A 72,089-nucleotide genomic window follows, 5' to 3' on the forward strand; every position below is an offset into this window, starting at 1 on the left:
CCTCTTCCCTCACCTCCCTCCCAAATATTGATGGTGCAGTGACACTTACTGGGTGCTTGAAAGACTTCTTGCTTTTCATTTTTCTTGCTTCCCCTGCAGTATGTCAGGAAATTAAAATGTGACACACTAGCAATGTTGCCTATGCATACATAGATGAATATGCATGCACACACATGCGCACCTATTTGTCCTCCTTCAGAATATTATGTGCACAGCTGTCCTCTTCTGGACAGTGTCAGAGCTGCTCAGATCTGTCACCCCCTAGTGGCTGAAGCCGACAGTGGATATCTGAACTTACCCTATTGTACTACACAAACAAGAACGTTTCATGTTACCACAAATTATTTATAGTGGAGCAGAACAGGATTTCCATTGTTGCGGGGGTTTCTCCTCTACCTCAAAGATTTTAAACCAAGAACATCTCAATTATTCAGCTGCATTATTACAAAATATTTATACCACAAGCAAAATCAATAAATGTAACTTGACGTAGGAGCTGTATTTTAGCTTAATTAATTAGACTGAGATCTAAAACTAACTGCCTTTTTATTATGTTGTAAGCAGAACACATTATGCACTAGCATATTGGGCACTTAGCCACTAATTATCTGCTATCTCTCAATGCAAAAATTTGAATTATTGATTTGGTATCTAAAGTAAGCCTTGTTTAATGATCTCAAGTTCACAGTATTAACCAAGAGAGAGAGTCCCAGAAAGCAGTTCTCACTTCCAAGATTTCAATTATTTTACACTTTTATAAAACATATGTGGGCAACAGATGTAATGAAAAAACATAAGGGCCTGATTCTCAATTCCTCCATCCTTGCAATTAAGAAAGAAACAGAGGGATGTAGGGGGAAGTGGGCTTTAAATCACCATTTTTTCTCCCTAATGTCTTCAGGGTAGAATTCAATGTATTGAATTTAACCTATAAAACCCTCAGCGGTTTAGGACCAGGTTAGCGGAGAGATCAGCCCTCTCATGATATACTGCCGCAGTTGAGATCAGCAGAAGCACTTGAGCAGGAGCTTGCCCATCGAAGCAAGAATGAGCTATTGGCAGGGAGTCATCTGTGAGGGTGCTTCAGTTTTAGAATTCCCTCCCCCCTCAGGTCTGCCAGAGTCTGGATGGATTTCTTTGCCTTAGGAGCATGTTGCAACGCCCATCTTTTTTCCCCTCTTTGTTAAGGTTGTTGAAGAGGGCATGGGTCAAGGTGGACATATTTATGGGCAGTCTTTGGTTTATGTGGTAATTTTTAAAGTAGGGGCGGAGCTATAGATGTATTTGAAAAATGTAAAAAATAAATAAATTAATAATTATTCTGGGGAGGTTTGAAGTCTTACCCTGAATAAGTTAGAGAAGCCTCAGGGGCCAAGGACTTGTCTAGTTTGGTACTGGATTCTCAAGAGTTCTGAATGGAAGAAATTGAAACATTTGGCAGAATATACCACTGCGGTAATAATCTTCCTTCTGGGTGTCAAACGTATTTGCAATTTGCCTCATGGCCCATGTAGGTGATTACAGTGTGAAGGTAGGATTCATCTGCTTTAATGTATCCTTGAACTCTCTTACATTTTCACTCATTTTGCTATAGCCTTATCTTCAATTACACTCCTTTTCATAGGCCCCAAGCTGCTATGTGCTATAAGACCTGTCTGACCCTGTTGTATCCAAAATGTCAGTGAATTAAATCAAATTTTTATACTTTTCAACCTCAACAGTTATCTCATGATGCACATAACAAATAGATAATGAGATTTGCAATTTATTAGGCACTCTGGTGCTTATCAATGTTTAACAATTAGGCTAAACCACTTTGCTGCTCACAGTTGTAATTATATATTTTTTCTCTGCAGCTGCAGGGCTGTCAATAGATTTAACTCATTCTAAATTGGTGGTAAAGTATATTTCTCAGTGCTTTTTGTCCACATACTTAGAGAATTGGATTCATTTCTGCTCTTTCCTCCAAAAGGGAAGGGAAATTTCCATGTCCACATTTTCCCTACGATATATGATTTTGTCTCCCACATTGCGTGATCATTTTCCCAACCCTTGTCCCTGATTCAGGAAAGCACTAAAGCATGTTTTTAACTTTAAACATCTACTTAACTCCTGTTGACTTCATTGGGACTTAAGCACATGCTTAAAGTTAAACACAGTGCTGTCCTGAATAAAGATGCTTTGCCGAAACGGGGCTTGAGAAAAACTGATCCATTTTGATTTATTTCTATTTGCAACATATGCATGTGTCCCAAGAGTTCTACCCATGATTTATATTGTACCATACAAACAAAGCTCACAAAATTAAATTATAACAATCCCAACTTGGATCAATACCTGTGTAAATAGGTTAGATTAATCACGGAATACAAAAATATCCATCTTTCCTAGAAAAAGACCAGCCTCCACATGCCTTTTGAATACTGTGAAAAGTGTGCCTGGCACCTGATGGTCAAACATATTGTAGATATCCAGCCTAGTCCATGCTAGGGTGACCAAACAGCAAATGTGACAAGTTGGAACAGGGATTGGGGGTAATAGGAGCCCATATAAGAAAAAGACCCTCAAATCGGGACTGTCCCTATAAAATCGGGACATCTGGTCACCCTAGTCCCTGCAAATCTGATTGGATAAAGGCTATAAGCAATGTAGTCTTTTCACCACAAGCCTACAATTCCGCTAAAGGAAACAAAAATTAATTCACACAGATATAGCAGGCTGAGATCTTCAAAGCAGTCTAGGGAATTTACACATCTAGATCAGCTGATGAAAAGAGCCATACAAAAACTAGGTATTACATATTATATAAATATGAGTCCCTATATTAATGTTTAAATAATAGTCTATTATTGATTTTAATGGAAGGCATGTGTCCAAATCCCCTATTCTGTTTGAAAATCTCAACCTCATTATTTTAATTGATATTCAAGGAGAACACCTACCTTGCATTTCCATAAAACAAAACAAGACACACTGATGGTTAAGGTTGGTTCACATACGTAACCAAAGCCTTAATACTAACCTTGACCTGCATAAAACAGTCCAGCTTTGTATGTATCAATAACTGTCTGTGAGATGCACCTTAGCCATCTTTTTGTGATTCTCCACAACCCATTATGCTCTTGTAATACCGTTGCCATTAAGCCATTATTATAATGCAGTGTTTGTGGGGCATGCCACCAGAGGATGCTAAGGACTATCCGGGAGCACAGATAAATCTATTTATTGTTCTCCAGTTTCAGCTTTCATTTAAAAAAATAAGTCTCTAGCTGTTACGATTGCAAAGAAAACCTTCAAAATGGTGAAGTGAGCATAACCGATACAGAGGTATCTGCTTGAGTTTGCAAAGCTCCTGAAACAATACTGCCCCATTCATTCCAGCAGGTGCTAACTGAGATACCCATAAAGTCAACAGTGCTGTTTCACCGCTCTCAAAACATGGAAGAAAGGAAAGGAATATCTCAGAATATCCCAGCAATGCCAGTGTAATGGTTCACTTCATGGGTCACAAAGAGGTGTCAGGGGATCACAACCACCCTGCCCTTCCCAGATTGCTAAATAGGACATGTTCCTGGCTAGACCCCAGTTACCTGGGGGCTTGGAGGTGTGTGTGTGGGTGTCATGGCATGAAAAAGATTAAGAAAAACTGGTTTACTTGAAGACATTTCCTGTTAAATTCAAACTTGTTTGCGAGCAGAGAACAGGATTTTTCATGACCTCAGAGGAGGCAGAGGTCTGTTTACAAACCCTTATGCAACCTCCTCAACAGCAGTCAGACTAAGAATTTAGGACTCTTTGTAAACACTGCATTGGGAGTTCCAGTTCACATCCAATGACAGGATACATCCCCAAAATATGCACAACTGTTTCATAGAATCATAGGATTGGAAGGGATTTCGAGAGGTCATCTAGTCCAGTCCTCTGCACTCATGGCAGGACTAAATATTATCTCTAGACCATCCCTGACAGGTGTTTGTCTAACCCGCTCTTAAAAATTGCCAAGGATGGAGATTCCACAACTTCCCTAGGCAATTTATTCCAGTGCTTAACCACCCTGACAGTTAGGAAGTTTTTCCTAATGTCTAACCTAAACTGCCCTTGCTGCAGTTTAAGCCCATTGCTTTTTGTCCTATTGTTAGAGGTGAAGGAGAACAATTTTTATCCCTCCTTCAGGTAACCTTTTATGTTCTTGAAAAGTGTTATGTCCTCTCTCAGTCTTCTCTTTTCCAGACTAAAAAACCCCATTTTTTTCAAATTTCCCTCATAGGTCATGTTTTCTAGATCTTTAATCATTTCTGCTGCTCTTCTCTGGACTTTCTCCAATTTGTCCATATCTTTCCTGAATAATGGCGCCCAGTACTGGACACAGATTCCAGTTGAGGTCTATCAGCACAGAGTACTGTGGAAGAATTACTGGTACTTTTTGTGTCTTGCTTACAACACTTCTGCTAATACATCCCAGGATGACGTTTGCTTTTTTGTAACAGTGTTACACGGTTGACTCATATTTAGCTTGTGATCCACTATCACCCCCAGATCTCTTTCTGCAATACTCCTTCCTAGGTAATCACTTCGCATTTTGTATGTGTGCAGCTGATTGTGCCTTCCTAAGTAGAGTACTTTTCATTTGTCCTTATTGAATTTTATCCTATTTACTTCAGACCATTTCTCCAGTTTGTCTAGATCATTTTGAATTTTAATTCTGTCCTCCAAAGCATTTGCAACCCTTCCCAGCTTGGTATCATCCACAAACTTTATAAATGTACTTTCTATGCCTTTATCTAAATCATTGATGAAGATATTGAACAGAACCAGACCCGAAACTGATCCCTTCGGGACCCCACTCATTATGCCCTTCCAGATTGATTGTAAATCACTGATAACTACTCTCTGGGAACAGTTTTCCAAGCAGCTATGCACCCACCCACCTTATAGTAGCTCCATCTAGGTTGCATTTCCCTAGTTTGTTTATGAGAAGGTAATGTGAGACAGTATCAAAAGCCTTACTAAAATCAAGATGTACACATCTACCACTTCCCTCCTATGTACAAGTCTTGTTACACCCTGCCAACGAAAGCTATTCGGTTGATTTGACACAAATTATTCTTGACAAATCCATGCTGTTACTTATTACGTTATCTTCTAGATGTTTGCAAATTGATTGCTATTTGCTCCATTATCTTTTCAGGTACTGAAGATAAACTGACTGGTCTGTAATTCCCCAGGTTGTCCTTATTTCCCTTTTTATAGATGGGCACTATATTTGCCCTTTTCCAGTCCTCTGGAATCTCTCCCATCTTCCATGAGCTTTCAGAGATAATCGCTAATGGCTCAGATATCTCCTCTGTCAGCTCTTTGGGTATTCTAGGATGTGTTTCATCTGGCTCTGGTGACTTGAAGACAACTAACTTGTCTAAGTAATTTTCAACTTGTTCTTTCCCTGTTTTAGCTTCTGATCTTACCTCATTTTCAGTGTCATTCACTATGTTAGTCATCCAGTCACTAATAACCTTTTTGGTGAAAACGGAAACAAAAAAGTCATTTAGCACTTCTGCCATTTCCACATTTTCTGTTATTGTTACCCCCCCGCCCCCGTCGCCATTGAGTAGCGGGCCTCCCTGTCCTTGGTCTTCCTCTTGCTTCTAATGTATTTGTAGAATGTTTTTCTTGTTATCCTTTATGACTATAGCTAATTTAATCTCATGTTGTGCCTTGGCCATTCTAATTTTGTATCTACATGCTTGTGTTATTTGTTTATATTCATCCTTTCTAATTTCACCTAGTTTCCACTTTTGGTAGGACTCTTTTTTGAATTTCAGATAATTGAAGATCTCCTGGTTAAGCCAGGGTGGTCTCTTGCCATACTACTTATTTTTCCTACACAGTGGGATAGTTTGCTTATGTGCCCTTAATAATGTCTCTTTGAAAAACTGCCAACTCTCTTGAACTGTTTTTCTCCTTAGACTTGCTTCTCATGGGATCTTGCTGTAGTAAGAGGAGGCCCTAAGATATAAACCTTGGTATCAGAGGCCCGGTGTGAGGCCTGAGGCCTGAACTAAAGTAATGGTCAAGACTTTGCTAACATAAAGCAAAGTTAAGCTGTGAGCCAGAGGCAGGCCCTGCTCACAGACGCTGGCAAGGAAAGGGCTGATGTTGCATAAACATATATATTCACCTAGTGTAGTAAAGTATAAACACGGTACCAGAACACACTATACTGGAACATTCCATAGATAACAAGGAACAGGCCGACCCATCCCAATGACAGGGCCAAAAGGGTAATATGATGGATAGAGTTGTTTTGTTCAAACCAACAGGTACAAGGTGAGAGGCGGCACCTTACTACGTAGAGGGGTTGCACCTCATACGTCAGGAGTGATGTGTAGCTTGTTTGTACCTGTGTATAAGAATGCATCCCTGGGGCGGTGTCTTTGTCCGGCCGAGGGGGCAGTGGAAAGTCCCGCCACTGACTGAGCCAAGTCCATTGCCAAGAGGCACTTTCTCTTAGTATGCCCTGAATTAGACTAAGAAATCTACAGGGAACTGCCATTGTGTCCAAGATCGCAATAAACCTGGCCGACGTGACTTTGCATCTTACTAGACTCTGTGGTCATTGGGGGGGTTCTCGTCGGGTTTGCTGTGTCAACTATCTGCAGAACTGGGATAGCACACAGAGGGAACACAAGCACGCAGCCGAGTGATACTAACAAGGAGACAGCAGAGCACCACACCGGTAGCACTCTGACAACACTTGCCTGTCAATTCCCTGAGTTTGCTAAAGTCTGTGTTCTTGAAATCCATTATCTTATTCTGCTGTTTTACCTCCTACCATTTCTTAAAATTATTAAACTCTACCATTTCATAATCACTTTCACCTAAACTGCCTTCCACTTTCAAATTCTCAACCAGTTCCTCCCTGTTTGTCAAAATCAAATCTAGAACAGCCTCTCCCCTAGTAGCTTTCTCCACCTTCTGAAATAAAAAATGGTCTTCAATACATTCCAAGAATTTGTGGGATAATCTATGCCCTGTTGTGTTATTTTCCCAACAGATGTCTAGGTAGTTGAAGTCCCCCATCACCATCAAGTTCTGTGCTTTGGATGATTTTGTTAGTTGTTAAGCCTCATCCTCTTCTTCCTGGTTAGGCTGTCTGTAGTAGACCCCTACCATGACATCACCCTTGTTTTTCCCCCTTTTATCCTTACCCAGAGACTTTCAACAAGTCTGTCTCCTGTTTCCATCTCAACCTCAGTCCAAAGGTACACATTTTTAATATATAAGACATCACCTCCTCCCCTTTTTCCCCTGCCTGTCCTTCCTGAGCAAGCTTTACCCTCCTATACCAATATTCCAGTCATCCTTATTGTCCCACCAAGTCTCTGTGATGCCAACTATGTCATAGTTGTGTTTATTCACTAGCATTTCAAGTTCTTCCTGCTTATTCCCCATACTTCTTGCATTAGTATACAGATATCTAAGATACTGATTTGATTTCCCCTGTATGTTCTCTCGTCTCTCCCTTATGCCTGCTAAATGACCAATGCTCCCTCCAGATTCCAACCCTTCTCCCAAGTCTCCATGTTTTTGACTTACCTGTGGGCTTTGGTAATCTTCCTCCATCGAACCACACATGCACTTGTCTAATCTCCCAGAGATCTGTGCCTGGAGAAAGAGCTCCCCATACACAGCCCCCTGCCTTCCATGCAGAAGCAGGATAGAACCACCTCTCCAGCACTGTCCCCACAACTGGCCCTACTTATTTGCCCCCTTTGGGGGATCTGTGTAAAGGGGTGCTGGGGACATGAGGAGGAGCAGCACAGGAGAGTGTACCATGGCACTAACCTCTGCTCTGCATCCAAAATTTCTGCAAAGAAATCCTGGTGGGTGCTAACACTTTGTATTATCTCCATTTAGGTCTTCTCCATAGCAGAACAGCTCCAGCAGAAATTGTGTTTCCAGGGGCCCACTAGGATGGCTCCAGGCTCAATGCAAAAGTGGGGATATCCTTCCTTGTGTATTCCTAAAATATGCTAGATTGGGGCTGGCCTCCAAAATCCATGCGCTGTCCCCTTCCCACCAGATGGCATAGCGTGAAGTGAACCCTGTGATGGAACCTTATGGAGTTTTCTTTCCCCCTACAGCTTTCCTTTTTGTTTTTTTCTGTGTGAGAAGGAAATCTGTCTCATAGCACTTACATGCATAATATATGGAAAAAAACACATCTTTACATGGATTTATTGATGGAATTAGCTGTAATTTACTGTCTATGGATGTGAGACACAGTCCTGCAAACCCTTACTTGTATAAGCAGTCCCTACTCACCAGTAGACCCAATTATTACTCAGTGTGAGAAAAAGTTTGCATAATCAGACCCTACAGTTCAATATGTTGTTAGCTTATGAATGACTGGTTTTAGTTGTATAAAGCTCCCAGTTGCTTTTGTGGTAGGCACTGATCTAAATGTCTAAATAAATAGCTTCACAAAATTTACCCAGGTATCACTTCATCCACTAATGAAATGCATCCATGAAGGTACTTCACCATGTCTCAGTACTGTGATTACAGAACACAGAGTGTTTAACTTACTCAAATTAACAGCAATTTGCACAATATCAAAAGGCTGCAACACAGAAATCTATAAGTCTGATGAGAACTGACAACCTCTACTTAAAAGTCAAGCAAGGAAGCACACATTCCATAGCTACAGGAAAAAATATGAATGTGGATCTGGTGCATCTCAGATCCATCTCCTGGATCTCAGATTATTCTCCTGAAAGCAATCCACAATGTGGGAAGGCAGCACAGTGATAAGTCAATTATGCCAACAGAAACACTTGGCAGGTAGACAAAGCAGTAGTGGAGTGGCTGTTCAGGAAATGGTATTGCCAAGTAACGAGAAAGCTTTCAATTGCATATCAAGAAACGAGGATTAAGGGACTAGAGATGGGGAAAAAAATATCCCTTAGAAGACATCTACATTTTACTTCTGACGTCAATGGTTCTTTCATTACTATGCAGGTTGACGCTGCGTTATAATAACAAAACCAACTCGAGAGCACTGGGGAACCCCAAAGGCCAACACAGAAAACTATTTAGAATGATTTCTGTCTTCATCCTTCATAAAAGGGTAAAGAAATCAGACCTTCAGGATGACATCTTGACTGGCTAGAGACGGGTCTTAAAACTTATATAATTTCTAGTCTGGTGTTCTGCAGAACATTGCCACAGTCCGAAAGAATTTATATAAATATAGGTCATCAGCTGCCTGGGATGAAGCAGAATGACATTCAGGAGAACACATATCAAGAAGTCCATTTGCAGTCTAGTGACATCACAAACTTTCCCACAGTTTCAACAATTTACTAGCACCAATGCCAGTTTGCCACCAAAATACCTAAAGCTTGTGAGAAACAAATCTCTTCTACAACTTGCCATCAGGAAAAAGGGTCAGAATAACAACTGCATTTTACAGATCCATCCATTTCCTGTCATCAGTGCTGTCTGTCTTCCTGGAAGATTCTTGACAGTTTGTACTGGAAGCTTTGATTGTCAAAGCTCATGTATTAAGCTAAAGATACCTCATCTTCCTGCATATAATTTCTTCTTAATATTTCTCTCTGTGTCTATTATTCTAAAAGAGTGACACATGGTGGAATATACTTATGTTGATGGACCTCCAGCATGCTAGTTGCTCTCGAAAGCATAATTCATTTCAATAAAGCTATTTAAAAAATAAACTTTAAAAGGAATATGGACACCAACTTTCAGCATTTAAATGTGTGCATTTGTGTATGCAGCAGTGGTCTGCATAGTTGGCTTATCCTGCAGGAAATTCACAGAAGGCTCATGAGACAAAGATATCATAATTGCCTCTTACGGGCTCATCACAAACTGGTTGAGCATTACCATGTGTGCACAGGGGTTTGTATGTGATGAGCGCTTGCTACCACCAGTAAAGAGGGGGAAGGGATAGCTCAGTGTTTGAGCATTGGCCTGCTAAACCCAGGATTGTGAGCTCAATCCTTGAGGGGGCCATTTAGGGACCTCGGGCAAAAATCTGTCTGGGGATCAGTCTGTTGGACTAGATGACCTCTTGAGGTCCCTTCCAACTCTGATATTCTATGATAAGTTAATGAGAGAGTTGCAGGTACTTAACACCACTCAGGAGTTAATTTCAGCAGGAAAAACAGTTCTTATACCCCATCCACCCCCCCAACCAGTTGTGACATTATAAGTGTAAAATAATATCCCATTGAAAGGTGACAGGGCCAGAAAGAGTTAATTAACTCATAGACTGACCTGACCCATGGCCAAACTGGTTAGGAAGATATGTAAATGAATAGAGCTTTGAAATGCAAGTCTGTATTGTTAGGGGTAGAAGGGTAGATATTTGCTCAGGTCTTGTGATGTAAGCAAACCAGTCTCTCTAGTGCTATAGCTTTGATTCAAAGATCAAAAAAGGAATATTAACATTTAGGAAGACACTGGAGGGAAATTGTATTATTGTCTATATGTCTCTTTGAAGGTTGTGGTAACCTGTATCTGAACTGTTTAATGGATAAATTATCCTGTGCTAATTGCCATGATGGTTAGGAGAAGGAAAGTTAAGCCTACTGTTTTCTCAGGCCAAAAGGCTGCAGGAAATGTATAAAAACCCTGGGACACTATTCTTCTTCATCTCAGATCTACTTTGGGTTTCAAGAGGAGGAAACCTTAAGCCATAAGGATTGAGATTCCCAGTCACTGACTGGAGTCACCCTTAATATGGACATTGGACTAACACCTATGGACTATAACTAAAAGGACTTTTGGCAACTAAAAGCTCATCTCTGCTATGTATCTTAACCTCAGAAATTGAATTCACATCTCTATGTATATTGATCTTTTAACCAACACACTCTCTCTTTTCTAATAAATTTTAGCTTAGTTAATAAGAATTGACTATAAGCATGTATTTTGGGTAAGATCTAAGTTATCATTTGACCTGGAGCTTGGTCCTTTGGGAGCAGGAGAACCTTTTCTTTTATATGATGAGATAAGATTTTAAGTAATCATCATCATATCTGACGTGTGTCTGGATGGAGGCCTGAGGCTGGGTACTTTAAGGGAATGGCATTGTTTGGACTTCTGAGTAACCAGTGAGGTAATATAGAAGTTGTTTTGTGCTGGTTTGGTAAATCTAAGTATTGGAATATCCACCAGCTTCTGGGGTTTGTCTGCCCCATTTTGTTTGCAGTTCACCCTGATTGAGTGACCTCAGCTGGCTCCCACAGGCAGCATTGTCACACCAGGTTTATGATAGACACACTTCTGAAGGATAAAAAAGCAACCCCTGGAAGAGCAGAGCAAAGAGACACAGGTTCTGCAGAGAAGCATACTGAATCCCAGCCCCAGAAGTGGGGCAGGGGTTTGAAGAAGCAAGGCCTACTTAAGCTTTAGGTAAGACAGATACACGTGTGGACTATTGTGTTAAAAACCTTTTGCTCTTGTGCTGCTTTGTTCACCCTGTTGAGAGTGAACAATACTGTACTTTGTTGTGGAAAAGCTATTTTATGTCATTGCATTCACACACTGGTCACAGCTTGCAGGGCTTGACCCCGTTGGCTTGCTGAGGAATCATGGTTAGTACACAGAGTACTGTACCCCAGGACCCGGTCTGAGATTGGCAGAACCATGGGATTTCACCCTGGGAGAAGGTGCATTTGGCCAGACTAGTGCAGGAGGTTAAAGGTGCAGGCAGCTCTGAACTGGGACACCAACCTTGTACTACTTCACGTGCAAATAACACATTTTATAGCTACAATACATGTATGTCTTCAGGTAACTTATCTTCATCTAGCTGAGGTCAGAGTTCAGGCTGTGATTTTAATTGTGACTGTGAAGAATCAGATGCATGCATTGTGGCTGAGTACAATGTTGTAACAAAAAAAAGTGTATTGTGGGGCTGGAAGTCTCTGAGTGTTTTGGGTATCAGGTTTTGCTGGTAAAGAATGTGAATTGAGGTTGATGTGGATGGGAAAGGCCCACTAATTAATATAGGCCTGATCCTGATAGGTGTTAAGTGATTCCTTCAAGTCCTTGAGGTCAATGGTAATTGAGGAGGCTCAGCATCTTGCAGGATCAGGAACTTTCTGGGATTGGGCTCAGCTCCAAAAGGGATGCTTTATAAATCTGTGCAAAATCCATTCAGCTATATTTGAGTTGTGAGTGGAAAAGAGAGACTTTTCCTATCAAAAACATTGTGGTTATTCCTGTGCACAAGGAGAAAAGTGATGGTATGCCTATAAAAGTGTGGTATAGTGCCTCTGTCCCCTCCAAACCACACCCTGACAACCCTACATTCTCCAACTTTTTCTTGATTTGTTTCTTTCACCTGGCAGCACTGAGAAGCAAAACCCTGCATAACACTCATTTAGGAGGCATACAAATAGGCTGAATTTTGAAACATCACGTCTCTAGCCCTTACTGAGTAATAGCTTACTCAGTAACTGCCCTTACTAGCTGCCTCAGTAACTACAAGCTTGAATATAAGAAGTTCTGAGGTTAAAAATGTGCAGTACCAAAGACCTATTTGATTTTTAGTTATGCTATTATCTCTACAGAACTGCTACATCTTTATTTCTTCTCCTAAATCCAATGGAATTGCATTAAGGTCACAAATGTATCCATCACCCTTCCTCAATATTTACTTATTTATTTCCTTTCTCCCACCTGCTGTTTGTCTTGTCCGGTTAGTTTGTAAGCTGATTAAGGTACTGACTGTCTCTTTATGTGTCTGTACAGTGCCTAGCACAATGGGGCCCTGACTTCATTTGGAGCTTATCACTACTGTTACAGAAATAATAATTTGTTGTAGTAGTCAAGTGTTCTGTTTAGCTTTAATAAAAAGTTAATTTAGTAGTTAAAAGTTTGGATATGCAAAAGGTGAGATTCTGAAAGAAACAGTCACTTGACCCCTTACACCTATTAGTTGGCTTGTTAGATACATGCTGTACTGTGAGACACATTCAATGTGGGTATATTAACATTGCCAGGAGGAATACACTAACTTTTGAGTTTTTAAAACATTTAGGTGTAATTGTTTTGAATTTTCAAATTGTATTTCACAACAGGGGAAATTAAAGTCCATGAAAAAGCACAAATGAAGTGGGATGTTTTCATGATGAGTGCCCCAAACACTTAGCAGAAAAGCAGTACTGGAAAGGCTGAGTTGACTTAACTATAGCTAATCTCTAGATAAACATCTTTAAACTGAAATGACTAAACATGATTTTGAAAAGCTCTTATTCTCCAGCGCCTTGTACCAATGCACTTGGAAGCGGAGACCACTTTAATCTGTCTCTGCTCTGCTGAAGCCCACTGGAAATACTCTGTTTTCATATATGCACAGGTCACCCACCTGACCAGTTGGTTACATGCATATGCACCTTGCCGGTAGAACAAAGCTTTGATTAAAGTGCCTATAAACCTAAGCCATGGATACCTGCTCCCTTATAATGAAAGATGCATCCCTCACTGTAAATAACCCCCTTTCCTCGAGCAATCCAAACCATTAGGCATGTAATAGTTTATTCATACGAGCAGGTGCAGAGTAGCATCCTATCTAAACAGGGTACTAGGTGCATGAGATGAATAGGTGTGTGACAGCGAGTGAAGCACTAAGCTGAGCACAGAGAAGGGAATGCGGGGATCCATTTACCATCTGCTGGTGCAGTCCTCTGCAAGAAGCCTGGACTGTTCCTGGAGACTTTCAGGGCGAGGAGCAGCAGGTGCCGAACCCAAGCGGGCTCCTCCTCCACCTGGCAGGGAGGGAGGCAGGGGCCGCCATCCGGCCGGGGAAGGCAGCAGGCTCTCGCCGAGCGAGGGGTGCGTTCGCCCGGGGAGGACTGGAGGGAAGGGGGGTTGCCGTCAGCTGATGGGCCACGTTTTGACGTCGGAGTCATTCTCCTCTTTGATAAAGCCCCGCCGCCGGCTCGGACTGCGCTCGTCGCCGTTCCCAGCCCTGCACCAGGGAGCGCGGCTCGGGCGCCCGGGGACAGCTCCCCCCGGCGGGCCGGGGCCAGGGCCAGCGGGGCTGTTCTCCCGTCCCCTGGGCAGGCAGGGAGCCCGGCGCCGATCCCGCGGCCACGCTCCCGCCCGCCGGCGCCCAGCGCCATGGCCGCGCGTCCCCCCAAACTTCACCTCGGGCCGGGCACTGAGGCGCCGCCGGCTCCCAGCCCGCCGCCCGCGCCCTGAGCCCCACGGCCCCGCCGCTCTCCGCCGCGCCCTTCCCCCGCGGCGGCCAGCATGGACGGGCCCCTGAACCTCTCCGCCACCCCGTGGGCGGCCGCGGCCAACCGGAGCGGCGGCCCCCCGGCGGCCCTGCCCGGCCGGGCCCCGCTGTCGGTGTTCGGCGTCCTGCTGCTCACCCTGCTGGCGCTGCTGGCCGCCGCCACCTTCCTGTGGAACGTGCTGGTGCTGGCCACCATCCTGCGGGTGCGCGCCTTCCACCGCGTGCCCCACAACCTGGTGGCCTCCATGGCCGTCTCCGACGTGATGGTGGCGGCGCTGGTCATGCCCCTCAGCCTGGTGCACGAGTTGGCCGGGCGGCGCTGGCGGCTGGGCCGGGGGCTGTGCCACGTGTGGATCGCCTTCGACGTGCTGTGCTGCACGGCCAGCATCTGGAACGTGACGGCCATCGCCCTGGACCGCTACTGGTCCCTCAGCCGCCACCTGGAGTACACCCTGCGCGCCCGCCGCTGCATCTCCAACGCCATGATCGCCCTCACCTGGGCCCTCTCCGCCGTCATCGCCCTGGCCCCGCTGCTCTTCGGCTGGGGGGAGACCTACTCCGAGGGCAACCAGGAGTGCCAGGTCAGCCAGGAGCCCTCCTACACGGTCTTCTCCACCTTCGGGGCCTTCTACCTGCCGCTCTGCGTCGTGCTCTTTGTCTACTGGAAGATCTACAAGGCGGCCAAGTTTCGCATCGGATCCCGGAAGAGCAACTCCATCACCCCCGTCGCCCCTGAAGGGCTAGAGGTGGGTCAAGCCTGGGGTTTGCCAGCTGGCCTGGGCTGGGTGGCAGCTGTGATGATGTCCAGGGCCCTGGGACCCCACTCTGGCCCAGCCTTGCAGGGGAAATTTGCCCAGGACTGTGGAGCACTGAGGTCTAGATGGGAGACTTGCCGGCCAAGTGTGCAGTCGTTGGATGCTAGTGGAAATGTTGTGCAGGAACTTTGAGCCTGACTGTGAACCTCTGGCTCAGGCTGGTGAGCAGTGACTCACAGAAGTAGTCCCTTGAAATCCTGTGGGTCAGTGCTCACTTGTATGACTGAGGGTGTCACAGATGAGTCTGGCCTGTTAGGGGTGGAGAGTCCGTAGGCAACAACCCAGAATATGGAAAATAACCTGACGTAGTCTTAGGGGAAATGTGTGTCTGTGCAGGCATCTACACAACCTTGCAGATTGTTTCCTAATGGTAGCTGGATGCTTTGAACTCATGATTTACTGGTGTATTAATGAGCTATATGACAATTTTTGGCAATAATGTATGTTGTATGCTCTCCTAGTACATTTTTTCTCCTTTCCCCCATCATATGCCTCTCAGAGACTAGGATAGTCAGAGAAAGCAGGCAGGGCTGTCTGTGTGTGTGTGTGTGTGAGAGAGAGAGATCTACTGCTCTGATCCTGCTAAATGTGTGAAATATACATGGTCGGATTGTGATAGTGGGAGTAATTGTGCATATGCAGTTTCCACTATCACTGCTATTTTTATAACCTCAGCAAAGAGTACTGTGGCACCTTATAGACTAACAGACATTTTGGAGCATGAGCTTTCGTAGGTGAATACCCACTTCGTATTCACCCACGAAAGCTCATACTCCAAAACGTCTGTTAGTCTATAAGGTGCCACAGGACTCTTAGTCTGGATCAGTAAAAGCAGCAAACACGGCTACCTCTCTGATACTTGACACCATTTATAACCTCAGTTATTCAAAACTCCTCTTTCCCAAAACAGGGACATATACCTCACATCTCTTAAATAGGATAAAGTTGCACTGCTGACCCAAACTACTTCAGTGTGCCCGATCATATTCATATAACTGCAACTGTACTGTAGATTGTTTGCAGACACATGCAATATGCTTGGTGTGATGATGTGCAGCTGCAGGCAGGGTGCATATGTTGATGCTTGTGCTCACGTCTGGCAGGTGAAGGAGGCCTCCCAACAATCCCAGATGGTCTTCACAGTCCGCCACGCCACTGTTACCTTCCAGACTGATGGAGACACATGGCGAGAGCAGAAGGAGAAGAAAGCTGTCCTCATGGTGGGCATCCTTATTGGGGTCTTCGTACTATGCTGGATCCCCTTCTTCATCACTGAACTCATCAATCCTCTCTGCTCCTGTGACATCCCACCCATTTGGAAAAGTATTTTTCTATGGCTCGGCTATTCTAATTCCTTTTTTAATCCACTGATCTATACAGCTTTCAACAAAAACTACAACAATGCCTTCAGGAATCTATTTTCCAGACAGCACTGAGCAGCAAGCAGGAAATGAGAGGAAACCCCCTCTTCTCCAGCAACCCCTCTAAAGCTCCATTGCTTTCCCTACTTAGCACTATGCAGACTGGGGAACGCTGAAAGAAACTCTCAACTACAGAGATCACCAGAATGATTCATTGAGCTCATAAAAGATTGCCTCTGAAATTCAGCAGCCCTCAGAGACTCTGCCCACACTTCCTTTCCCACCCTCCAAGCCAGTCGTTTTGTAAACAGCACACAAGGGCTTGCTGAGTCTCCAGCAGTGTCCTTTTCCAGCACGCAGCTGACTTCACCCTCTCTTCAGTGATGTCACTCAGGTGCAGTTTGCTTGCAAGAGCAGGGCAGAGAAGTCCATGTGACACAGAAGGTTTTTTGAAGCCCAGTGCCTGCTTAGCTGCTCTTTGCATTTCAGAACTATTAATTTACATATTCGCATATGCAAAGCCAAACCCCTTTAGCAGTAGGGTTTCTCATGACAGTGTGAAACAGGCATCTGAAGAAGTGGGGTGTTTTTTTTTTATCCATGAAAGCTTATACCCAAATAAATCTGTTAGCCTTTAAGGAGCCACTGGACTTCTCATTGTTTGTTTTTGTGTGAAACCAGCTATTTTACTGAAAAAACTATTTTTCAGAGGTGAAGAATGGCATCTGTGTTGCAGAGATTAATTTTAACTCTGAAAATGAATCTTATTCCCCAAATATAACTGCTCGGTAAAGATATATGAGAAAAGGCTTCTGCATTATGGATCTATCAACAGGGGGATGTTTACTATTGGATTTGGTGTAGCAAGTTTTTCTGTATTTGTTGTGGAAACTTAATTTATGTGCAATAGAGTGAGAGAAAGGGGTGCATCATTGAAAACATCTGTTTCATATGCCTGATTTAGTTATGAAATACACAGGTGTTCCTTGGCTGCGAATGTTTAAACTTAATATCTCTTACACAAAGGAAGCTACTCTAATTCATGGATGTATTTTAATGAACTTTGGGGCAAGTTTCCTGTAACCACTTGAGGATACTTGAAATGTATTTCAAAATGCACATCAGTTCAAAGTTGTTTTACTTTCTAGAGTGTGATACAGTTCCCATTGAAGTCGAAGGAAAGACTCCAGCTGATTTCAGTGGGAGTTAATGACCAGTCTAAGTATATTTAGTGGCTAATGAAGTTTGATCCTGGGAGTCTAAGGTTTCCAGCAATTGAGGGGAGGCTGTGTCAAGGGCCAGCATGCTATGCTTCAAGCATAAACCATCAACAGCCATGCCTTCTGTCTAGGTTAAGATCAAATCCATCCTTGTTGCCCCCTTTCTACCATAAGTGCAGGTCCTGGCTGCTGCTTACTGTTCTGCTTTCTTCCTGTGCCTCCACTTCACCAGCATGATTTTAGCAACTGCTATGTCACTTGCACATACAAGTACAGATACATGCTTTCTGCCCTAGGACTGCTCGAATGACAAGTTTTCAGATGGAGAATAGCATTACCTTCAACTATCAGTTCTTGAGGTGCAACTATTAAAATCAGACTGGAATTTAAAAAGTGGAGGAGAAGACAAGATAGGAATCAGAATTACATGATTTCAGGGTCTGGTATCTTGAAGCAAAGATAAAGAGGGGGAAAAATGCTATCAATCACTGGAAAGCCTTTAAGCATCCTGGCCAATCTGGCCCAGTGCACTGCCTGGTGCAGGTGAAGCTCATGGGAGCAGACTCCAGCTAGCAGGAGGCAGTTTCCTTAGAAACAAAGGATGAAATCCTGGCCCTATTTAAGTCAATGGCAAAACTTTCTCATTTACTTTGACAGGCTTGGATTTCACCCAAGACATCTTACCCGGTGAATTTTAAAAAGATTCATTATACAACAGGAAAAATGAGTGAGACAGGTATAATCCCTCAAAAATCCACTTGAGCAAGTTCTCTGGATAAGGTGGTGCGCTAACCATGGATGAACTACAGACATTAAAGAGAGAGCCTTTTAGTACTTTTGTTGTATGGTTTCAATCTATTTTCAGTGGAAGCTCCGACATGTTAGATAGTCTAATAAATGAGAGAGGGTGTGGGTGGCCAAGAATGACTAGGAGGAAACCAATACAATGTTTGTCCAGGCAGAGCTTTTGTTATACTCAGCAGTGCTTGAAAATAGAAGGAAGAATATTTAACTGGTCTGATCAGCTGTGCTCTGCAATATTCACAACACGTTTCAAGGATTTATGACTTATTACAACAATATATAACCTGCTAACAACCCTTCCCCCCACAGCTACCTTCCCCCCTCCATCTGGAGGGGTGTTAATGGGCCACTTCACCTTGAATGGTCCCTTGAAATATGTGTTAACTACTTATGTTAAACAATCTGTTCCACCTTATATTTAGCTGTGGCACTGTGAGTCTGGCTTTGTCTACAAGAGCATTGTGTCAGTTGGGTGTGAAAAAAACATACTCCGAACTGACACAAGTTTCACCAACAAAAATGCTGGGGTGGACGGTGCTATGGCGGCAGGAGAGGCTCTCCTGCTGACATAGTGACTACCGCTCATTGGAGGTGGTTTAATTATGTTGACAGGAGAGGTCTCTTCCCTCCAGCAAAAAGTGGCTATATGGGAGACCTTGCAGTGTAGACCTGGCCAAAAGCTACGTCTACACTGGCACTTTTGTCCCTCATGGGTGTGAAAAAACACCCCCCGAATGACACAAGTTTTAGCGACGAAAAGCGCCAGTGTGGACAGTGCTTTGTTGATGGGAGCCGTGCTTCTGTCAACGAAGTTACCACCCCTTGGTGTAGTTTTATTTTGCCACTGGGAGAGCTCTCTCTCCTAGTGATAAAGAGCAGCTACCCAGCATGTTACAATAGGACAGCCGCGCCATTGTAAGGTGCGCTGTGTAGACATAGCTGTAGTTTCACAGACATGAAGAAGAGCCCAGTGTAGCTTGAAAGCTTGTCTCTCACCAACAGGAATTGGTCCAGTACAAGATATTACCTCACCTACCTTTTCTCGTTAATTTTCCCTTTGTTGTGTCATTTCTGTGCAAGCAAAAGGACATGAGAAGATTATAAAATGGTATTAGAAAATTCTGATTTGTCTATAGTTGTGCTTTAACAAACAACATCATATTAAAATCCACAGTACCCTTATGCAAGTAATGGCTACTGCCTAGCCCCAGTTATCTACACAATGGATCAAATCCTGCAGCTCTTACTTAGGACTGCAAGATTTGATCTCAAATATCATCCTAGCCGTGTAACATGGGTGTAATAAAAATTTCTATCCCAAAGATCATCCCAGAGATTCACACCTAAAATGAGACAGAGGTGTGATCTGAGCACAAAGTGGAGGAGCCAGGAACTCCTGAATTCTGATCCCAGCTCTGAGGCCTTGCACATGTCATTTATTTTGGGGCAGGGCCCAGAGGCACAAATCAGGACCTTGATGTGCTAGGTGCTGTACTGAGACACACAGTTCCTTCCTCAAAAGAGCTTGCTTTTCTGCTTCAGTTTCCCATTCTGTAAAATGAAAATACTAATATGTACTTATCGGGGTGTTGTGAGGATTAATTAGTTCACATTTCTAAAGCACTTAGAATGTGGAACACTGTATAAATACTAAGTGCTGCTATAAAACAGCTTCAATTTAATTTCTCTGAAGGCCATTATTATCCATTATTGCTCTTCCTGTGCTATTTAATGACAGAATAGTACCCCCAGAAAAGATTTAACTAACCTTTTCCAAATTTACAATTAATGCATTTTCCTCTCAGTGCTGTGACAGTTTAATGAACAGCCTAGAACACCTGTATTGAGACTCAATAACTAGATCAAATAAGCTGTGTGTTAAATGCTGTCTGGTGGTGAGCCTTGCAGCACACTGAATGCAATTACCAAGGCTCAGGGAGCAGCAGCTTTTAAGACAATCTGTTACTTACATTAGTTGCCTTTATTCTGAGGAAGGAGAGAAGGTCACAGCTGACTGCCCTTCGATTCAAACAGAAAACAGGTTGGCTTCTTCTTCTTTCTTTTTCTTGGAATGCTGTTGCAGACAAAGCAGGCAGGAAGTGTGCTAATCTAACACAGCCAGAGATGTGCCAGGTATGTCTTCATGTTCGGATAATTTGACTGGACTTTTCATTAAAATTGCTGCTGAGACACCTGGCAGCGGTAGTTAAAGGGGTGATTTTGAGTAGGCAAAGTGCTATCTGGTTACAAAAGTTCTAGCTAACATAGATCATTGATGATTATTTGCTCGTCTATTGTGATAAGCATGCCTAGGCAATAAGGTACAACAGGCCATGCGGTAGGGCTTGTCTGTGCTTAAAATGCTGCTGCGGCACAGCTGCACCGTTTCTGAAGTGCTTCAGTGAAGACACTACCTCTGCCAATGGGAGAGCTTCTCCCATCGACGTCTATCATTGATCCACTTCCCCAAGAGGCAGTAGCTAGGTCAATGGGAGAATGTTCCCGTTGACCTAGAGTTGTCTACACTGGGGCTTAGGTCGGTTTAACTGCATTGCTCAGATGTGGATTTTTCACACCCTTAAGTGACCTATTTACCTACTGTAGACCAAGCCTTAGAGTGATTTTTTCATACATCTGAGAGTGGTGGGAGCTCCATTTGCAGCCAGAGTCAAAAAGTTATTTTATAATTAGGCACAATATTATACACTGACTAGGTTCTCTATTATCAGTTCTAATCATTGGAAGTTGTACTCCTATGTCAGAAATATAGAACACTTACACCAACCCTCCACTGACTTCAGAGGGTCAGGATTTCATCCCAGAAGTTCTAGCCATCTCAAAGAGTTTATGATCCAATGTCAGGGCCTGTGTGATGGTTACCAAGCTAGATGCACCATTGTCCCTTCTCGGGGTCTCACCAAGAGCACCCCTACAGGCCTTTACCTCTCCTGGGGTGGAATTCTGCAATCTGACCTCTCTCAGATCAGGGTCACATCCCCCTGGCTACTAACCATGACTACTTCAGCAGTTTCAACTGCGATTGGACCCTGGAAGGCTTTCCCTTCAGGTACCTACAACAGCAACTGATTAAAGTGATACAAAAACAACTGCTTCAAAACAAAGCAATAGTTCTACTTTCTCCCAAAGGTACCAAGCATGCAGGGCCAAGGTATACAGGAAAACAGAGGGTCCTACATGCATATTCCCTTCCCTAAGCTTAACCTCTCTAGCCATAGCTCAGGGGGGTCTGACTTATTCCTCCATCTCTGAGTTAGGAGAAGCAGCCTGCTCTGCTTGCAGCATGCTCCCTCCATCTCTAACTTCTGTAGCTCTCCCCAGCATGGCAGTTTTTCCATTGACGCAGCCTCTCCTGGCTCATCCAAGCCCTGCCTCCTTCTAGAGGTTTTACAGTCTCCTGTGATCCCCACCTTAGCCTGGCAGCCTGGATGGAGCCAGCCACCTAGTTTCTTCCTGCTGATGACCCAGCCATTGTCTCCTCAAGGAGCCTAGTATTTGGTATTGTTTTAACTTTCCTGCTCAATTCCCTCTACATGTCGATGTTGTCACTGGAAAGCAGGCAGCAATACAAGCAGTATTTTGTTTAACTGAGGGGTGGCAAGGCTGGAACAGCTGATTTTATCTTCTATGTGGTATGTGGGCAGGGAGGGTTTGCACAAGGAGTTAAAGCCAGAACCAAACCCATAGAGGGCTTTAAAGATTAACACCACCTTCAATAACTATGGCAGGGTCCATATGTCAAAAGAATAGCCACTGGGTTGTGCCAACTGCAGAGGAAAATAAATGGTACTCTGGCCACTGACAGCACCTAGGATTCTTGGATCCCCCACTGCCCCAGAGGTATCCCTACACTGTTAATATCTCTGAAAAAAGGTGGCACACCCTCGATGGGGTGCACCATCACCACCCAACCAGTGTCAACTATCTCTGCACTGAGCCTCAGGCTGCTCTCTGTCCTTCAGATCCCTACACTGGCCAGGCCAAAGGCACTGCATCATGTACTTCCAGTATTTAGTCCTGCCATGACTGCAGGGGACTGGACTAGATGACCTCTCAAGGTCCCTTCCCGTCCTACAATTCTATCAAACAGCCATGTAGGAATACTGATAACAGTCAATTCTGAAGGCAACACCATCACATGACTTCACTCTCTCCCACAAATGTCTCACATGCAGACTGAACAAGAGGGGTGGGGAGAGCACAAATTCCACCCTCTGGGATCTCTCCCAATAACCAGGCTTGAAACACTCAGCTTATGCAATACTAAACTGGAGAGAGTGGAGCTACAAAACCAGTGTGGCATAATTCACCCAGGATTGGCTTTCTTAGCCAACTCTGGGATCATAGAATATCAGGGTTGGAAGGGACCTCAGGAGGTATCTAGTCCAACCCCCTGCTCAAAGCAGGACCAATCCTCAGACAGACTTTTGCCCTGATCCCCCTTCAGGATTGAACTCACAACCCTGGGTTTAGCAGGCCAATGTTCAAACCACCTCCCCCACATATGATTAAATCATGGATGGTATTAACTTTATTAGCTACTCACCTTGTATAGAACAGCATGACATGAAGAACAGGGTCCTTAACTGATGTCTCAAAAGCACAAGACAACAGCAGTGGGACTGAAACTTCTATACCTAACATTCTCCTCTTGCTTTATGGTATTCTTGACATGGCAGAGACTGGAAAAATCTAAGCTCCTCAAAAGAGTCTTCTCCCACCCAATGGTCCTCCATAACCCTAGCTTAGAGCTGCACTGAGCCAGTACATCTCTCTCTCTCTATATATGGAGATATACCTATCCCATAGAGCTGGAAGTGACGCTGAATGATCATTGTGTCCAGCCCCCTGCCTTCACTAGCAGAACCAAGTACTGATTTTGCCCCAGATCCCTAAGTGGCGCCCTCAAGGATTGAGCTCACAAGCCAGGGTTTAGGAGGCCAATGCTCAAACCACTGAGCTATCCCTCCCCTATTTCTTCTCTCTGATCCCTCAGATCCCAGCATGTTGAGCTCAGCCTCAGTCACACCAGAAAGTGTGTATTTAAATAACCTGTAATTACTTTAAAATATGACTTTGGTGCATGTGCCACAAGCTTAAGAGTGAATATGGTCACCAAGCTAATCAATATAGCTTCTTCCTACGTAGGGTTAAAATAGCTTGCAAGGCATTAATTCTGTTTAAATGCAAACTGACCTTTCTCTGTGGACTAAGCCTGAGTTTTGCTGTATTTCATTATTTTTAACCATGTTCCATTCGCATCCTCATTTCATCCTTTTAGCATCTGCCACCATCGTATTTGTGCATTTGGTTGCTTTTCCTATTTAACAACATTAAATATTTAGAGCAAAGGTTTTAATGAGTCTAAAGGCAACTGAGAAAAATAACTGGATTTTACTACAAGATCAATTCAACTGAGTTTAGATACAGAAAATCCCAGTACTGTTAGGTTCCAAACAAACCACACCTCCAAACCAAGCTCTTCTGAAGAAGTTCAAGGTACAAGCATTAAGCCATCAGAGCATCTATCTAGGTAACATCTACCCATCCATCGCTGTGCTATAGTATCCAAGCAGCTTTTGTTAGCTGATTATACTCTGTTGCTAGTTGCTTGTGAAAGCTGTAGCTTTCCAAAATTAATCTGCTCCAGAGTGTTCCATTCACCACATGTAGCCCAAGCAGACCAAATTGTCCTAAATCTTGTAAAACAAGTATTGTGAAAAGTGGATAAAGTAACTTCACGTCAATAGCCAGCGGATGTTTGCCAACAGCAGACAGACATGTTCAAAGTAGCATGGAAGACGTATGCAAGTGAACACATATCTGGAGATCAGCGTGTTAGCTGCCTTGAAATTGCCTTAAATAGGCCCCAGATCTGCAAACACTAAGGATTTGTCTACACTACAAAATTAAGTCGACTTAAGTTGACTTACAGCCACTGCAGTAATTAAAGCAGTGGTTCATGTGCACCTATCGGCTTCTTTTGGCCCTGAGCCATGTATCTAATCTATTGGAAAGTTAAACCTGCTGTGTAAACTGCATATACCCCACATCAAACAGCTGATGGTACTGGTTTGGAGTTGGGCACTTTTCACACTCTATGGCAGTGGTCCACAAACTTTTCACATCACCCCCCCTTACCCATGTCCGAGCCCCCTCCTTGGAGCCAGGGCTGGGAGCAGGGCCGCGGCTTGGGGGCGGGGGGCACAGACAGGAGTAAGGGGGCCAAAGCTGGGGGTGGGTCTGGGGCCCGGAGCAGAGCCGTGGCCAGGGGCCGAGTCTGGGGCTGGTACCAGGAGCAGAGCTGCAGCCAGGGGCAGAGGTTGGCTGTGGGTCTGGGGCCCGGAGCAGAGCTGTGGCCTGGGCTGAGACTGGGAGCAGAGTGAGGCTGGGTGGGGCTCCCAGGCCCAGCCCTGCCCTCCTGAACATTTCTACATGTCCTCCACAATTTGGGGACCCCTGCTCTAGGGACATTTCTCTGTCGGTCAAGCACTGAGTAGGAAACATATTAGCATGAAGAAATTACTGGAAAGTTACAGAACAGCATTTACAGTAATATCCCCACAACCGTAGGACCTTCAATATCTCAGTAATAAAGACAATGGGCCAGTTCTGGCTGGCATTTGTACTCATGCACATGCAGAAAAGATGTTGATCAAGAGCGTTTTTCTTAACTAAATGTGGCTCCCTTTCCAGCTCTCAAAGGTTACTCCAGAGACCTTGTGGGACCAGAAGCACGGAGAGGCATTCAAGGGCATGGTCAAAAAGTGAGGGAACTTTGTTTTAGCACATCTGCCTCCTTGACCTGGCAGTGGCCCTATGCACTGCCCCACAGATCAATTACACTCCTAGCAGGAAGACCTGTACAGGGGTGTTCTGCACAGAGGTGGTGCACTCCTAACACTGCTTTCCGGTGACAACATGGACCCATTTTAGCAGCTGAGGAGAGCTATTTGGTCCAGTGCCACACTTTGACCTTTCAATCCTAGGAATGAGCAACTAAGGGCTTGGCTACACTGGAGAGTTGCAGCGCTGGTGGAGGCTTTACAGCGCTGCAACTTAGTAACTGTCCACACCTGCAAGGCACATCCAGCGCTGCAACTCCCTGGCTGCAGCGCTGGCTGTACACCTGGTCTGCTTGGGGTATAACGAGTGCAGCACTGGTGATGCAGCGCTGCTCGTCAAGTGTGGCCACACACCAGCACTGTTATTGGCCTCCAGGGTATTAGGAGAGTAATTTAGTTAAAAGCATTCTGGGATATGCTTTTAACTAAATTACTCTCTTTGTTTTGTTATGATGCCTTTCTTTGTTTTGTTGTGAACTCGGGGCTCCGGAAGCTGCTTATCTAAAAAACAAACACAGCTCCTGTTTGCTGTGATCAATCTGTAACTGACTGTGAACAATCAATTGCGATAACCCACTACCTTGCTGTGAATGAGGCAGGCAGGGGGATGAATGCTGTTTGCTTGAGGAGAGAAACGGAGGAGGGGAGGGGGAGAAAGGGAGTCCGTTGGAGCAGCTGCTTATCTGGTCTCCAGGCTATTTGCAGTTAAGAGTGAATGAGGGGTCAAGGAAATGTTCAGATTTTTGCAAGGCAGGGAGCTGACACACAGTGTCGGCTCCAAAAATCCACTCTCTCTCTCTCCTCCGCTCCCTGTCACACTCCACCCCACCCCCGTCTTTTGAAAAGCACGTTGCTGCCACTTGAACGCTGGGATAGCTGCCCATAATGCACCATTCCCAACAGCGCTGCAAATGCTGCAAATGTGGCCACACTGCAGCACTGGTAGCTGTGAATGTGGCCACACACCAGCGCTTTCCCTACACAGCTGTACGAAGACAGCTTTAACTCCCAGTGCTGCACATCTGTAAGTGTAGCCATGCCCTAAGTCTATGGAGCCACTCTCTTAGTTGCTTGTGATTTGCAGGGCCATGACGTTTCTCTCTCCTCAGCTGCTTGACTGGGTGCCAAACTTTCCAAGTGCACCTGCTGCACTTCTGAACATCCTCAGTGCACCTCCCCTAGTGCACCACCACATTGTGCAGAATATTAAACAGACAGTGACAGCACAGCAGCCACGGCGTGGGGCAGACCCGGTCACCAGGGGTTACTAAAAGGTGGGAACTGAATAGCTAAAGAACCGTAAGGCACATTATAACAATGTAAAATAACAAAACTTTGTTATGCCTGTATCAATCTCTCATTAATGAATGCCAGTGGAAGTCTGGGACATGTGAAAGTGCACACACTCAGTTCGTTCTAGAGAGCTGAGAGGGCACTTTCCTAGGGAAATGTAAGCTCCCCCGGGCTCACCGCAGATTTATGCAGGTTCCCTGCTGGGAAGGTTATATTGTTCTCCAAACTGCCAGCAGATCCCCTTCATACACCGGAGCACTGGCACTGCTTTCTCAAGGCCTAGGACATGGTCTCTGCTCATTACCAAGTCACCCCTATCAATGCGTCACTTCCTTTATGAGGATACATGTGGTTTGTTTCTTTTAGAGTGTAAGATCTCCAGGTCAGGGGTGGTCATTTGCTATGTGCAGGGGCGGCTGCAGGCACCAGCACGCCAAGCGCATGCCTGGGGCGGCAAGCCACGTGGGGGGCGCTCTGCTGGTCACCGCGAGGGCGGCAGGCAGGTTGCCTTTGGCGGCGTGCCTACGGAGGGTCCCCTGGTCCCGCGGCTTCGGCGGACCTCCCGCAGGCTGCCCCTGAATCCGCGGGACCGGGGACCTCCCGCAGGCAAGCTGCCGAAGACAGCCTGCCTGCCGTGCTTGGGGCGGCAAAATACCTAGAGCAGCCCCTGGCCTCACCCCAGAGCCCGCACCCCCACTGGAGCCCTCACTCCCTCCTGCACCCTCAACCCCCTGCCCTCCCGCCATCTGAACCCCTCAGTCCCAGCCCAGAGCACCCTCCTATACCCCAAACCCTTCATCCCCAGCCCCACCCCAGAGCCTGCACCCCCAGCTTGAGCCCTCAGCCCCCCACACCCCTGCCCCAGCCCAGAGCCCCCTCCTGCACCCCAAATCCTCATTCCCATCCCCACATCAGAGCCTGCACCCCCAGGTTGAGTTCTCACCCCCCAACCCCCAGCCCCAGCCAGGAGCCCCCTCCCACATCTTGAACCCTCATTTCTGGCCCCACCCCAGAGCCCGCACCCCCAGCCGGAGCCCTCCCCTCCTCCTGCACCCCAGCCCCCTGAGCCAGCCCAGTGAAAATAAACGAGTGAGTGAGAGTGGGGAGAGCAAGTGACAGATGGAAAGGAAGATGGAGTGAGCAGGGCCTCAGAGAAGGGGTGAGGGATGGGTGGGGCCTTGGAGGGGGGGCAGGACCAGGGTGGGGAAAGGGTGTTTGGTTTTGTGTGAGTAGAAAGTTGCCAACCCTAAGCGTGAGCTAGAAAGAGGGGACAATATCCATTTCTTGTTCCTAGCTGTGGCCTTGACAGGCAACCAGGCACTTATAGCTCATTATGTAAGCAGAGGAAGAAAAACACTCCATGGGTTTAATAATTACATTTCAGTAGGCGAGATCTCAGGTACAGTGAAAAATAATGATCACTTACACTTTGTATTCATGTGTTCAGAAGTGCTCATGTTTGCACAGCACTCTGAAGATGAAAAGCACCTATGGCCCTATACAGCTACAAAAACACCTACGGGGTGGGCAAGCAAGCAGCATTATTCCTTACTTCACAGATGATTGGGGGGACCTGAGACAGGTGGTCAGATCCTTGGTTCTCCTCCTACTGCTTTCCCTGAGGGTGCTCTACATTTTGGGAGGGGCCAAGCTAGGATTAGAACTCAAGAGTTCCTGGCTCCCATTCCCATGCTTAACCCAGGACTAGTTTGGGCAAAGATGAGGTCCCCTATAGAGCCATTCAATGGGGCTCAGGCTGAGGGGAAGTTCTATAGCATTTAATAGGTATGAAAAGTAGGGTCCTATAGAAATTACTTTAAAACCCTACAGAATTTAATAGAGGGCAGTATCCTTTCAAAAGAATTTTTGAACCATCTTATAAAGCTCTATGGCAGGGATATAATTCTCTGTTGAATTTTGTAGAAGAGCTACCATTTTCTATTATACTTTACAAAGGACTGGTCAGTGTGCATGAACACATACCAGCCAGAGTTTTGTCCTATGTGCACAATGGAATAGACAAATGAGTGAACGCAGACATAAGTGGTCTCTTCATAAATTTATTGCTTACCTGCTACAGCCACTCCAAATAAATAAGCAAACTCTGGAATGTGCCTAAATGTACACAGGAAAATATGTTTTTTGCGGCCAGAATGATCAGCCCATACATTTGGAAAAATGTCACCACTCTAGATGGGTAATTTTCCTACAATATATACATTATATAATTAGGGTTGCCAGGTGTCCAGATTTCAACCAGAACACCTGGTTGAAAAGGGACCACATGCGGCTCTGGTCAGCACTGCTGACTGGGCTTTTAAAAGTCTGGTTGATGGCGTGCGGGGAGCTAAGGCAGGCTCCCTGCCTTTCCTGGCTCCGTGTGGCTCCCAGGAAGTGGTGACACATCCTTGTGGCCCCTAGACACAGAGGCGGCCAGAGAGGCTCCACATGCTGCCCCTGCCCCAAGCGCTGGCTCTGCCACTCCCATTGGCCGGGAACCACGGCCAATGGGAGCTGTGGGGGCAGTGCCTGCAGGTGAGAGCAGCATGCAAAACTCCTGGGCTGCCCCTGTGCCTAGGGGCCAGAGGACATGTCGCTGCTTCTGGGACCCGCCTCAGGTAAGCACCGCCCTGAACCCTGAAGCCCCTCCCACACCCCAACTCCCTCCCAGAGTCTGTACCCCACACCTCCTCCCATACTCCAACCCCCTGCCTCAGCCCTGAGCCCCCCCTGCACTCCGAACCCCTCAGCCCCACTCCAGAGCCCGCACACCTGCCGGAGCCCTCACCCTCTCCTGCAGAGGCGGGGCCTTGGGGAAGGGGCAGGGCAGTGGGCGGGGCAAAAGTGTTCAGTTTTCTGCAATCAGAAAGGTGGCAACCCTATATATAATCCACACTCACCTTCCTTTTCACACTGTGTCAACCATTTTAGCCTCTTCTGCCTGGAGACGACCTGTATTTTTTTTAATGTGAGTGCAAAGAATGAAAATCTATTTCAATAAAAACTTAATTGCAAAAGACTCTGCTTATAAAAAGAAAAACAAAACAAAGCTAAAAAACAAAGTTAAGGGGTTGCAAGTTCTTTGGAGCACACGGTGAGAATTCAAACTGGACAAACTGGAGATAAATCATCTGAAATAAAGAGGATGAAATTCAATAAGGCCAAATGCAACGTACTATACTTAGGATGGAACAATCAATTGTACAAATACAAAATGGGAAATGGCTGCGTAAGAAGAAGTCCTGCAGAGGGGTTATAGTCGATCACAAGCTAAATATGAGTCAACAATGTAATACTGTGTCGAAAAAAAAAAAAAAGAAAACATCATTCTGGGATGTTGTGACAGGTTATACCAGGCCGTTTGTGTCCCCCTGCTAGAGGCCCATATGGCCCTAATACACTCTGCCCCAGTGAATGGGGCCCTCCAGGCCTGCCAAGAGAAGCTGCACAGAAGCAGTCAATCAGAGATAGAGAGCCTGAGGGACAACCAGAGTTTGATTCTGGCTATATTTTCATAAGCTGGGGGAGAGAGGTACTAAGAACTTTAACCCTAAGGTAAGGGGTGAAGATAAAGGGGCCAGGTAGGAAGAGGCCCAGGAAAATAGCAGCAATTAATTGAAGTGAGTGGTACCTGGCTGCTGTTTATAGGATCCCTGAGTTGGAACCTGGCATAGTGGGTGAGCCTGGGTTCCCCCACTGGCCACTGTTGATGTGGCCTAAGCCCCAAGAAGCAGGGCCGCCCAGAGGGGGGGGCAAAGGGGGCAATTTGCCCGGGGCTCCGCAGGGGCCCCCAAGAGAACAGCGGGGGCTCCCGCCTCTGCCCCTCTCCTGGAGCAACAAAGTTAAGGGGTTGCAAGTTCTTTGGAGCACAGGGTGAGAATTCAAACTGGAGATAAATCATCTGAAATAAAGAGGATGAAATTCAATAAGGCCAAATGCAACGTACTATACTTAGGATGGAACAATCAATTGTACAAATACAAAATGGGACATGGCTGCGTAAGAAGAAGTCCTGAAGATGGGTTATAGTCGATCACAAGCTAAATATGAGTCAACAATGTAATACTGTGTCGAAAAAAAAAAAAGAAAACATCATTCTGGGATGTTGTGACAGGTTATACCAGGCCTTTTGTGTCCCCCTGCTAGAGGCCCATATGGCCCTAATACACTCTGCCCCAGTGAATGGGGCCCTCCAGGCCTGCCAAGAGAAGCTGCACAGAAGCAGTCAATCAGAGCTAGAGAGCCTGAGGGACAACCAGAGTTTGATTCTGGCTATATTTTCATAAGCTGGGGGAGAGAGGTACTAAGAACTTTAACCCTAAGGTAAGGGGTGAAGATAAAGGGGCCAGGTAGGAAGAGGCCCAGGAAAATAGCAGCAATTAATTGAAGTGAGTGGTACCTGGCTGCTGTTTATAGGATCCCTGAGTTGGAACCTGGCATAGTGGGTGAGCCTGGGTTCCCCCACTGGCCACTGTTGATGTGGCCTAAGCCCCAAGAAGGGGACAAGGCTCATTTAGAAGCCTGAGCAAAAGGCTGAATTTAAAGGGCCCAGAGCTGGGGCTGAAGACCCTCCTGAACTCTTTGCTAGCCTGTACAGGGTTCATTTTTGACTGTGTGACCTGGCAGGAGGAAGTTGACAACCTACTGGGGGTGCAGGAGCAGGAATAGGACAGCAGTACCACATGCAACAGCAGGACGGGCTCAAGAGATGAGTGCCTCCTTGTTACAGAGGTATTAGCAGGAGTGTTGTAAGCAAGACATAAAAACAAAGTCATTCTTCCACTGCACTCAGCACTGAGAAGGCCTCAACTGGAGTACTGTGTCCAGTTCTGGGCACCACACTTCAGGAAAGATGTGGAGAAAGTCCAGAGAAGAGTAACAAAATGAGTAAAGGTCTAGAAAATATGACTTATGCAGAAAGATTTAAAAAATGGGTTTGCTTAGTCTGGAGAAAAGACTGAGGTGGGGACATAACAGTCTTCAGGTACGTAAACTGTTAATAAAGAGGAGGGTGATAAAGTGTTCTCCTTGTCCACTGAAGACAGGACAAGAAATAATGGGCTTAAAATACAGTAAGGGAGGTTTAGGTTGGACATTAGGAAAAACGTCCGGTCAGGGTAGTTAAGCACTAGAACAAATTACCTAGGGAGGTTGTGAAATCTCTGTCATTGGAGATATTTAAGAACACTGTGACACTGCACCCCATAAGGCTTCATGGGAATATGCTTATGAATGTATATATGACATAACTGGAATATGTTTTATGCTACATATGCCATGTAACATATCTCTATAAAGGTTACGATCTACTGAATCTATTAATCCTATTTGTATGCATGTATCATTTTTGTATTTGAAGTTATGAATATTGGCTGGGCACTGGCTTGATTTTTAAGTAGCCTTTGTAAAGCATTTGGTCAGCTTCTTGAGAAAGGAATGTGCAAATTAAGTGCCCAATCAAGAAGCACTTAAGGGACAATGGATCTTGGGAGACTCCAATCCATATAAGAAGTCTACATGAGGACGTTCAAGGTAGCAGCCTGTAAAAACTGAGTCATGCATGGACATGTGATTTGTCCATGTGACTCCAAAACTCAGGAGCGGCTCTAGCCATTTCGCCGCCCCAAGCACGGCGGCATGCCGCGGGGGGTGCTTTGCCAGTCGCCTGTCCCGTGGCTCCAGTGGACCTCCCGCAGGCACGCCTGCGGGAGGTCCACCGGAGCCACCTGCCGCCCTCCCAGAGACCGGCAAAGCGCCCCCCTGCGGCATGCGGCCCCAAGCACGCGCTTGGCGTGCTGGGGCCTGGAGCCGCCCCTGCCAAAACTCCATCTTGGAGCTGGACTTTGCATAGGAGAGTGGAGGGGGTCTCCACCCACAAGAGAAAGTCTATTTAAACCTGTGGGAGACCCCTCCACTTTGTCTTCAGCTGGCTAAAGAGATACCTGAAAGAGACTGGAACAAAGGACAGTAACTACAGAGGGTGTGAGTGATTGCTGGACCCAGACTAGCAGGAGACTGGTCTGTAAAAGGAAGCTTACTGGAACTGGTGAGGTTTTATTTGCATTCAGTTTTCTTAGACATAGACTTGAGTGTTTTATTTTATTGGCATTTCACTTTGTTCTGTCTGCTACTGTTTGGAACCATTTAAATCCTACTTTCTGTATTTAATAAAATTACATTTTACTTATTAATTAACCCAGAGTATGTATTAATACCGGCGGGTGGGGGGCAGGGGAAACAGCTGCGCATATCTCTCTATCAGTGTTATAGAGGGCGAACAATTTATGAGTTTACCCCGTATAACCCTTATACGGGGTAAAAGGGATTTATTTGGGGTTTAGACCCCATTGGGAGTTGGGCATCTGAGTGTTAAAGACAGGACCACTTCTGTAAGTTGCTTTCAGTTAAGTCTGTAGCTTTGGGGCATGTGGTTCAGACCCTGGGTTTGTGTTGGAGCGGACTGGCGTGTCTGGCTCAACAAGACAGGGTGCTGGTGTCCCAGGCTGGCAGGGAAAGCAGGGGCAGAAGTAGTCTTGGCACATCAGTTGGCAGTTCCCAAGGGGGCTTCTGTGATCCAACCCATCACAAACACCCGTCGGGGATGGTTCAGATAATACTTTTTCCTGCCTCAGTGTAGGAGGGGACTGGACTAGATGACCTGTCGAGGTTGCTTCCAGTCCTAGATTTCTATGATGCTATGATTCTGGCCAGGAAGCTTCTTTGGTTCATTTTCAACAGAAGTTAAATATGATGTGAGGAAATGTAACATTTCTCTGAACTGTATTGATTATTATATAGTGCTGAAATGTGCCAGATGCTTTAGAGATGAAAAAAGATATGGGGGCCAGATATGAGAGTTAGGCACCTAGCTGCTTTTGAAAATCCCACTGATCACCTATTTGAATCTTAGCTGCTAAAATAGCTTTAAAAATCTGATCCATAATCCCTTTCTCATAGGAATTGCCTGACTGCATCAGACCTGAGGACCATATAGTCTTGTATCCTGTCTCCAACAATAGCCGGCAACTGATGCTTCAGAGGAAGGTGCTAGGAACCCTGCAGTGGGAGATGTGGGACAACCTGCCCCCGGCATTAGGCCTCATCCTGGTTTCTAAGGGCATGTCTATGCTGCAATTAAATACCTGTGGCTGGCAGGGGCGGTTCTAGCTTTTTTGCCACCCCAAGCACAGCAGTCAGGCAGCCTTCGGTGGCTTGCCTGCGGGAGGTCTCCAGTCCTGCGGATTCGGTGGCTTGCCTGCGGGAGGTCTCCAGTCCTGCGGATTCGGCGGCTTGCCTGCGGGAGGTCTCCAGTCCTGCGGATTCGGTGGCTTGCCTGCGGGAGGTCTCCAGTCCTGCGGATTCGGCGGCTTGCCTGCGGGAGGTCTGCTGGTCCCGCAGCTTTGGCGTACCCACCACCGAATTACCGCCAAATCTGCGGGACCGGCGGACCTCCCGCAGGCAAGCCGCCGAAGGCTGCCTGACTGCTGCCCTCGCAGGGACCGGCAGGGCACCTCCCATGGCTTGCCGCCCCAGGCACACGCTTGGAGCGCTGGTGCCTGGAGCTGCCGCTGGTGGCTGACCTGTGTCAGCTGATTCGACTCATGGGGCTCAGTCTCCAAGGCTGTAAAACGGTCATGTAAATACTCGGGCCTGGGCTGAAGTCTGGGGGCTCAAACGCTCGGGGTCCTAGCGCTCAGGCGCTTGCCAAGCCTGAATACCTACACTGCAATTTTACAGCCCTGCAAGCCCTGCAAACCAGATGAGGGTGTTTAATTGCAGTGTTGACATTAGATTAAATCTTCGCGCATGAGGGTTAATCTCTCTTCCAACATTTTTTTACCATTAATTATAAGTCTGGATAGGCTGTACAAACATCCAATTCTTTTTTAATCTTACTAAATTCTTGACCTCAATGACTTCCTGTGGCAGCAAGATCTATGGTCCCATTGCATGTCATGTGATAAAGTATTTCCTTTTGTCAGATTTGAGTTTCCCACCTTTTAAGTTAACTGACTGTCTCGTTTTTGTGTAAGTCAAAGAGAACAGAAGTTCACAATCTACCTTGTCTGACCAATCATCATTTGATATACTTTTGTCATGTCCCCTCTTATTCATTTCCTTTCTAAACTAAACAATCTCAGACTTTTCAATCTCTCTTCACATGAGAATTTTTCCAGGCCCTTGATCATTCTTGTTATCCTTTTCTGAACTGCCTTTAGTTTTGCAATATCCTTTTTGAGATGGCGTGATCAGTACTGCACACCGTATTCCACGTGAGGCTGCACCATTGACTTGTATCACGGCATTAAAATAATCCCTGTATCATTCACCATCCCATTCTTTATGTATGCCAGCATCATCTTTGTTTGTTTAACTGCAGCTGCACATCGAGCAGAGGTCATCACAGATCTGTCTACAGTGATGCCCCGGTCCCCTTTTTTTGGGTTGATACAGCTAATTTAGAACCCTGAAAAGCATATGATTGATTTACATTTTCCCCTCCAGTGTGCATTACTATGCATTTATCAACCTTGAATTTCATTGCCATTATGTTGTGCCATTCACATAGCTTGTATAGGTCTTGCTGAAGTTCCTCACAGACCTCTCTGGTCCTGACCAGCCTAAATAACTCTCATCTGCAATTTTTGCTATCTCACTACTCCCCTCCCTTTCTAGACCATTCATATAAATTATGAGTATATTGTATAACTATTCTATAACAAAAACACAGGAACTAGTACAGAACCTTGAGGCACCCTGCTGTTAGCCTTTTGCGATGATGAAAATTGATAATTTAATGTAACTTCTTGCTTTCTGTCTCCTAGCCAGTTTTTGATCCAGGAGAATATTTTACCTCTTACCTAGGATTACTTAGCTTTTGCAGTAGCCTCTTGTACAAGACATTGTCAAAAGCCTTTTGGAATTCTAAATAATTTGTCATCCTATTTGCCTTTATCTACCACTCTGACACAGTCAAATAATTCCAAGAAATTAGCAAGACACAACTTTCCTTTGCAGAAACCATGCTGGTTAGACCCTACCAGATCATGATCTTTCCAGGTGTTTTGTTATTTTAACCAATTTGCCAGGAGCAGATTAAAGTTTACTTGACTAATTCCCTAGATGACTTCCAAAGCCTCTAAAAATATAGATACAACATTTGCTGCCCTTCAATCCCCAGGAACTGTGGCCGTTTTTAATGAGAGATGGCATATTTTTGTTACCTCAGCCATATCATACATAGATCTTATAGGGCCAGATTTTGTCCTGCATGGAGATCTTCTCAGTCAGAGTGGGTGGACTGTCAGGGAGCTGGTTAAGGTGTCCGGATTCTGTGGGCCAGTTCAGGCAGTCTACGGGCTGCTCTAACTGATGTCAGCTGAGCATGGTCCCTAAGGAACAATGCACATGCTAAGAATTGACCCCTTCCTGCTCCTTTCACCAGGATGGAGGGGAGCTGGCACTGGAGGCATAAGTGCCGACTCCCTGGAGCCCCCATGGAGAAAATTTAGCGGGTGCTCAGCATCCACCGGCAGTCATCCTCCCTCTCTCCCCCCTCCAGTGCCTCTTGCTCACTGGCAGCCCCCATCAATCAACTCCTCTCCCCGCCTCCTACACACTGTTTAACGGCTCTTCAGCAGTGTGCAGGAGGCACTGGGAGGGAGGAAAAGGAGGGAGGAGAGGGTGCACTTGGGAGAGGGGACGGAAAGAGGTGGGGAAGAGGTGAGGTGGGGCAGGGGTGGAGCGGGTGAAGGAAGAGGTGGGGCGGGAGCGGGACCTTGGGGGAAGGGGTGGAGTGGGGGCGGGGCCTGGAATTGAGCAGGGGTTGAGCACCCCCTGGGGAAAATTAGAAGCCGGCGTCTGTGACTGTTGCTGGCCAGTCTCAGAGCTGGCCAGCAACAGCCAAATTCTGGCTCCGTTTTACTGCCCGAGCACTCCCTTGTTGGGACCTGTCTAGATCAGTGCTTCTCAGCCTTTCCAGACTACTGTACCCCTTTCAGGAGTTTGATTTGTCTTGCGTACCCCAAGTTTCACCTCACTTAAAAACTACTTGCTTACAAAATCAGACAAAAATACAAGTGTCACGGCACACTACTACTGAAAAATTGCATTGGAATAAAAATATTGTACTTGCATTTCAGATTATAGTATATAGAGTAGTATAAACAAGTCATTGTGTGAAATTTTGGTTTCTATTGACTTCTCTAGTGCTTTTTATGTAACCTGTTGTAAAGCTAGGCAAATATCTAGATGAGCTGGCATACCCCCTGGAAGACCTGTGTGTAGCCCCAGAGGTATGTGTACCCCGGTTGAGAACCACTGATCTAGATTTTTCAGCCACTTCCTTTTAAATCTTCCTTTTTTCTGCTTATTCTCTGCTCACAGAATTTTAGCCACAGTTCCCTTATATCATCTGCCTTATCCAGGGATTCTCAAGCCTCCACTTGCTAAACCCAGCCCTACCATGGCAATTTCCAGGGAAGAACCACACAACCCGACAGACAAACAACCTCACAGTACGAAGTGGAAAACTGGACAGTGGCTGGGTTTTCGCAGCCCCCTAGAACAGTTTTTTTTTCTGTATATTTTGATTTTCACTGTGGAAACTTGTGATGTGCAAACAATAAATACTTCTACTGGAAAGTTATTCCTACCTTACTTTCAGGGGAATTATTTATTATTTGTATTGAAATAGCACCTGGGAGTTCCATTCATGGACCAGGAACTCCCTGTGCTAGGTATTGTACAGATACAGAACAAAAAGATGGTCTCTGTTCCCAAGAGCTGACGACCTAACTAAAAGCTATGCAGCAGCCCATGACCTCTCATGCTAGAGCCAAATTGACCTTGAATGTTCCATTTTTGCTTTGAATCTGGAAATCAATATTTTCAGGTGGAATCTAAATTTGGCACAATGAGTGCTCCCATTCCTGCTCTACAGCCACCAACCGTCAAAAGTAGCTCTCATTTTCAGTGATTTATTACTAAGTCCAGTACTTGTTGTTGCTTTTATAATTCCACTGAAATCACGGGAGTTAGCCCTTTTCCCCCTGGAACTGGGTCTTCAGTATGAGAATCACATTCATGCAGATAGGAAAGGTCTCCAGGGTCCATCTCTGAGCATGTTAATGTTCTGCCAACAGGCACTTCCAGTTTCTGGTGCTTCCTCTTCATACCATGCTGAGTTTAGTATATCATCTCAGTGGCTGATTGTATATAGGAACCAGATATCATGGTATATCTTCTGTATATTTATTTACACTATGGCAAGGCTTAACCAGAGATGGTGTTTCATGCACAACAGATACTTACGGTCTTCCTTTTACTGTTGTCTACATTAACTATTTGGAGATTTCAGATATCTAGGAACTTATATTGTTTCCATCACGGTTATATCCACCTGCCACTAGTACTTAAAATAGAAACAACAATCTTTCCCATATTTTGCTTGGCAACTTACAGGAAAAAATAGCTTGATTAGTCTGGAAGTTGTTTGGGGGCGTGTTGTGTGTATGCAGAACTGCTACGGGAAAGAGTATTACACAAAACTTAGGCTCCTCTTTCAAGTGTTAGTTTGTCTGGCATTACTAGAGAAAGCCAGCAGTCCAAGGATTAAGAACATCCAGTTAGGTAGGTGATAGATAAATGTGCACCATTGGCTGATGCCTCAGTGTGAGACATCACAGTTTGCACCAAAGACAGTAGTAGCTTCTGGTGGCCATAGGGTTGCCTTACAATACAGTAACAGTCTGCTGTTCTCTTGTCATATACTTCTGATAACCTCAGTCATCTGAATGAACTTCGGATTCACTTCTGAGTGAACCTGTTGTGATTCCATCTATCTTTGCTGGCAGCCACAAGTGGCCAGGAACTTCATGTCTCCCTTTCCCACAGTTGTGCAGATCACTCTTTTAGCATCTAATTGCCAGCATGTGGCATCATTGTTAATTCTGTCACACACGAGACATTTGCTGGTTGCCCTTCAAAATTCACTGTTGCTGCTTGGCATCTAAGCTAGTTAAAAAGTACTTTGGGAAGAGCCAAAATACCAATGAAACTCAAGTGCATGAGTGTTGGTTGTTTGCAAGCATACTATACACCCAGGACTTCCTAGCTGTAAGAACATACTCCATAGATCTATTGGTGAAAATCTGAGAAACACAAGCATCTCCTGTGCCCAAGGATGGGCTATATAGTTGTTGCTTTGAAAACAGCTAAAATATTACTGTTGACTCTTTGGGTAGAGAGTGGGAGGAATTACTCTCTTAGCCCAAAGCTCTAGAAAACATTCTCACCCTGATGTGACTGTGAAGAACCCATGAAGAATGGGAGACTTAACTACAACAATATTACAAAGCATCTGTCAAAGAGCCATTTTTCAGTGGGCAAGGAATCTGTTCTTTTATCACTGGCCAATCTATAAATAAGGACATGAATGTCCTACGGCAAAAATATTATGGGCTTTCAAATGATAGCTTCTGAGGTCTCTATAGAAAATTATTTAGTAGAATATCCACAGTAAACAAAAGGAAGTTTACATCGCCACTGGCAACTAAAAGTGATACAAATATTTATGTTCCTTGAGACAAACAACAAGTTTATGGAGCTTTCCATAAGAACATGCAGTACACCATTGAGAATTCATATTCTAAAGGATCAGGAAACGTTGCTGTTTTTCTCCCACCTCTGATACCTGGAAGAAAAAGGAGTTGGACTTTCTACCTAAATTCTTGGTTAGTTGCTCAAAAATGGCCAATTCAAATATTCTGCTCACAGCTAGAAGCTGTCAGGGTTTCAGAACAGAGACACCCTTTGCTGTTAAAAAAATAGAGCAGTTTTTAATCTTTTAGTACATCTAGAAAACGAACAGCAACATTTTTCACAAACTATTGCCTGTGAGAGGAGTTCTACCAGTAACACGTTTCCTATGCATCATGAAGTTACCTCAGGTCATACTTGGCAATTTCATATTACAGAATGGTACTTACTTTGTCCTGGAGTTTACCTGGCATCAGATGGTGCCTACTGCTAATGATTGCCATATAACACGCTTTATGGTTTGAAACCATAGAAATAACCAGTTAGTTACCATGGTCCAGGTATCTCCTCAGCAAGAGATTTCTCTCTGGATTGTCTCCATGGCACAGTGAATCCCCTTCTAGGCCGTGGATGCCATTCTAGGAGAGCTCCATCAAGCAAGGGTTTTTCCCATGAGCATAGATGCAAGGCCAGGGTCAGGAGACAGGCAGTAAAGCACTGACTGCTCTTTGCAGCATTGTCCCTGCAGCCCACCATGGATACCCTTATGGAAAAGCCTCCTAGAGCCTATGAAGGATGAAACCAATAGGGTTCTATAGCAGTTACTCTAAAAACCAGAACATTAATAGAGAATGAGTTTCTTGCAATAGAGAATGAGTTTCTTGCAACAGGTTTTTTTAAAAAACTACCCTGTAGACTTCCAAAGCAGGGATATAATTACCTTTTAAATTCTATACGTTGGTTTTAAAAAACCAACAACTTAGATTATTTTCTATGGGACTGTTCCATTAGGGTATCCAAGCAGAAGCCTGAGTGGGAGACAGTGCTGGAAGATGTGTTTTAGCCAAATACAAATTATTAGGCTCAATAGAGGAGTAACTGGATGAAATCCTATGGCCTATGTAATACCAGAGTTCAGACTAGATGGTCCCTTCTAGACTTAAAATCTATGAATCCAATAATTAGTGCCCTGAGAGATCCTGCATTATTTACTTAAAGTGCTTTTTGAGTATTTGAGCTAAATTATTGTGCTATATTTTAGGGGCTATTGAGTTGTGGTTGGGTTTTTTTGTGGGTTTTTTTTTCATAACCTTTTACTCAGCAGGTTGATGTAGGGTCATTATTTTAAGATTTGGGTTTTTTTTAAAATCTGCATGTTTACAACATAGGGAAACTGGTGTTTATGTATGTTGGGGCTAACCTATTAGTGGGCAATATGGGGCTAAAGACCATATGGGCCATATGGAGACCAATCTGCCTTTATGCCAGGTGGATCAGCTGTTAATGGCACAAGGTCCAGGTAGCTTGGCACCAGGTGACTCTGGAATATAACTTGTGAAAAGAGCTGGACTTAACACTTGATGACAAAACCTTTCTGCTCCACAGAATGGGTACTTTTGTTTTCAGGTTTGGAAAGGTTTGCTTTTGGGTACAGCCTGCATCTCACGTGCGAGTGACAGTTGCAAAATTCCCCATCCAGCACCATCAGCACAAGTTGACAAGAATTTCTCCATCCTTGTTCTCAGGAATTTCAATGAAGTGAGTAACAAACTCTTAAGTGGTTCCCATTTGATGAGTCAAAGAGCAAATAACCCTGTCAAAACACAAAACTGCCTTAATTGTTCCCCACATTTTGGGGGCAAAACCAGTACAAATAAGGAGAAGGAAAGAACCATTCAGAGGCCCACTGTCAAATTATACTGGGCCCAACAGCTAGATTCTGAAGAAGCAACAAAGGATGAATCACCAACTATAAACATTTACATGACCTAAACCGTTTAGGCTGGGATTTTCAAAATAGCCTATGGAATGAAGTACCCAACTCCCAGGGAATTTCTCTGGGATTTGTGTGCCTAATTCTTAGGCCCTTTTAAACATCCCAGGCTTACAGTAAACAAACTTTTCCTACCATTCTGTGAGCCTAGACATGGGCACGGTGCTTGTGTATGAGCACCAGGAGGTGAAACTGGCCAATACACAGGTTGTTTACTCGTTGCATTTTACTCTGTCAAAAACCAAATTAGACTATGAATAGCTCTAGTTCAGCATAGTTCAGCATTCTTCAGGCTTAGTTTCACCTGACTATGGAGCATTGTAAGGATCCCTTGGATATGGTTAGAAAGATCTAAAAGGGAATATGCATGCAGGAAACAGTGAATGGCATACGATACCACTCATCTCTAGAGCACAAAGCTGACCAAAGTGCAATGTGCTTGAACTTTGACAGTTGCTAAAAGTTTAGTTTAAACTAATAAAACTGATTTTTAGAAATCCACTTTTGAAACACTTGGTTGATGGTCAGAACCCAAAAAACCAAAAAAACCTTGTTTAGTTTTACTCCATCTAGAATCAATTAATTACTGAACCGCTGCTGCATTTTCGCAAATCATCCAGACGGAGGCATGTCTGTTTCTGGTTAGCTGAAGCTGTTTTACAGTTGGTTGTCATCTGCTCACAGATGAATACAGGCATTATACACACTGCCGGTAGATTAGTTACAGGAACAGAAAATATCAGGAGAATTAATGTGGACCATTGGGTTCTCCCCCATCACTTCCTGATGTTTGGACTTAAATCCCTATGCAGAAACAAAAATCTCAGAACACTGTCCCTTCCTGCCTCCCATTCCTGGGCTCTCCTTCAGTCACACCACTTCCTCCCACCTTCCCAGCACCCATAATATCCCTGCCTGCTGCCCATTTCCCTTCGCCTCCTGGTTCAGCCCCAGTGTTCCCCTCATTCTCTGCTCTCCCTCTAATCTTCCTGGAGATTACACACAAAGACAACAAAGCTAATGGCTCCTCTTTTTATTGACAGTGCCATTTCCCGTCTTCCTGCTGTTAACAAGCCTAATAAGGGCCCTGCTCCTCACAGAGGCTTTCCCCTTTAACAAGCACCTGCAGGTGCAGCAGGCTCAGTAGGCCAAGGCCTCCATTCCAGGAAGTAGGTTCCAGTCATCCCCTTCTTACAACAGGAGTGCTTCAAAGGAGCTGAACTTCACGGACCAGCCACAGCCGGACGAAACAAATATATTTTAGGCTTCATCTCCAAGAACTCTCTGCATAAACCCTACTGTAAAGAAAGGAAACACTCTTTCTCCCTAGCCCAGTGGGCAGCTTTTCTAACAAGTGCTCAAGATTCAAGATTGCTTCCTTTCCATGCACAGATGGAGCATAGCATGGGTTAGTGGTCTGAGCAGAGGCCTGGGAGCCATGAACTTCTTCAAGGTCTATACCAGAATAGCATCAGGTCCAGCTGTGACTGGAGGGAGTGAGTTTCTTAGCCTGCCTGGCTTCCGTTCTCTGGACCTGATTCTCCACTGTGTTACACCAGTTTTATCCCAACCTACCTGTTGAAATCAAGGAAGTTGCATTGACAAAAAATAATGGAATGGGTGAAGAATCAGGCCCTACATATGTCAAAAGGATTTAATACCTACCTCAGAAGAGAGCTGTGAGGATTAGATAGTTTGGGCCAGATTTTCAAAGGTTTAGCACCAAGTCACTTCCACTGTGACTTTACTGGCCAGCTCTGCACCCAACGAGCACCAATGAACACTTCTGAAAATTCTGACCTTGGGGCTCAATCCTCAGGTGTGTCCGCTGTGCTTGGTGCACTGTTCTTATTACAATTAATTCCTATTGTGGTAGCACCTTGGAGCTCCAGTTTTGCTACCACATGGTGCTAGGTGCTGTACAAACAGAGTGCAAAAAGACAGTCCCTTCCCCAAGGGGTTTACAATCTAAGTATAAGATCTGGGTAGTGGATGGGGTTACACCACCCTTCTCCCCTATCCCCCAGCATAAACTAGAACAGCCTCTCTGCCACAGTGAGATCTGAGAGCCTCCCAAGTATTTAAAAATAGAAACAACCACCTCTCTCTTCTTCCTTCTCAGCCTGCAGCTTGATAAGCGTATAGGGTTTTGTTTGTCAGTCTGTGTGCCCAGGCCAGCTCCATGGCCTATGTGTGCACAGGGTGACGCACATCTATGGCTCCCCACCCCAAGGCTTTCACAGAAGTAGTAGTCCCTTCACTAATCCTATGCAGAGACTGCAATTGTCCTGGCACCTTGCTCCGCCCCTCGCCCCCTTGCTTGCCTGTGCAGCAGCCAGAAGGAATCTTACCCAAGGATCACTACATTGAATTGATAGAGTCAGATGCCCCTATAGCCAGACCTCGAATTCTGGAAATGGGTGGGGAACCGGAGAGAACAAGAAACCTACCATGGACTGAGGGGGTATAAATAGGAGTTACCAGATGAAATTAATCAAAGAAATTCAGGCTGAATATGAGGAATAATTTCTCTAAGCAATAACTGTACTAGCCTGAGGAATTGTCTCCCTCTGGAATGGTGGAAGCTCTGAGGCTTGTGTCATTCAAATGGGACAAAACACACTGACTATACCGAAGGGAACAATCCTACATGGCCAGGGGCTCATACTAGATGACACAGTGAGTCTATAATGCCTATAGTCCTGATGCTACAAGATGCTTAGAATCCTCAGCTTCCTTTGAAGTCAGCTTCACAGGAGGCACTCAGCCCATAGCAGGATGGGCCCTTATAATCCCTTAAAATACTCCCGTGCCTATTTGGACACTTATTAGTATACCTTTAATTATGCCATTGTTTTCCATTTGTTGCAGTCCAATTAAATCATGCACGGACAGATTGCTGGTGATAGTTTATTTTAAGGAAAAAGATTTCTCTGCCAACTGTTAGCATACTTATCGTTATAGGCGGTATCCCCAAGTGATGCTGTTTCACATACATCCCAGGACCATATTAGCCCTGTCACTTAACCTTTGCACTGGGAGCTTGTGTTCAGCTGATTATCCACTGTGGCACCCAAGTCTTTTTCAAAGTCGCTGCTTCCCAGGGTAATTTCCCACTCTGCCCACCTCCAGTCCTGTAATATGGCCTACATGCTTTATTCCTAGATGTAGGATTTTGCATTTGGCCATATTGAAATGTATATTGTTCTCTCATGCCCAGCTTACCACACAAGCAAGATTGCTTTGTATCAGTGACCTGTCTTCTTCGTTATTTACTACTCTCCAAATCTTTGTCATCTCCAAACTTTATCAGTGACGATTTTATGTTTTCATAGAGGTCATTGATAAATATGTTAAATAGCATAGCACCAAGAACCAGTCTGTGCAGCAGGACACCACTGGGAACACATTCACGTGATGAGGATTCCTTGTTTACAATTACATTTTGAGATCAGTTAGCCAGTGTTGTGCTCTACATGCTGTTTAGCTATTTCTGTTTCAGGACTGGTGTACATGTGTAAATAAAACAAGTTACACTTTGAATATAGCCAGATTCTGCACCACTGATTTCTCTGCACTGGGAAGGCAATCTGCAAGGCTCAGGACATCTGCTGTGCTGCCACTTGGTAGAGGGAAACACTATTGTCAGACAGGAATACTGGAGTCGGAAGAAGAGGCACCATTCCTTCTTCAATAGGACATTATACATATTGATTTTGGTTTTTTAAATGAACCAGAAGCTGAATCTGATTTTTTTATTTGAGCAAGAGAATCCCTTTACCTGAAATAATTTGTTCAATGTAAATGAGGAATGAAACCAAAGTTCATATGTTTTATGTACCCAAATCTTACTAATGGAAGCATATTCAATACAGATTTATAAGCCAGCTGAAAGTTTTCCGTAGCATACAACAGAGTCATTAGCACACAAATTGGTCTAGTCATGGACCTTTCTATTCCTTTCAAAAAAATAGAAATAAGTGTCTAGAAGAACAATTCTGGGCATTTTCAATTTAGGTTTTCCTAATGCTGCCAAAGTAGAATGATCATTAAGGCTGTCAGCTGGTGTCTAAGAAGCAGTTAGTTCATCATCCTTGAAAACAAAAATCACTTCAAACATAGGACGATTTCTCATTTTCACAGTCATCTCCATAGAAGAATCACTTACGTCAGTTAAATGTTAAGTTTGCCAGTTTAATTTTCAAAACTGCACTTTCATTTTTCTTTCCTCATTTTAATGTCAAATCTTCAGCAATAAATATTTCCCATTTGGGAGATTCATCAACTGAAGAGTCTTATCTAAATGATCCCTTTGACTAGAATTACAATTCAGATGGCATTATTTTGCCTCCAAATCAATGGATTTGCATTTTGGAATGCATTTGGCCAGACAAACATATTTCAAACCAATGAGTTATAGAGTATATTTAAATTTATATTTTACTTAGAACAATAGCTATTGGCCACTAATCATGACACTTCCCACTTCCTTTTAGAATATTAGTGTCTAAAGTTAGTAAAAACTTGTTACAATCTAAGGAGTCTTTTGGCAATCTGGTTGAAACAAACACAACAGGGCAGGGGATAGCAATCTAAGCAATCAAGCTAGCTACCCTAGAATGCAGGCTCCAGAACCTGAACTAACTCGAACTCTCTCTCATGATGCTAATTTGGATCATTCCAACACATTATAGACTCTTCAGTGCTCTGAATTTAAGCTCAACAGCACCTGAAAACAATATCAGAATTAAACAGTACATCAAAAGCTCTTTTTAAGCTGACGTCTGTTTTTCAAACCACCATTGAAACCTTTTGGATAAACAGGAAACAAAGTCTAGCCACCTTGCAGTGAAGCCAATATTCTGGAGGGAATGCACAAATGCTTTAATTCATGGTTAACTATCCTCAGATGAAAAAATGTTGGAGATGTATTCTCCCCTTTGCTGCAGCCACAGGAGGACATGCATATCATGCCTGAGAGAGGCTTGCATGTAATTTCCCCTATTGTGGGATCAGGGGCGGCTCTAGAAAATAGGCTGCCCCAGGCAGCGCGGTGTGCTGCGCCGCCCTTCCTCTTCCCGCGGCTCCGGTTGAGCTCCCGCGGCAGGTCCACCGGAGCCCCGGGACGAGCGGACCTGCCGCAGGCATGACTGCGGGAGCTCCACCGGAGCCGCGGGAACAGCGGACCTCCAGCGGGCACGGCTGCGGACGGTTCGCGGGTCCGGCGGCTCCGCTTGAGCTGCCGCAGTCATGCCTGCGGGAGGTCCAGCCGAGCCGCGGGAAGAGCGCCCCCTCCGCAGTCGTGCCTGCGGCAGGTCCGGTCGTCCGCGGCTCCGGTGGACCTCCCGCAGGCATGACTGCGGCAGGTCCACTGGCCCAGCCTGCCGCCCCCTAGATTTGGCCGCCCCAGGCAACAGCTTGGTTAGCTGGTGCCTAGAGCCGCCCCTGTGTGGGATGAATGGGAGTTTATCCTGGATACTGTGAGAAGAAGGCACAATATTTAAAGTGCTTTTATGCTCCAGGATTCCACTTACTGGGACAAAAGAATTGGCCATGCTGGGTCAGGCCACTGTCCATTCAGTGTGATAGGCTACTTCTATAACGTACCATAGCCAATTGCATGATGCTGAGTGTATATCCTTCCTGACCCCTGCACATGGTTGGTGCACACCCTGCAGCAGCAGATCTGAATATTATTTTAGGACATAGAGTGGAAGAACTTGTTCCTGTGGTTATAGGGAGCCAGGTAATCTGTATACTATTCCTGACTCTGCCACAGCCTTCATGTCAGACATTGGGCAAGTCTCACTGGCCTCAACTCTTCCTCCTCTGAGGCTGATCCCAGTGCCTAATTTGTGCCAGGGCTTGCCAGGGCTGAGGCCTGGCACCTCTAGGCTTGGCAGTTCATCGCCCCGGCACTTCTAGGCTTGCCGCGTCAGTTATAAAGTAAAAAATTTACTTGTGCCCCAGCATCTAATTGAGTGAGAGCTCCAGCACCTCTTTCATTACAAATTAAGCAGTGGCTGATCCATGCTGAGGAGGGGGAAGAAGGTGATGACTTGGGACAGAATAAAGCACCCTGAGCACTGGGGAGAGCGGATGACAAGTTACCTTTTGCTGTCCTTTTAAAAAGGTGAAACAAATGCTTCATTCCTAGAGCAAGCATTCTGGTGAGGCGGGCGGGCTGTGCAGAAATATACTCTTCTAGACTAGCCATACTGTCGGCAGTGCTAGCCAGCTGCCCATCCCTCATGCTTCCAGTGCTGGGAGATGGATTATACAGGCATCCTGCTTGAATGGGCTAGTGGGAAGAGAGAGTACTGCTATGATTTAGTCCATGTCTATATCTATATCAAACTGCAAACTCCATTTTGTTTCGGGAGCACCATTTGGTTGTAAGATTGTCTTGTGTCACCTTCCTCGTCTTTTTCCCTCCATCTCGGACTGAAATTCCAAGAGACACTGACAGATGAACAATGTAGACTGATCAAGAGTCATTAATAGTGAATGACTTTGCCCTGTCAACATAATGGGTGTGCTACAGAGGGCAACAAAGTTGCAAGAAACGAGTTTTTCTAGTTGAGACTTCAGGTGCGTAATAACCAAGCAGCAGATCACTTGATGGGGGCTTTGAGGCTGACCAGGAAGGTCACATGACCAAGGGCAGTGGAGAGATATAAAAGGACAATGTCTGGTCCTAGCAGCTCTCCCCCTCTTATGGACCAGAACAAGAAATTGAAGGCAAGACATGGCAGAGGAGGGTCTTGGGACCCTGACAGGACTGACCAAAACCCAAAGCACTTCTGGAGTAGTGAGGACCATGGAGGGAGGGTTTTTGTGTGCAGCTGTTTATTATTTTTGCAGGGATCTGTAAGTTCCTTCCTCTTTCTCTATGAGTAAAGTGCATGTGTGTTTAGAAACCCCTTTGCAGAGTATATGTGTCACTGGCTTATGCTGTCATGCAGCCCCCAAAGAGGGAAACAGTAAACCAGAGGACCCCTAAGATGTGCACCAGCTCCTGGGGAGAGCTGGTGCTAGTTCCAGGGCCTAGCAATGGGACCAGGGCTTCCCACTGCCAATAGGGGTGTCAGGCATTGAGTCTGCAGCTGGAGTGTGTTTCTAGAGGCCCAGAGCCAGAGACACAGTGCCCAGCCCCAGCAAGCCCAGTACATGTGGGACTCAATGTTTGGGTCCATTACAGCAGCCTGGTGGGTGGTCAGCAGGGGGAGGGCATAACAGGATTGCAACAGTTGCACAAGAGAAGGTATAATTTAGCCATTACTCTCTCTGTGCCTGTTTCCCCATCCATGAAACAGGGACAACAATATTTGCCTATCTCAGAGGGCTGCTTTGGAACTTAATTCCCTAATGTTTGTAAAGTCTTTTGAGAACCTCAGCTGGAAAGCACTAAAGAAATGCAAAACATTGTTATAATGGTAATTATAATGTCATATTATGATAACGCTAGTGGTTAAAATCATGGCTAATTTTACTAGTTTGTATTTGCACAGCAGAGATTCTTGTAGGACAATGTTCACATTTGTATCCCTGAACATGAGACCCATGCAACGGTCAATCTCGACACCGAGACGACCAAGCAGTAAGAACAAGAGCTCAGTATTTTTCAGTGCTAGCTTCAGCTGGGGTTTTCAGTTCAAGTCCAGTAACTGTAAAGGTAGGAAAGGCCCTTCAGAGAGCTGTTATCCTTTCAAGATGTTTGATGTCTCTCAGCAGGGCTTTGCTCTCACAAAACACAGACTTTAACAATCAAATTTGTCATCTGAGGAGCCAGAGAAGCAATTCCCACCTGCCCTCTTCCTAAACACTCTTGTTTTTTTTTAAACAGGTTTATTAGGTCTCCCTTCTGAGATAAGAAATGCACAGGGTAAGAACACCACCAAGGAATTTATAGCAAGCTGTCTGGTCCCTTTTCTCAGATCACAGCAGTAATATGTGCCTCTCTGCCTCTTTGCAGAAGCTGGGAATGGGTGACAGGGGATGGATCACTTGATGATTCCCTGTTCTGTTCATTCCCTCTGGGGTACCCGGCATTGGCCACTGTCAGAAGACAGGACACTGGGCTAGATGGACCTTTGGTCTGACCCAGTATGGCCGGTCTTATGTTCTCTCTCGCAGCATAGAACTTGACTTCCATGCTGGCAGCTGATTTCACAAGATGCTGTTTGATGTGCACTCATATATGTTAAAAGCAGGATCAAGGCCAGTGGGGTTTATTTCTGCACACATAGAAAATCACTGGCAAAACTAAGCAAATGTGGCTTACTTTATGAACGTGAATCCTTCAAAGGAAAACACCAGAGCAAAACTGTCACACACCACAGAAAATGGTACAGGATTCACAGTCTGAGGGCGCTCGTCCTTCAGGCTTACAAGTGGATCTGTGATGGGGGTGGCGGTACTCCACACTTGCCAATAGGCCTTTGTGTCAATAGGCCTTTCCTGCACCCCCGGACAATTTCAGGTGTTCTCCTATCCTGCGATGAGATATGGTCCCAGCTTGCTCAGATGTTTTTATATCACACATACTTCCACACATAAGCCTGGTCTACACTACGTGTTTAAACCGGTTTTAGGAGCGTAAAACCGATTTAACGCCACACCCGTCCACACTAAGAGGCCCTTTATATCGGTATAAAGGGCTCTTTAAACCGGTTTCTGTACTCCTCCCTAACGAGAGGAGTAGCGCTAATATCGGTATTAACATATCGGATTGGGGTTAGTGTGGCCGCAGATCGACGGTATTGGCCTCCGGGCGGTATCCCACAGTGCACCACTGACTGCTTTGGACAGCAATCTGAACTTGGATGCAGTGGCCAGGTAGACAGGAAAAGCCCCGCGAACTTTTGAATATTTCCTGTTTGCCCAGCGTGGAGCTCCGATCAGCACGGGTGGTGATGCAGTTAAAAATCAAAATAAAGAAAGAGCTCCAGCATGGACGATGCGGACGTGATCGCTGTAAGGGCAGGCAAATCTGTTCTATCAGCGCTCCGTTACAGAAGACGAAATTCAAAATCATTTTTTTAATATCTCCAGACAGATGCCATAGCAGGGACTCAGCGCACTGCTGCGTGGCAAGCGTAACGGAAAGCCAAAGAATCAAATGGACGCTCATGGACTGGAGGACTCAAGCTATCCCACAGTTCCTGCAGTCTCTGAAAAGCATTTGCATTCTTGGCTGAGCTCCAAATGCTTCTAGGGTCAAAAACAGTGTCCGCAGTGGGTCAGGGCATAGCTAGGCAATTTACGCACACACCCCCCGCCCCCAGAAGTGAAAGGGAAAACAATCCTGTCTTGACTCTTTTACCTGTCACCCTATCTTTACTGAATGCTGCAGATAGACGCGATGGTGCAGCACTCAACACCAACATCCTTGCTCCCCGCCCCGCCATGGGTGGCTGATGGTACAATAAGACTGATACCCATCGTCATCATCAGCCTATTGGCACATGGGGCAGTGCAAAAGGACTGGTAACCACGCGTACTAGCATCGGTCAGGTCGATCAAGGGCGCCTGGCCCTAATTTTTCCTGGTAGATGGTACAATATGGCTGATAACCATCATCATCATAGCAACAGGGGGCTGAGCTTCATCAGCCCCCACCCTTCATGTGTAAAGAAAAGATTCAATTGCCCCTGGACTAGCAGCAGGATGCTGGGCTCCTCTCCTCCACACTCCTTAATGTCCTATGTGGACTATCATAGCAACTGGAGGCTGCCTTCCACTCATTTCTCACTAACAAGTATTCCTGCATTCTTTATTACTTCATCACACAAGTGGGGGGACAATGCTATGGTAGCTCAGGAAGGCTGGGGAAGAATGGAATGAACAGGTGGGGTTGTTGCAGGAGCACCCCCTGTGAATAGCATACAGCTCATAATCTATGCAGGATCTGACACAGAGCAGCTGTGCTCTCTGGTTCTCTGATACAGCGGCTCTCTAGTACACTTGCCCATATTCTAGGCAGGACTGATTCTATTTTTAGATACCAAAAAGGAGGAATTGACTCAGGGAGTCATTCCCAATTTTGGCTTTTGCGCCCCTGGCTAAGAGCAGCCAGGGGCACTTATGACAGCAGCAAATGGAACACTGCAAAAGGACTGGTAGCCACGATCATCTTATTACCAATTTATGGTATGGTAGATGGTACAATATGGCTGATAACCATCGCTGCTATCATGCAAAAGCAAAAGCATGCTGCTGTGTAGCGCTGCTGAATTGCCTCTGTGAGCGGCATCTAGTACACATACGGTGACAGTCACAAAAGGCGAAACAGGCTCCATGATTGCCATGCTATGGCATCTTCCAGGGCAATCCAGGGAAAAAAAGGCATGAAATGCTTGTCTGCCGTTGCTTTCCCAGCGGAAGGAGTGACTGACGACATTTACCCAGAACCACCCGCGACAATGATTTTTGCCGCATCAGGCACTGGGATCTCAACCCGGAAATTCAAAGGGGCGGGGGAGGCTGCGGGAACTATGGATAGCTACGGAATAGCTACCCACAGTGCAATGCTCCAGAAATCGACGCTAGCCTCGGACCGTGGACGCACACCACCGATTTAATGTGTTTAGTGTGGCCGCGCACACTCGATTTTATACAATCTGTTTTGTTAAACCGGTTTATGTAAATTCGGAATAATCCCATAGTGTAGACGTACCCAGAGACCCTGGTCCAGTCACTTCTCTGGGATAAATGACCTGCTTAAGAGTTTCTAGTATCAAGGCCTTATTTATGTGGAAGGGTCGGAGACAGTCTATAAAAGGGTACATACTTTATATGCTTTTCTCAATGACCCGATTGAACAGAAAGCTTCACAGCCTTCGTGGAAGAGACTGGTCTATCCTATCTAAAGCAACTCTGCACGAGACATCCATTCTGGAGCACTAATTGTCTCCCCCAAATAGCCTTCATCCAGGTGGCACTGGGGCACACAGAGAACATACATACAGACGTGGCAAAAAGTGCAACCAATTAATCAGTTCTCATGCAAATATTTTGGCAAGAATGGGTAGCATCACTAAATGAGTTTGTTGTCAACACAACTTGCTGTCATATCATGCTGCTTGACTGGGGCCACGATCATGGCTCTATTTCTTGTCCATCACCATTTGGAGTAGAACTTATCTTTTGACAGAAAAAAGCTTGACAGCCTTAGCAGCGAGGAAGTGTGTGGGCTTTCACATGCTATAGCTGCTTTGTGAACATCCTACAGGCAATTTCAGAGACTGTGGCAGGTTATACCTGGTGTGAAAAAATCTTTTACAAATGGAAATACTGGATCAAGATTTTCCAGAGGGAGTTTTCTTACATTGTGGAGGAAATATAACATCCATAATTTGAACCAAGTATATTAAAAAAAAAACCAATCTACTGTATGAACTGATGTAGCATCTACCATGCTAGAGGAGCTCATGCTAGTGTGCTAAATATAGCAGGCTCCAGTCACCATGTCAAAGCAACATCTACACTACTATTTTTAGAGTGCCAGTATAAGCCCCATTTTTTTTGTGCATGTGTATTAATATTTTATGAGTATGTCCATAAAAAGGTTTAAGGTCCAAATGCTTCTAACTACATTTCCATTGGAAAGGATCATGCATGTCCATTTGCAAGTAAAGTCCCCACACAATTCTTCAGTGACCCTTCAGAATATGTTCTTTTATGCTGGGAACAAAAAATCTGTTTCTCATACAGTAATATTTTTACTTAGCTCTGCAGTACATTTTTCTTTGATTTCACTCCCGCCCACACCAATAATATACCTTGCAGGGATCATTTGTGCATCAAGTTTTTGTTGATATAATGTACCTGTTGTTAGCCAGACTGGAAAAACTTTTTGACATATAAGGGGGGTATACAGTGAATTTGGGAGCTAATCATGACAAAATGACTTTCTGTCAGTGCTACCTGAATTTATCTACTTTTACTGGGGGAAAAACCTTCGCAAAGTGGTATTGAGCTGGCAACCTATTGGTCAAGTGATAAAAGTTTCGTTTTCCCCCCTTCATCATTCCCATATTTAAAAAGGTGGGTGGTTGAAAATCCTAATCAGATAGAACTAGGTTCTCTCTGCTTTCTTTTTTTCCCAGACTGATCTTCCTCTTGGGCTCAACTTCTAATGAAATGTGAAGCAGATAATTGGCTTCCCACACAACTTTAATAAAGAGTGACATCTCCCTCCCAGCAGCGGAGTGACAGTCTTCAGTGAAGTCACAGTTCACGCTGACTGACTTCCCCAAGACACGCTTGGTATGCAGGAGGCGTTTGCACCTTAGAAAATAGAATCCATTTTAAAGTTCTAAAAGAACCTCTACCAACTGATGCAGAAAGTAGGGCTGAGGGTTTGGGCAATAGAAAAAAAATATTTCTGGAGAAGGGGGATTTGACCAGCGTTTTTACGTTGTATTAAAAAGAATCAGTTTTTGGTGTTGTTCATAAACATTTGTCTCACATGGCTGTTTGTCTATTTTACATGCCTCTTACATGGGGAAGAATGAGATAGTTTCATGCTATTTGAAGGGTTAAAATCCATGTGCAGCTTATGTAATAACTTGGTATATGGATTATACCAGCTCTTCTCCAGACCCAAAAGTCCAGAGTTTGGTCAAGAGACCAGAGGCCTAGCAAATAGTGATTAGCTAAGAGAAAGCAGAATAAACAAAAGATAACCTTCCTTTGCTAAAATAAGCCTAGCCAGGTGTTGGACCTGAGCACTGAATAATTGTGTCTTATTCAGAGTTGCAAATTGAACAAAGAAGCCCTGTTTCTGTTGTGTTAGTTTCTTTCGTAGGGAGATGTTCTTCCCATATATCCAGCCTTGAGTTTATGAAAGGTTGGAACATGTCAATATAAGATATAAGGGCACCTCCCGCCGCCCTTTCCCAGGGACCAATGCCTGCCTTAAGACACAAAGGAGACAATCTTTATTGCCATAGACTTTCACTGTTTCTTTGCTTTAACCCCTAGGAATGTATCTGTTGGACAATCAGAGGAGATGCTTCATTCCTACGGACCCCAAATCAGAATTCAGTATATATCTATATCTATATATTTATCAAAGTATTAATTAAATGTTAACTCGTTAACTTGAGACCATGGGCGGAGACATTATGTAACCTTTTAACCATTGGCTAGGTGCTATCTTGTCTTGCTGCTAGCCCTATCAAGGGTTGTGGAAGGGCTTACCCCGTCACTTTCCCCTGCCCATGGAAAATCCATATATTCCATTGTAATCAATTGATTGACAGTGTCTCTCAGCCTAATAAGTGAGGTAACACTCCGTCAGCACTGTACGCACTAAACTCCTATGCTTGACTTCTAAACAGTCTGGATTTATGTTCCTTCACTATTCACCAAAAAGGAATATTATATTAAGTTATACTAGGCATCTGGGCAACTCGACTTTGCACATTCACTAACACTGTGAATTTCAAATATAAATAGGCAAAAGGGACATGTGAGAGTCCCACAGCATTCAGGTCCACAAATTATATTGTTGCCCTTCTTAGATTTGTCTATGTGGCTTGAAGCTGCTACCACTGCCTGAGGCTGTGGCTGCATGGACAATGGCAGTACAGATCAAAGCTTTGATTGGACTGCCAACTAAAACTGCTGTTTCATGGACCCACCTTACCCTGGATGTCAGCACTTGAGTGTAGACCCTCAGAAACATGGCTACCTCTCTGATACTAGACCCTCAGAGTACATCAGGCCACTTGTCTGGTATGAAACCAGACAGTCCTGCTTTTCTAAGGCTTGTCCCCCGTCCAGCACTTAGGCAAAATGGGACATGGTTTTGTCTAGTATTGGATGAGGGGATGCCATTTTGAAGAGAACACTGCTGCACCCTCACCAGTGTGACCTCACACACGAGGTCACGCCAGTGGCTGCAGAGTGGCATGCTCTTAAAAATGGCAGCCCCCATGTGTCATGACCTCACATGGATCATGCATCTGAGGTCTCAGGCCCACATCATTCCCAGAAGTACTGTAATGTCTGGTGTTCTGAGAATGCCCGAGTGGCCACCCTAGTCTACACTACAAGTGCTACAGCAGCACAGTTGCTACTACCCCATTGTAGCATTGTAGTGTAGACACTACAGTGATAGAAGGGGTTTTTCCATCGCTGTAGTAAATCCACCCCCTTGAGAGGCAGTAGCTAGATCAATGGAAGAATTCTTCCATTACCCTAGCTGCGTCTAAGCAGGGGGTTAGGCTGACCTAACTACATTGCACAGGGTGTGAAATTTTTCACAGCCTTGAGCAAAGAAGCTCGGTGAACCTAAATTTTAGGTATAGACCAAGCCTCTTTCATACTCCAACCCTCAAAATGTAAAGTCAGCCCCTTCCCACTAGTGAGAACCTACATATTTCATAGTACATAGTATGAAAGAACTGTATTAGCATAGTTTTATCAGGGTGATATATAGGGTACAGTGTTGACAACCCCAAGCATTCAAAAATCATGGGATTAGTTTAAAAATAATGACATTTAAAATAAAATATGTAAGTTTCTTGGGGCAAAGACCTTGTTTTTGTTCTGTGTCTGTACATAACAGGGGCTTGTAGGGGCTATCACAATACAGATAATAAATAATACTTTACTTTGGGGTTCTTTGGGGGTATTTTTTTTACCTTGAGGTTACACTTGGGTCACATTTCCACAACAATAAGGGCTAGAAAGCTGAGATTGTCACACTATCACATGACTCCAGGAGCTGGGGCTTTAAGAAAAACAGCAAACATCAGAAGATTTGCAATAAACCCATGAGAGCTGGCAACATTGTGGGTGTTGCCACGGCCTACCAGCAGTTGCCTTTGCATTTTTTCTTAGTGAAGCTAGCTGTGTGTGGATGCAGGGAACAGAAAGGGGCTAGTGTGTGGAGATCTGTTGCAATCCAAGAAAGCTAATTTAAGTCCCCGTGGGATGGATGTGCCTGTGTAGGAAAAGCAGCTTCCCTAACCCAACTGCAGCCTGTTACACTGGCCTGTAAAGAGTTGGCTAACTGGGTATTTTTAACTTTAATTATGTTATGGCAATGGGTGCAGAGCAAGTGACTAACCCAGCACAGTTCTAGGGAGCCTGTAGTGCCACTTGTGTAAGCCTGTCAAAGCCAGGGAAGTTCTGAAGGACAGAAGGGCACCATGTGCTGTGATGCTTTTGCTCACTAAGGGCAATACTAGCTTTCATCCCCTGCCTGCGCTGGAGGCTCGAGGCCTGGAGGGGATGTGCGCCAGCAGCCACTCCCAGCATGGCTTTGCTTGGACTAGAGCAAATGTTAGCATGCGGTAGCTAACCCAGGCCTCAACTCAACCCTGAGCATTGGCTAACTATTCAGGCCGAAGGAGGCAGTAGCCGCACTGAGCTCTGAGACCAGAGGAAAGGTTAGTAGTCTAAAGAGGCCTGAAGATAGGGTGACCAGATAGCAAGTGTGAAAAATTGGGACGGGGGTGAGGGGTAATAGGAACCTATATAAGAAAAAGCCCCAAATATCAGGACTGTTCCTATAAAATCGGGACATCTGGTCACCCTACCTGAAGAAGCTAGAGGTGGTGGGGGAAGGGAGGTGGGAGCAGAAAGGAGGAGAGAGAGAATAGGGGAAAGCAGGGCGAGAGAGGGCCTAAAAAAGAAAGAAGGCCAGAGGAGGCTGGTCTAGCTGCTGAGACACAGGCACAAGACGGTATCAAGGCCTGGCACATGCAAGAGGGGCGTGGGCGGGATTCCTTAAGCAGGAAAGATGAGTGAAAGGGACTGACTGATGAGGAGGGGGTAGCCTCAAGGCCGCCCAGAGGATTCAGGGGGCCTGGGACAAAGCAATTTCGGGGGCCCCTTCCATAAAAAAAAGTTGCAATACTATAGAATACTATATTCTTGTGGGGGCCCCTGCGGGGCCCAGGGCCTGGGCAAATTGCCTCACTTGCCCCCCTCGGCGGCCCTGGGTAGCCTGGCTGTTCAGAGACCACACACAGAGAGAAAATTAAAGATCTTTATAAATAACGAACAGGAGAGACTAGTTTTCATTAATTGAGGCTGGGGGACAGAATATCAATATCAGCCTGCATCTCTTAGTCACAGTTTAAGTGCCCTGGTGCTCAGTGCTGCAGTTGGCACTCAATTTCTTACCATGAATGCTAGGTCCTAGTTTTCCTTTCATTTATTTGTCTGCAGCCAGTGGGGGGTTGGGGAGGGGGAAGAGGAAAGGGGGAGGCATCTGCCACCTACACACCATGGTATTGATCCATGCCCACTCATTACTTGATACAGTTTTGAGTAGAGAACACATCACACCAAGAAGTCTACTCCCCGGCTGTGTACGTGTATTTCCTGCCAGTGTCAGTGGATTCATCATGTCGGCATGACTGAAAGAACAGACCCTAATTCAGTTGCAGGTATAGGGATTCACATTACAACTCTGAATAGTTGTTTCAAAGGGTGGTTCATTCATTAGCTGATGTTTTTGCCTGATAATCATTGCTTAAGGATTACCCATGAAACACTGACCTTTTTTAGCCTCTAACTCAATGCAAGATCCTCACTGCATAAAGAAATTGGAAAAGGTGTCATGTTTATTAATGTTCTGTGGCTGCTACAGCAAGCTCGCACAGACAATACCCACACTTGCTGCACAAGAATGTATAACTAATGCCCTCCTAGAAATGATCTCATGAAGCAGAAACTGTGAAGCAACAAACAGATGGGACTCAATTTTTCACTCACCGATGCTGCATTTTAAAATTGGGAATAATTTCTAGGTAAGAGCTCACAAATTAACAAGGAGATTGGAAAAGCAGAAACAAATTAGATAGCATTCTTCATTACTTGGGAATTTTCAGATCTGTGCAGAAATGCAGATATTTCCAGAAAAGTAATCTTTACCTTGTGTAAAACTATAAGAACATAATTAGAGAAGAATTAACGGGATGGACCTAGTGAACGCTTCTGTGTTTCATTAAATATCTGTAAGAGAATCTTAAGTTTGTAAGTTACAAGTGTTTTTCACAGGGACATTATCCCACTATAAATAGCAGGAAGAAAAAGGGGAAAGAGAATTTATCAGTGGGAAGTAATAGGGGTTTGGCTGAAGGACATATTCATTAATTTCAGTCTAAAATTTGAAAGATGGAAACAAATTAATCATACATAGCCAGGGAAAGATGGCTCAGAGGAGGGAGGCAGGAGCCATAGGCAAATGGAGAAGTGATCCTGGAAAAACTAGAGAACAAGGAGTAATGGAAGAAGGGCTGTGCCCAAATACTACTAGAGAAATCAGAAGGAAACAATCATGCTTTGGGTGAATTTGCAAAAATCAGTCAGGCATTTAGTGCTGTCTGTTGGTGCAATGGGGGAAAGCAATTTTTAATCATTAGTATTATTACCACCACTGTGGCTTTTGTGGCTTTTCCTCCCACTGTCCTTTCGCGCGCCATAATGTGGAATGAGAAACAAAATGTCAAAGCCGTAAGTTCCGCATCTCTTTACCCCACTCTGAGGAGGAGCGAGTTGTTCAAATATTACTCACTTTCAATGAACAACATAAAAGTCACATTTCCACTGATGTTTCAGGCCTGGAGTCTCATTTACGCTAAGGTCACTTTACACCACTCAAGCAGTATAAGGGGGACCAAAAGTATGTGTAAATTACACCTGCAGTCACTTTAAAGCCCCCTTACTCTGCTAGAACAGTAAAGGGGCCTTAGTGTAAATGAGAATCAGGCTCAGTGGTAATATATCAAGAGCTGTTTTGGGGGGAAAGAGATGATTCTTCACTGTCTGGCATCTTGTGCCATTATTTACACACGTATCAGCTAGGTGTCACACACTACCACACAAGGGTGTCAGCACTGTACATCCACTCACTTTGTGCAAGTGTAAATGACTACACAAGGTGCAAAGGCAGTGGTGAATCAGGCCAGATTCTGCTCACTTCTCACTGACACGAATGAGGACCAGGAACAACCCAGTGGAATTAGACTGGTATAAAACCAGTGCAAGCAAGAACAGAATCTGGCCCATTCCATGCTAACCAGCAGATGAAAAGAAAGCCATTTAATCACTGTTCGGAGGCACTACAGAGAACTAAGGTTGCCAGGATTCTAAGGGGAGATTAGGGAGCATCTTTAGAACTAACACAGGATGCTTTGCAGACTGTTACAGAGAAAATGACGTTAAAAGGAATCAAAGAGAACGTGGATTAAATAATTAGATAAACACAAACCGACTGAAGATAAAAACGATCCAGAATAAATGGTTGTTTTTTTCTCCAAAGAGAGATGGAAATCTTTAAAGATAGACAGGGACAAATTTAAGAGCTAGATATTGCTAAGCAGTGAGAACCAGGCTGCGATTTACATTCTGCAACGGAAAAGGACTCTTAGCTGACTGAGGCCTGGTCTACACTACACAGTTAGATTGATATAAGGTATCTTACATTGACCTAATTATGTCAGTATACACACTACAGCCTTGTCTCGCCGATGTAAGTGCCCTACTATACTGACATCATAACTCCACCTCCATGAGAGGCGTAGTGATTATATCGGTGTACTTACGGTGATGTAGTGTCTGTGTAGACACTGCATTACTTACTTTGGCTTTTGGATGTTTTGTCAATTTCATGGCTCCATTCTGCAGTTATGAAATTGACAAAAAAGACGGGCAGCTAGAGCCCAGCTGCCCCCAGCTCCTCACTCCCAGCTGGGCTGCTGCCCAGAGGCTCCCCACTCAGGGAGCCGAGAAGCCTGGGCAGCCGCCCTTCCCCAGCCAGCTGGGAGCAGGGAGCTCAGAGCCCAGGGGTGGGAGGCAGCCAGGCTGCACGGAGCTTGGAATCTTGTCTCTCAGCCTCCCACACTGCCCCTCTTCAGTCGGTGAAAGTGCTTCTGGTGAGGATGTGCACCACCAACAGAAGAAGGGCAGTGTGGACATCAGTCACTGCAGCAATTACTGCGGTGGCTATAAGTCGACCAAACATAGGTTGACTTAGAGCTGTAGTGTAGACAAGCCCTGAGCTGATGATCAGATTGGTGCCCCAATTACAACTCTGCATCGTCAGGTCACTTACATCCATCTTGTAAGTGTAATGGAGCACAAAGCAGCCTATAACAACTTCGCCCTGAGGGCCTAATTCTTCCCCCTGCTGCAGGATGCAAGTGACTCCTGTAAAGCAGGATGGGGGAGAAGAAAGGAGTTGGGTCTTTGGATCTGCTGGGTTCCAGCAGCTCCTTCATCAGACCAGGTGGGGGCTAACAACAGCACTGATTTATGCTAATTCTTCTCCTCACTTTGTTTTCTGGAACCTTTGAAGATTCTGGCAGCAGCTCCCTGGAGTAACTGTGCTCTGACTCAGAAGGGTTTGATCTCTCTCAAGCTTTGTGACCAAAATGGCACTAAATAAAGTCAGATTTCTGATAGGTTGGAGGTTCGGTTCAGTTTGACAGAAGACCCAAACGTTTGGTTTCTAATCCAAATGTCTGTCTAATGAAGTTACATGTAAGAGAAGTTTTACATGACATCCAAACCTCTTGAGTCTGCAACATCAAACTGGAAATATTAAGTGAAGCAGACTGGAAGTCTACAGGAGGTTTCCATCATGTGCTGCTTCTATTGGGGTTGGAAATGTCACTGCCTTCCTTCTGTTACTGTGGGAGAACCAGGACCAGGAATTGCAGAGACATTTGAGATGAACATTCGGCAAGACTTTTTTTGAACCAAAACAAAGGTGTAAGGTTCACACACTCTCAGTGGAGGCATATTGGGATATTTCTTATTTTATCCAAACTCTAATGTCTGCTTCATGGAAGTAGTAACCATAATTTAACCATAGAAACAGAGAAGGTTCCTGAACACCAGAATGCCACCATTTATCTGGACCACTGGGTGCTGACACTAGTTTATACTCATTCCTGTTATCCTTAATCATTCTTGTAGATGTACCAACCCTGATTCCCCCTGTCTTGCACTTACACTTGTGCAAAATGAGTGCCAAGTGGAGTAAAATGCCACTACTGGTGTAAGAGAGACAAGGTGGATGAGGTAATATCTTTTATTGGACAAGCCTCTGTTGGTGAGAGAGAGAAGCTTTCGAGCTTACACAAAGCTTCTCTTCAGGACTTTGTCTTTCTAATACCATGGGATGACACAGCTACACCAGCATTGCATACTACCAGTGTAAATCAGTGGAGAATTCTGATCAGGTAGAAATTTTACACACAGTGTGAACCGATGTAATTATCTACACAAAGTGCAAAGTAGTAAAGAGAACCTAGCCTATTGTGTCCACTGGAGACAAGGTGTCCTCCATGGCGTGGGAGTAGCAGTGGAGGAGTCTCCCACTGAAATTAATGGGAAATGCTTGGCGTCCCATTGGCAGAAGTGGAAGTCCAAACAACTCTTGCTCATCCAAGTCCAAACATTTTTGCTCTCTCACTCACACACACACACACACACACACACACACACACACACACAGTTTCTGTATAAGACTTGGACATGCAAAGTCCAAAATTAATTTTTAAAGCTAAATGTCGAGTGGTACAACCTCAGATATTACCTTCTGAAGCAGCTATGTTTGAATCCCTTAACAGCTAGAATCATCATGCCTCCTGCGAGCTGGAGCAGCTTCCCCATCTTCTCCCCAGCTCTCAGGCTCACCATTTAGCCTGCAATACACACCATGAATTGAGATAATGGCATAAGGTCTTCACCTAGATAATTTTCATGACATAGCGCCTGTTGGTTGACAGACGGCAATGCAAAGAGCTGTCCTTCAGCTCAAGGGCTCCCATTTTATTAAGTGAATAGGACCAGTTAGGGAAAGCGAAGTGAAATCCATCAGAATGCACACAGCAAGCTTCACTCCCCCTCTGCTGCTGCATTAAGTTTACCTTCACTGTCGTGGGCAACCATGCCCAGATTTTCTCTCTGACTCTGTCTCCCTCATCTTCTCTGCTTTGCTCAAGCCATCCTTCTGCCTTCCTGCCTACTACCCTTGTGCATGGTACCCCACTGTACCCCACGCTCACGAGCCCCATGCTCTTCTTATTCAACCCCCTTTTATAGATTCATTTCACCCAAAAGGCCAGTGGACACTCATCCTCACCAGTCAAATACCTTCCCTATCCCCTCATCGCAGGAGTAAAGCAGAGGGAGAAGACGGTGTTCAAAACCTCAGTTCCAAGTCAACACCTCCGCTGGGTTCCCCAATGCATCTTGTCTCAGGCATGTCTATCTAAGACAGCATGGCTGGGCCTGTCTTTGTTTATGTCTTGTATAGCACAGACCATGGTATTGGTGCTTAACTACTAAAAATAAGGGCTGGACCCTGCTCCTACTGAAGTTGGTGGCAAAATTCCCATTGACTTCAATGCAAGCAGAATCAGGCCCCAGGTTAAAGCGTATTTTCTGCAATGCTCTAAGAGAGAAATCCTGTTAAAACGAGTCTCACCTATAACTCTTTTCCCCTCCACAATTTACACTAGCATTTTATTTGTTCTCCCTCTTCTTTGATCATCAGATTTCCAGAGAGGAGAAAACTGCTCACATAAGAGTTTATACTCTCACATTCCCAAGAGAATTCAAGGAAAGAGAACAGAGCTGCAGGGATGTGATGGGTTTGTTCATGTTGCTGAGCATGTATCATGTACCATAAAATGAAATATGTTTTCAGTGTTTAGCGCAACATTTTACATTTTCCAACCCTGGCTTCATATGCAAATTCTGTTACAGTCACTGTAAGCTGTGTAACTAGGGGGTTTAAGGTCATTTGTGCCATTTTAAATCTGGACTTTCAGGAACATTCTGAAATGTTATATCTGAAGAACGCATGAAAGGCAATTTCTTCTAAACCACCTGAAACTGAATGTTAGCTGCCTGAGTTCTATCCTTTTGTGATTAGTGGGGAGGAAAACTCCTTTTAAAGTAGTCTGATTCCTAGGAATGAGCAAGGGTTAAAACAGTTTTCTGGCTCTTTATTACTTGGGCTTGATTCTTACATTGATTTTACAGCTGTGTAAACCTACTGACTTTTATAAAGTAACTTGATTTGCATTAGTGTAAGAGTGTGGAGAGTCAAGCCCCATCTCTTAAAAATGCCAAGACACCTCTTGTTTTTGTGGCAAGGTTCTGATTCATTATAACTTGAAACAAAACAAATAGTTTAAATCGAAGGAAGAACTCTTTTCTCTTCAAGATTATGGAACTGGGGGACAACTGGATTAGCAGAAGTTGTTGAACGACATGACAAGTGGTGATTTTAGGGTTAAAGAATCTGGTGAGCCTCATTAGATCTTTGCATCTGAAAGGAAGTAAATTGTTGGATGATAGAGCACTATGTTTCCTGCATAATATCCTATGTTTGTGCAACTGTATTGCAGAAATCACAGGATGAACTCCAAAGCACTTTGCTATAAAACATAGATTTGCCTTTCAGTCCAGTCAAGCACTTATTGAACTGATCTCTTAAGTGCAGCTCTGGATAGAAAAATGGCATTTACTTGCTCAATTTATTGCTCTTTCCCCAGTACAGCTGAAATCAATCTAGCTTTGTTCTTATATCACACCCATCACAATATCTGAAACCTCACAAGATTTTAAAAATTGAAACACATTATCTCTCCCTATGCCCTATGAGTCTTCTTCGGCTATCCCTCAATGCGAGGGTGATGTCTGCCATGGGGGTTCGTTGGTGGGTTTTTAAGTGGCTGAGGAGCCCATTTCGTGCCCTGCAGATTTTCCCACAGAAGCGACAGGTGTAATCTTGGAGGAGACATAGTTGTTGGCTGGACAGTTGTGCCCTTTCTTTCCTCTTTTGTTACTTCTCTGTCTCATGAGCACGTCTGCTCGCCTCAGAGTGAGCTGTGGCTTGGTGTATGGTGCAGCGCCACTGTGTTCTGTTCTGTGCCACGTCCTCCCAGGTTGTTGGGTCAGTGCCTCCCTTTTTAAGTGTACTTACAGTATGTCTTCGAAGCGCTTCTGGAATGATCTGAAGTAAATGGGATGAAATCCAATAAAGACAAATGCAATGTACTCCACTTAGGAAGGCAAAATCAGTAGCACACATACAAAGTGGGAAAGGACTGTCTAGGAAGGAGTACTGCAGTAAGAGATCTGGGGGGGCAGAGTGGATCACAAGCTAAATATGAGTTAACGGTGTAACAGCTTTTTTTTTTTTTGACGCAACTAACATCATCCTGGGATGTATTAGCAGGAGTGTTGTAAGCAAAACACAAGAAGTAATTTTTCTGCTCTACTCTGTGCTGATTAGGCCTCAACTGGGAGTATTGTGTCCAGTTCTGGGTGCCACATTACAGGAAGGATATGGAAAAATTGGAGAAAGTCCAGAGAAAAGCAACAAAAATGATTAAAAGTCTAGAAAACATGACCTATGAGGGAAAATTGAAAAAAAAATGGGTTTGTTTATTCTAGAGAAAAGAAGACTGAGAGGGGACATGATAGCAGTTACAAGAGGTGGGAGGAGAATTGTTCTCTTTAACCTTTGAGGATAGGACAAGAAGCAATGGGTTTAAATTGCAGCAAGGGTGGTTTAGGTTGGACACTAGGAAAAACTTCCTAACTGTCAGGGTGGTTAACTACTGGAATAAATTGCCTAGGGAGGTGGTGGAATCCCCATCTTTGGAGATTTTTAAGAGCAGGTTAGACAAACACCTGTCAGGGATGGTCTAGATAATACTTAGTCCTGCCATGAGTGCAGGGGACTGGACCAGATGACCTCTCAAGGTCCCTTCCTGTCCTACAATTGTATAATTATTTCTACACAGCCAATGCAGCTATGAAACAGCCGGATTCTGCTCTGCCTCATGCATAATCACAATTGCCAGCTAAATTCTTATTTCAGACACTTTATTACTGGTCTCAATCTATACTAATCCCATGTAAATTGAATTACTTTGCCTTGCTTCTTTGCCAACAAAGTCTCATTCATTAGTTGATTTGTTCACTATCATAAAGGAAGAAGTAAAGGTCCCCATGTTTCATCCAGTATGTCTGATTTCCACCCCCTTTTTCTGTCTTCATGCAATGTCGATCTTGTAAAACCTTTAATAAATTATAAGGCCTGGCACTCTCTTCAATAAATAGAAAATCAGAACGAGACTGCTTTACAAAAGGGGGACATGCTAACTAGAACTACGAGTCAGAGGTTTGGGGTTACACGTGATTAAGCCAATGTTTGTTCAGTTCAACCCTCCTTTCCTGTCCCCCTCAAATTAGTTTTAGAATCCAAAACTCAGAAGCATCCAACAGGTTTGAATCTGGTTTCCATCCCAAATCATTAATTATCCCAGGGCCACTGAAGAGTGGCTTGCAGAATCTCAGCCTAGAACACTGCTTAATTTGATGTCCATCTTGGCCACGAGGGCGCTAAAGTTACATGAATATTAACCTGTTGCCTAAAAAGAATCCTCAAGTCAGAAGGGACTGGGGAGGGAAACCACAAGGAGACTGTTCACCTTGCGGCGATAGGTGCCCAGAGGGGAGCGGCCTGCTAGACCCCCTCTCTTTCCAGCAGCGCTGAGTGAAGTAAACAGAGGTCATGCTGCAATACACCAAAACAGAGTGCCTGAGCCAGATTCATCCCTGGGGGAATGCCACTGAAATCATTATGAGTTAGACCAGAAATGAATTTGGCTTAGTGATAGGGTAAGTGTCTGTTCTCTGTATAGATATCTTCCTACTGTATTTTCCACTGCATGCATCTGATGAAGTGGGTTTTAGCCCACGAAAGCTTATGCCCAAATACAGTTGTTAGTCTCTAAGGTGCCACAAGTACTTCTTGTTCTTAGTACAAAGTAAATATCCCATGTAATACTGCAGTACTGCATTTTCTCCTGCACCTTCCTAGAATAAGTGTTTAACTTCAAACAGCAGAATGGAAACCTTATCAATTCATGCATGAGCATAGCAGTTCATTATCAAATGTGCCATAGGAGTTGGGGCAAATTACATGGATTATTCTGTTTAATGAGAAGGAGAAATAATTTTTAAATACAGCAGCAGTGAACTGTTCTGCTCTCCAGAGGTCTCATTTGGGTAAATGGTAGGCTTGTTATGGATTGTGAGACAGGTTCCAATGTCCATCACGGAGAGTGAGCCTGAAGAAAACAAAATACCCTGGAAATCAGTGACTGAAAATGATTTAGGGGTCAGAGAGGACAAGCAACTGAACATGAGTTCCCAGTGTGATGCTGTGGCAAAAAGGGTAATGAGATCCTTGGATGTATAAAACACGGGAGTATTAAGTAGGAGTGTGGAGGTGATTTTACCTCTCTATGCAGCCGTGGTGAGACCAATACTAGAACTGCATACAGTTCTGGTGTCCATATTTTAAAAAGGATATTGAAAAATTAGAGATGGCGCAGACAACACCACAATGACTTACAGTGAGAAACTTAAGGGCTCAGTCTGTTTACTTTATCAGCAAAAAGATTGAGAAGTGACCTGATTACAGTCTAAAGTAGCTTCAGGGGGAGAAAATACTATGTACTAAAGAGCCTTTTAATCTAGCAGAGAAAGGTATAGCAAGACCCCAGCCCGGTTCTGAATTTGTCTCATTTTAACTTCCAAACTAGAAATAAGGCACCCATTTAACAGTTAAGGTGATCAAGCACTGGAACAAAACACCAAGGGAAGTGGTGGAATCTCCGTCTCTTGAAGTTTTCAGATCAAGCCTACACGCCTTTCTGGAAGATGGGCTTTAATCAAACCCAAGCTACTGGGCTCAATACAGGGTAACTGGGTGAAATTCTATGGCCTGTGTTATTCAGAAGTTCAAAGTAGAAGATCGAATGGTCCCTTCTCTCCTTAACATTTATGAAAAGTTTGGACTTTCTCGGAGAAGTGACTGTAAAGGTGACATTGTGGAGTTCCTCCTTCAGTGGGTTTCAGTGATTCCCATATCAAATCTGCTTAGAAAAAACTAACTGCCAAGTCTTACAAACGCAAGCTGGAATCTGAAAGTTCAAGTTGTTTCCAGTTCATGCCTCATTACCAGCAATACGAGTTTTGCAGGTGGGATGCTGCCCTTAGTTAAGATGTGGGAATGTTTAGGTCTTGACAGACTTAGTGCTGGTCTACACTAGGGGGAGGGGGGAAAATCGATCTAAGATAGTATCTTAGTTCGACTTACCTGGCCGTCCTCACGGAGCTGATTGCCACGACTCCCCTGTCGACGCTGCTTACTCCTCCTGCTGAGGTGAAGTACGGGCGTCGATTCGCGGATCAATTTATCGCGTCTAGACAAAACCGAACACCCCTTCCTCGGCCCCTGCCCTCCCTCTTCTCTGAGGCCATGCCCCCTCTCGCTCCACCCCGCCCCGCCCGTTGCTCACTCTCTCTCACCCTCATTCATTTTCACCGGGCTGGGGTAGGGTGCTGGGGTGCAGGAGGGGGATGAGGACTCCGGCTGGGAGTTTGGGCTTTGGGGTGGGGCTGGGGATGAGGGGTTTGGGATGTGGGAGAGGGCTCCAGGCTGGGGGAGGGGGTTGGGGTTCTGGACTCTGGGCTGGGGGTGTGGGCTCCAGGTGGAGCCAGAAATGAGGGGTTCAGGGTGCGGGAGAGGGCTCTGGGCTGGAGCAGGGAGTTGGGGTGTGTGTCGGGGTGAGGACTCTGGCTGGGGGTTCAGGCTCTGGGGTGGGGGCAGGGATGAGGTGATTGGGGTGCAGGAGGGGGCTGAGGCAGGGGTTTGGGGTGCAGGGGGCTGAGGGCTCTGGGCTGGGCATGCGGGGCCTGGGGTGGGGCCAGGGATGAGGGGTTTGGGCTGCAGGGTGTTGGGGTGGGTGCGGGGTGTAGGCTCTGGGAGGGAGTTTGGGTGTGGGAGGGGACTCCGGGCTGGGACAGGGGGTTGGGGTGCAGGAGGGGGTTCAGAGTGCTGGTTCCCGGTGGTGCTTACCGCGGCTCCCAGGAAGCAGCAGCCAGGTCCCTGCAGCCTCTCGGCACATGGGCAGCCAGGGAGGCTCTGTGTGCTGCCCTTGCACCTGTAGGTGCTGTCCCACAGTTCCCATTGGTCACAGTTCCCAGCCATTGGGAGCTGGGGAGCCGGCACTAGGGGCCAGGGCAGCACGTGGATCCTCCCTGGCCACCCATGTGTCTAGGGGCTGCAGGGACCTGGCCTTAGCCTGGGGCCCTGTCATAAGTAGTTAGTTAAGGGTTAAGGTCTACCTGTAAAGGGTTAACACAGACCTGGTGAAACACCTGACCAAAGGACCAATCAGGGAAGAGAATTTGAAAATCCCAGAGAGCGGGAACTTGGGTCTCTGTGTTCTTTGTTCTGAGTTCTTAGCCGTCTGGAACTACACCAGTCTAGACGCTTAACCAAGTCTGCTCATCTTTCTGAACTAATTTCTTCTATTCAAGCTAGTGAGTATTAGAAGAACTGGGTAATTGCATATAAGAACCCTGTGTCTGCAATTCTGTGTGTTTGCATTGATTATTCGTAATTTTGCCTGTATTGTTTGTACTGAGGAAAAGGGAGAAATTTCTCCAGGGATTAATAAGATTAGACCCTATGAATGTCTATCTTGGATTCATAGAGATTGTGTATTTTTCTCTTCTTTCTTTTATTCTTTTAATAAACTCTTTTAAGTTCAGGACTTGGCTAAGTTCCTTACCTGTGGATTCAGGGGAAGGAAGCTAGGCGCCACTCTGTGGAGACAAGGATTGTCTCCAAGCAGAGAGAGAGCAGGAGAGGGAGGGGGGAAGTGGGCTGCTTCCCTGTGTGTAGAGATTCAAGGGGTTTGAATCTGGGTTCCCCAGAGGAAGCTTGGGGGACAGGCAGTGTGTCAGACACTTTAACCTGACTGGTGGCAGCGAGAAGGAATCCTACCCTAAGGGTTAGGGTGGGGGAGAATGGTCCCCATCTTTGAACCCACAAGCTCAAAGTGGGGGTGAGATCCCATGACATGGTGGCAGCGGAGTTTCGAACCCATTGTTAGAAGGAGTTTTTTCAGCTGGGCTACACTGAAGGAAGCTATTCTCTTCTTCTAGAGCAGGAAAGCAACCTGAGAGAAGAGTTGAGTTTACTAGTCTTCTGTTTCTAAGTGGTATTGTTAGAAGCAGGTTCAGCAGTTTGGCTGGAGGGAATTGAGTTTCCAGCAGGCTTTGTTGGAAGCAGTTTTTCTTTTGGGTTGCTTGGACAGGCAGCTTGAGGAAAAAGCAGTTTTCTTTCGGGTGGCATAGAAAAGCACCTTGAGGAAAAGAAAGTGTGTGCATTCCTTAGGTGGGGGAAGTGCCTCACAGGTTTGCTGGGGAGATAAGGAATCTCAAGACAGAGGTTTTAGCTCTGGTTGCAAGGAGGTGTGTCCCTCCTTTGTGTGATCAGGATTCCTTGGGTGGGGAGCTCATCCTGTCCAACAGGGAAAACAGGTTTGGCGAGGAGAGAAAGCTCCTGAAGCCAGTTTTTTTTTCCTGTGACTTTTGAAATGCAGAAGCCAGGAAGCCACTGAGATTTTCACTAGTCTTTTCTCGCAGAGAGACAGAGAGTTTTTTAGATTTTCCCTATTGCTCAGTACAGAACAATAGAGAGTTGCAACACACAATTTGCTATACACAGGATTAATTACCCTTTCTCTACTCAAGTTATCATAAACAGGGAGGGGGTGTCCAGCACCCCAAGGCACAGATATGACGGAAACAAGTGACCAACTAGAGCTTGCTCGATTGCAAATAAAAATCCTGCAAGCCAAAGAGAGAGAACCAGATGGCCAGGGCAGCCATGGAGGCAGACCAGAAAGCCAGAGAGGCAGACCACATCAGACAAATGGAATTAAGAGAGAAAGATCTGGAAATCCAGAGGCAGGCTCTGGAAGTAGAACAGGCTAAGCAGCATAATCCACCACCCCATCCACCTACTGATCAAACTAGAAAATTTCTACAGGGCAGGGGATGATGTTGAGGCCTTTTTAGAAAACTTTGAGAGGGCCTGTATTGGATACCGTCTTCCTAAAGACCAATACATGATGGAGCTGAGGTCACAGCTCAGCGGACAATTATCCCTTGTGGCAGCTGAAATGCCTAGAGACCAGATGGACGACTTTCCACTGTTCCTAACCAAGGCCAGACTCAGAATGGGCATCACCCCTAATCACGCAGAGCCCAGAAATGGAAACCAGAGATGTCATTTCCAGAGCACGCTGCTTACCTGGAAAAACACTATTTCTCATGGATATCAGGATCCAAGGTTAAGGAGCTAGACGACCTACACCTCCTGATGATGATGGAGCAGTTCCTAGATGGTGTTCCTGAGAACATTAGACGCTACATCCAAGATGGTAAACCAAAAACTCTCACTGAGGCAGGAGAGATTGGAGCCAGATGGATGGCATCGGTAGACAACAAGCTACTGCCAAAGGGAGCGAATCACACAAGGTACCCACCGAGACTAAACCTTACCATCGAGGGCCAATCAAGCCCACACCTACAACCCAAGCACAGTCACACCCTACCTCTTCTTCTACCTCACCAGTTTCCAGTAAACCAACACAACCCCGTGACCCATCAAGTGGGCGATGTTTTGGATGCAATGAACTGGGGCATATCAAAGCCAAATGCCCAAAGAACCTGAACCGGGTCCAACTCCTTGCACCTGCACACCAAGGAAACCCGGAATTAGATATCTCTCAAATACCCATATGCTTTAGGGAAACTTTGAGAGTGGACGGAAAGGAAGTTATCGCATGGAGAGACACTGCAGCACATGTGTCAGCTATCCACCGAACCTTCGTGGACCCCAAATTCATCAACCCGAAAACCAAAGTGACAGTTCGCCTTCATGTCAAAACCTGTAACATTACCTACAGTGCGTTTACCTGTCCAGTACAAGGGCTGGTCAGGGATGTGGACTTTGCTGTCTATGACAATTATTCTGTCCCCATGATACTGGGCAACCACTTGGCCCATCACGTTGAGCCGCCAGAAACAGAGGGAGTGGTTACACGCAGCCAAGCCAGACGAGCTGTTGCACCCATCCCTGTTCCTGAGCCATCCACCAAGACCCCGTCTGTGTTACCAGAGACCCAGACAGACGTGGTGGAACCGGATCCCAGGCCAACACCGACAGCAGCCATAGTTCATCCAGTCCCAGAACCGAACTGGAAGGGCACCCAGCGCCAGCACCGGCGCCAGCTATTACAACTCCACCGCCAGAGGCGGGCCTGAACTGGAAAAACCAGCAGACAACCCTACCCTAGAGGCTCAGCCGGAGCCTGAAATAACACCTCGTGGACCAGCGGAGAGCGGTTCACAGTCAACAGAAACAATCTCATCACCTACATTACTTCCAGAGGAACTGGTGTCTCCCGCCTCAAGGGAACAGTTCCAGACAGAGCAGGAAGCCGATGACAGCCTCAAGAAAGCATGGCGCAGCAACCCACCGCCTCTCAGCTCCACTAACCGATCGGACCAAGGACTTTTATACAAGGAAAGTCTTTATGGTGGACACCAGGAGGGCTGGCATCCTCAAAAACGGTTGCTAGTTCCAGCCCATGATCATCCCAGTGGCCATGCTGGGGTGAACCAAGCAAAGACAGGTTGGGAAGGTCCTTCGACTGGGAGGATGGGCAAGGACGTTGCCAAGTATGTCCGGTCTTGTGAGGTATGCCAAAAGGTAGGAAAACCTCAAGACCAGGTCAAGGCCCCTCTCCAGCCACTTCCCATAATTGAGGTCCCATTTCAGCGAGTAGCTGTGGATATTATGGGTCCTTTCCCAAAAAAGACCCCCAGAGGAAAGCAGTACATACTGACTTTTGTGGACTTTGCTACCAGATGGCCGGAAGCAGTAGCTCTAGGCAACACCAGGGCTCAAACTGTGTGCCAGGCCTTAACTGACATTTTTACCAGGGTGGGTTGGCCCTCTGAAATTCTTACAGATTCGGGAACAAATTTCCTATCAGGGACCATGAAA

The 72,089-nt window shown here is 45.3% G+C and overlaps 1 protein-coding gene across 1 annotated transcript; it reads left to right on the plus strand.

The window, feature by feature from the left end:
* The first annotated feature begins 14,097 nt into the window (after window positions 1-14,097).
* Window positions 14,098-18,502, plus strand: HTR5A (5-hydroxytryptamine receptor 5A). The gene is made up of 2 exons (XM_039525630.1): window positions 14,098-15,018; window positions 16,191-18,502. The coding sequence occupies exons 1-2, from the start codon at window positions 14,287-14,289 to the stop codon at window positions 16,521-16,523; spliced, it is 1,065 nt and encodes a 354-aa protein (XP_039381564.1). The 5' UTR covers window positions 14,098-14,286; the 3' UTR covers window positions 16,524-18,502.
* Window positions 18,503-72,089: the final 53,587 nt, after the last annotated feature.

This window comes from Mauremys reevesii, linkage group 2 (genome assembly GCF_016161935.1).
Source record: "Mauremys reevesii isolate NIE-2019 linkage group 2, ASM1616193v1, whole genome shotgun sequence".
NCBI classification, from domain to species: Eukaryota; Metazoa; Chordata; order Testudines; family Geoemydidae; genus Mauremys; species Mauremys reevesii.

Coding starts and splice junctions, on each gene's coding strand:
- HTR5A (XM_039525630.1), top strand. CDS start 14,287: ATGGACGGGCCCCTGAACCTCTCCGCCACCCCGTGGGCGGCCGCGGCC. Junction 15,019..16,190: donor TCGCCCCTGAAGGGCTAGAG/GTGGGTCAAGCC, acceptor CACGTCTGGCAG/GTGAAGGAGGCCTCCCAACA.